The 61,405-nt window shown below is 40.9% G+C and overlaps 5 protein-coding genes across 6 annotated transcripts; 2 read left to right on the forward strand and 3 right to left on the reverse strand.

Annotated features, from left to right (window-relative positions):
* Positions 1-1,854: 1,854 nt before the first annotated feature.
* On the reverse strand, positions 1,855-9,139 carry LOC137286729 (uncharacterized). The gene is made up of 6 exons (XM_067818711.1): positions 8,824-9,139; positions 6,104-6,229; positions 5,412-5,506; positions 4,766-4,874; positions 4,097-4,185; positions 1,855-2,514 (listed from the first exon to the last, which is right to left on the reverse strand). Exons 1-6 carry the CDS (start codon positions 9,137-9,139, stop codon positions 1,855-1,857), a joined length of 1,395 nt encoding a protein of 464 aa, XP_067674812.1.
* Positions 9,140-12,161: 3,022 nt separating this feature from the next.
* LOC137286773 (uncharacterized) lies at positions 12,162-16,761 on the reverse strand. Its single transcript, XM_067818766.1, has 5 exons — positions 16,676-16,761; positions 16,225-16,427; positions 15,597-15,986; positions 13,348-15,092; positions 12,162-12,311 (listed from the first exon to the last, which is right to left on the reverse strand). The coding sequence occupies exons 1-5, from the start codon at positions 16,759-16,761 to the stop codon at positions 12,162-12,164; spliced, it is 2,574 nt and encodes an 857-aa protein (XP_067674867.1).
* Positions 16,762-17,276: 515 nt separating this feature from the next.
* Positions 17,277-36,504, forward strand: LOC137286981 (lysosomal acid lipase/cholesteryl ester hydrolase-like). The gene is made up of 10 exons (XM_067819047.1): positions 17,277-17,648; positions 23,359-23,554; positions 27,578-27,692; positions 28,403-28,553; positions 29,520-29,606; positions 30,189-30,344; positions 32,656-32,727; positions 32,950-33,021; positions 33,497-33,583; positions 34,294-36,504. The coding sequence occupies exons 1-10, from the start codon at positions 17,487-17,489 to the stop codon at positions 34,441-34,443; spliced, it is 1,248 nt and encodes a 415-aa protein (XP_067675148.1). The 5' UTR covers positions 17,277-17,486; the 3' UTR covers positions 34,444-36,504.
* A 954-nt stretch (positions 36,505-37,458) lies between these two features.
* On the reverse strand, positions 37,459-47,586 carry LOC137286857 (kinesin-like protein KIF25). Its single transcript, XM_067818869.1, has 14 exons — positions 47,376-47,586; positions 45,516-45,704; positions 44,812-44,950; positions 44,285-44,388; positions 43,959-44,047; positions 43,815-43,857; positions 43,198-43,250; positions 42,538-42,612; positions 41,916-42,065; positions 41,446-41,607; positions 40,722-40,906; positions 40,296-40,463; positions 38,900-39,055; positions 37,459-38,741 (listed from the first exon to the last, which is right to left on the reverse strand). The coding sequence occupies exons 1-14, from the start codon at positions 47,442-47,444 to the stop codon at positions 38,509-38,511; spliced, it is 1,815 nt and encodes a 604-aa protein (XP_067674970.1). The 5' UTR covers positions 47,445-47,586; the 3' UTR covers positions 37,459-38,508.
* LOC137286856 (tubulin--tyrosine ligase-like protein 12) lies at positions 47,569-59,762 on the forward strand. Of its 2 annotated transcripts, none has more exons than XM_067818867.1 (15): positions 47,569-47,676; positions 48,086-48,245; positions 49,360-49,502; positions 49,686-49,850; positions 50,979-51,015; positions 52,251-52,410; positions 53,056-53,189; positions 53,564-53,757; positions 54,190-54,408; positions 55,427-55,538; positions 55,661-55,812; positions 56,926-57,007; positions 57,333-57,401; positions 57,776-57,914; positions 58,644-59,762. In XM_067818867.1, the coding sequence occupies exons 2-15, from the start codon at positions 48,108-48,110 to the stop codon at positions 58,793-58,795; spliced, it is 1,896 nt and encodes a 631-aa protein (XP_067674968.1). In that variant the 5' UTR covers positions 47,569-47,676; positions 48,086-48,107; the 3' UTR covers positions 58,796-59,762. The 2 variants fall into 2 exon arrangements, with proteins under 2 accessions (XP_067674968.1, XP_067674969.1); XM_067818868.1 differs by having other exon boundaries at positions 47,572-47,676; positions 57,333-57,385.
* Positions 59,763-61,405: the final 1,643 nt, after the last annotated feature.

Here is a 61,405-nt window from a genome sequence, read left to right on the forward strand (position 1 = left end):
ACTCCCCGTGAAGGTGAAAAATAGCAATAAAAGTTAATATTGATACGTACTCATTTTTGTCACAATGCTTGAGCGGGTGTTAAATGAACCGTAGTTTCTATATTAAACACATGACAATATGTCTCGCAAGGCGTTCCCTTAATTTCTTTGTTTTGACTTAAAGTAGAATCTAAGTATAGGAGTTTCGTCCTCATCATATTACAACAGAATATAATGTTGTTTCTGCTAATCCGTATTTTGCTTGGTCGCACACCAGAGGTACTACGGCACACACATGTAGTCACTTCCGAATTTATCGCCCTTGCACAATTATTACGTGCGTCGGTATCAACATTGGTGGTGTGGCTCATGTCCAGTCGACAACGTTGTCATGTTGACCATTTGCTTTAGGTGAAATGGAGGAGGAGACGAATCTTTCTCTGTTAGATATTACTGATGATGATGAGCTGATATCTTCGTCTCAAGTTGTTGCCGGTGATCAGTTGAAAGTACGACTTTTCATCAGATGTGAAGATGTTGTCGCTTCTACCAACTGTGAAGATGACAATATGATTATGAAGATTGCAAACAAGCCCGAGAGATGTCCAGGTAAATAATATATGAAGTCAAATATGTTAATTATAATGGAGAACATTTCTCCGGAACATTTATCCGTTCTACAATAGGCGTAGGGACCGTTAATACATTTATGGCTAGTGCGGTGGTGGTGGGTTTTATAGAAAAGTATGTTCTTTGTGTAAGCGACCGTCCTGCAGAATGCATTAGAGCAAGCATTTAATCTTCAATATTTTCATGTACAAATTTGCTGAGCCCCTAGCAGCCACCACCACCACCACCACAGTACTCCAGTTATTTTCAGAGGAGAGACAAATTCGTTCTAGTATTTTCGACAGCATTTATTGGATTTGTAACGAAAAGATAAAAAAAATGTTGAAATTAATTCTTTCAATATTTCTGCTTGTATGTAGTTGATAACGCACATTTTCTAACTGTATTTTCTTTCTTCTCTAGACATAGGGGTGGGTGAGCAGTTGATCGCACAAACCACTGGGCACAGATGGAATGCAGTCAGGGAGTATTAAAGTGTTGACGAGCAACAGGATGAGATGGTGAGCAACATTCTGAGCAATGGAAGTGAACGGGTCATCAAGGATCTGCGAGGGCGACGTCCACGACGACCACGTGACGCTGAGTCTTTGGAATTAACGGTCAATGTCAAGGTCGTATAATTGTAATTACCGAAATAAAGGTTAATTTGAACTTTTGCATGTCCGTGTCTCTTTAAGAAGCAGACGAACAGAAGTGTTGTGTGTTGATACCATCTTAATGCGAAACGCTGACTCGTATCCTATTATTATTACTATAGCGATATGGTTCACCCCACGTGTATCCATTGGGAGAGGATTGCCTTTTCGGACGTTTGTTGGTCACCTCTACACCGAGTGCGTTGCTGGAAGTAGGGCGGTGCGGTGGGCTAGTGGTCACGGCGCGCCGAAGGCCCTGGTTCGATTTCTCGACTGCACAGTGTATGAAAGACATTTCTGGTATCTTCCGTCGTGACATTTCTGGAATATTCGGCGTAAAACATTGTTCACTACTAAATGGCAGGGGTTGTTTTTCGTTTGCAATATAAATACACCAAATGGACAATATTATGCTAAGATCGTATAACTGTTTTTAATCTCTTAAACCGACATGATCAATACAAGGTACAAGATCAATACCTAGGTACAAGATCAATACCTAGGTACAAGATCAATACCTAGGTACAAGATCAATACCTAGGTACAAAACCTAAAGCTAGTGAAAGAATTCCACACACACCAGACACACTCTCACTAACAACAGTTGTGTCTACTGCACAACTCGCTGTCGTGTAAACAGCCGTTGCAGTCTGCCGATGAATCGCATCCGACGAGTGTTGGCAGGTGCCGGATCCTCAACGTTATCGACCATGGCTTGTCTCCCTTGACCATGGTGTACAAGCGCTGCGCAGAGCTGAAGCTCAGACTCAGTTAACTGCTGAGCCGCTGAGCTGATGGTAGGAGGGTCCACCGATGGCACAACATCGTCGTTCCCTTCAGCACCACCATCATCCTTGATCCGTACACCTTCTTCACCAGAGGTGTTCCAGCTTTGCTCAGCCAGGATCTCTAAAGTTTTGTCATAGTCAGTAAAATCCTTCTCAAACATCTGTGAGTGCCATCTTGCGGCTCGCCTTGACTTCATATCCAGATACTCCACAATCCTCACCTCACTGCCCCGGCCGTATTGACGGACAAGGAAGTCCTTCACTGCCTCAATGCTGGTGTTAGGAGCTTCAAACCATGTGACTGGAGGCTTCTGACAAGTTTTCGCGTGTGCATTTATGTCTGTGGACCTACCACACCGCTGTCGCTCTTCTTTGAGAGCTACCGTTAGTTCTTTGATCTTCAGAGACAGCTCATAGTTCTTGGAGTGATACAGAAGCATCTCCTTCGACTGCTCTTGAAGCCGACTCTTCAGAGTAGAGCACTGTCGACAAAAGGACATGTCTTAGTTTTAATATTCATCTCTCTTAATATTCATTCTGCATTCAAGTTCTGGAATGGAAGTCAAAAAAGAAGATAAAACATGATTTCGTGAATGTATCCATCCCAACACATGTGAACATTGTTAATCGTCGCAATCTGAAATATATCTCGGCTATATCACCTTGACAGTGACTAATCCAGAATGGTCAACAAAGGACCAGGGACTAATGGCATGAGCAGACCTCACTATGTATGGATGCGGTGCCGTTTTACTATCATCAAATCCTCGTGTCACTCGAACCTCACTCACCCATCTACAGGAACATACTCTACCATGGATTCTGACGTTCGCAAGTACAGAGTACGTATACGGTGGATCAGTCTGCCCCTGAAGCAAGTCTTCAAGAATACACGAAACCCAGTCTAAGCCCACAGCTAAACTGGGAACGCCCTCTAAAATGCTCAGAGGCATTGCCCATATATGGATCTTTATTGCGTCCTTTACAAGAATAGTGTCTCCGTGGTCAGGTTGATAGAGCGCTGTTTGAACCCGTGTCCTGGTAATGCTAAACATATTGAGAGATCTTACCTTGTATTACCTGTCGGATGTTAACATATGTACATATATGAGATAGCAATAAACTGATGAAAAATATGGGGAAAAAATTTATCTCCAATGCTCCAAAGACCCTGTCTGGTGTACAATCTTAAGGGTAAGTATATAATATGGGTTCCTTGACTTGGAGTATAGTGTGTCTGAGTTGAGTACTTATATGTTGACTGATACTTGGTACATGGTATTGTGCAATGTATGCGTCCAATACTCTCGGTGCAGTTGGGATGTCTGGAAGCCAAACCGTTCTGTCGTCAAAATCCGGCTCTGATTTCCCCAGCCCCGTGAATATTCGCATTAGAATTATTGGTCCTCAACAACCCGAGGCGACTTGCGGGATCGAGTGGTCACCATAACCCAGCTGTGCAGATTGACACTTGTGTTGTTTGATCACTGAAATGTCTGGTCCAGACTCAATTATTTTCATTCAAGTATGTCCAGACATAGCTGGAATATTGCTGAGGGAGGCCTTAAACAACAAACCAACCAACCAAATCGATATCCCACAGACGTCCCGTATTTCAGCGTATTTAAGTCCCATGCCGCTCTGTCACCCAAGACCATTGTGAGTGTAAGTTTGCACGCCACAATTGACTGAATGGGGTTCCTCCTGGATATGCAGGTAATAACATACATGCAGGGCGTGCTGGAAACTCGCTATCGACAGTTTATGAACAAAACAAGCCTACAATCATTAATTGATGTGATAATAATCAAATAATCTGGAACTTAAGATAACAACAAATATGCAATCTTATGTATATCGACTATTTTTCTGTATAATTTATAAGCCGACGACCATTTGATTTTCTGGGTGGGGCAGGGATTTTTTTCATTCGGAATAATATTGTTCTGAAAATACTGGATGAATGTGTTTTTGCTACAGACAGGAATGGGGAGGGGGCAAGTGTGTGTATGTTTTTGTTTCGGGGTGGGGGTGGGTCTGGTAGGAGTGGACAGCCGCTGGTACCTTGGCGGTGAGATCCTCTGTCTCTGCTGCGAGTTGTTCATACTCCTCATCACTAGGGAGAAGTTGCTGGACGGCACTCGACATGGCATCTGTCAAACATCACATGGCATCTGTCAAACATCGTATAACCTCTGTCAAACATCACATGCATATGTCAAGCATCTCATGGCATATCAAACATCACATGGCATGTCAAACATCGCATGGCATGTCAAACATCGCATGGCACCTGTCACACATCACATGACATGTCAAACATCGCATGGCACCTGTCAAATATCACATGACATCTGTCACACATCACATGACACGTGTTCTCATATGACATACCATATTTTCAAACACATTTTATGCTCTGATGCAACAGGAACGGTGGTTTCTGACTGGCTGCACAAATGGTTGTTCTATGATGTTCAGCGTTAGATACTTTAGTCACGCTTCCTGCTACTGCAGAACTGCTGGCATAACATTTGAAACAAACCAGTGAGAACTGTGCCGTCTTCCGAAATCTTCTGACGGATTCTGAGCAAATACTACATGACATACACCTGGGTTGTAAGTAGATGTGCTGTAAGATCCGCGTGTGGCACGTAATTTGAGTGGGGGACTGTAAAACTACAACAGTCCATATGACATCTGTCCTAACAGACCAAAGCTGGACAAACTCACCCGCCTTGAAGGACATCATGGTGTTCCTGGTGACATAGGCCTCTTTGATAGCTGCCTTGAGACTTAGAATCTCTTCTTGTTGTTCCTGCTCAAATCTCTCCCGGACTTTCTGTTATATACAGCAACACATGCATTTATCTACCCATATAGGATATATCACTTACAGCAGATATGTCAAACATTTGTGAAGTAAGGGGTGGTCGCTTGGTTCATGTGCCACGTCGATATACCCAGATTTCATATATTTCTGTAATATGGAAGGAATCAATACGTATTACGGCCAGTGAGCCCAATATGGGACACATTCCCAAGCCCAACTATTTCCACACCACCCACACCATCCCCACCCCACCCCACACAACACCACACCACACCACACCACACAACCAACAGCACCCACACCAACCTCCATCCTACCCCACACCACACCGCCCATCCACACCACCCACACTACCCACACAACCCTACACCCCACATTACACCAATACCAGCACCCAAATCAACCCCCATCCCACACCACACACCCACACTACATCACACCACACTCACACCATGTGTTTCGTTCTATTTTTCTATAAACACCTTTATTTAAATATCTTGACTTTTTAAGACTTTGCTCTATGGAGAACCCTATCAATGCAAATACCTCGATATAGCGCACGCTGTCGTCAGTATCTTCCAGCTGATACTTGATGTCGTTTAGCTCCGCGGTGATGTCCTTGAGACGCGACTGCAAAGTTGCTGGAAGGAAAAAAAGACATCTACTTGACACAGGATGTACGGCCATGACAACTATGTAATATATGTAATCTGGTGTAACGTGATGTTCTTATTAAACAGTATGACATAAGACGTTGCAACTATTGACCTGAAAAAGAAATCATTATTCTTGTGAAGAACAATGTCATCAGGCGTTATAAACATGCGTTTTATTGAAACACGTGGCCCATCCTTGTGACTCATCAGCCTTAATAACACAGACAAGACCAGTAAATTCAACCGTTTCTCATGCCTCTGTTTGTTCACTCTGGTTCATGGGAGTATGCCATTATTCCTCATGACCTTCCTATCTGGTCCCACCGTTCAGACTATATCGGCATCACTAGCACGGCCCGACTACCACGATAATTTGTTGTAAGTGCGACACCCCATCAAGTATACAATCCACATCTAAGCTATAGTGTTACTGGTATGAATCTAAATATTTCAATGCCTTTATTACACATGTATAATTGGCTATAGCATAAATGTGCTACAATCTACAGCTCAGCTGTATGCCTACACAGCCTGCTTTTGTCCTGTATCTCTAAACACGACGTGGGGACGCAGACAGCCTACCTCTCTCCCTTTTATATTCCTCAATCTGTTCTGCGTTACTAGCAACTTTCCTGTCCATCTCTGCCGCGTGGTACGACATCCATGCCGACCTCTTGGTGTAGCTCTCCAGGCGACATCTGCTGAACTCTGACACAAGAGGAATCAGTGTAAACACTCCCACTATTCAATGCAATAATTTAGATGGACAAAACTTTTCAGAATACTTGACAACCAAGCTCGAGATGTGAAGGGTATGTGTTATCGTTGAAGTGTAATTTTAGAACAGCTCATGTGCATGTGATGACGTGTCGGCTTGAGGTGGGGTGGTTTGCTAACCGATCGTCCGTCTGATATCATCATTAAATGAGTCACGCAAAGTTGCATACTTTCAGTTGTTAAACCTAATTACAACTTGCTAAAAAATAAAGTTCCAAAAGTTAGGTTGGCGGACAAAGGTGGTTCGTCGAAGGCACGGGTTCGATTCCCCCACGTGGGGAGATTGTGTAATGAATTTCTGCTATAATACTTGATAAACACAGCGTAAACATGAGTTCGGGAGTGCGGTGGAGTGAATGTCACTTTGATCAATAATTCGGTCTTGTTGTTGAAGAATCGTCATAGTATCTTTCAAACAGTTGGTCGCAGGGCAAGACGACCTTTCACTGGGGCGTTTTTGACAGTACACAACAAACATTTGAGGATATAGTGGACTAAAAAAATATTTTCGGCAGATGAAACACGGCTTCTGCCATTCAACAGTGGAATACACAGGCTAATTTGAGAACGATTCATTAATCCACTATAATATAATAATATAATAATTAACTTTTAGTCCTCCAGCGGACGGACGGGCGGATCTTAATGGACATCTGTCTAAACCCTTTCAGCATAGTGTGTAGTAAAAGCATCTATGTGCAGGACGACTGTGATAACCTTTGCGGTGTCATTAGTCTATGGCAGTGTATGCGAGTTATGATCGAATTAGCCTTTGAGCAACAAATTTCCTTTTGTACCACCGTGGCATTTAGCAGAGAACAATACCCAAGACAAGCTCTACGTGTGACCTACAGATCACACTGTGGGACTGTCCAGTGCGTTCTGTTACCCGTAACACTTACGTAACCTACAGAACACACCGTGAGACTCTCTAGAGCGATGTCCAGGGTCCACTTGTACACAGTGATCTTAGCGTTACGGCGATCGTAACTTTCATACTCTAACATAGACATAAGATGGTAATAGCGCTAAGACCTCTTTGTGAAAGTCGAACCTTGTCAGACCATGGGACTAGAGAGAAACTGACACTGTGGTTAAACGGATTATCTCCGTTTAGGTGCGCTGTGACGTAAGACGTTATATAAAAGCTGTCTAATATACATTACATGGGACTGACTTCTGTGACATTTTCTGATTCTGAACAAAGTACCCCTTCACCTAAACACATATGTACAAATGTATTTGATTTGATTTGATTCATTGCTGCAATTTTCTACGTCAACAATTGTGATTCCTCATTCCCAAACAATTTGTATTTCCTGGAACCGCACGTACTCGTTGTGTCCCCATACACTGACGGCAGACTTAAAATCATCATGGTTTTAATACGAGAATGAGAACTGAAATGTATTGAGCCATGTTGCTGGATTTGTTTTGTGTTCTTACACTCAGTATTTCTTCTTTCAGAGTCACTTTGATGCTGGATCCGGTGTTGAGCAAGTGATAACGGTGTTACACATCTACACCGAAACGTCGGATCATTTGCAATAATGTCTATTCATAAAAAGATCGGTCCTCCTAATACTGAATCTACTTGTAGAATATCAGATAGACCAACTGATTTCCCATAATAATGCTTCGATTAGTAGAGAAGCTAATGAGAATTAGTGTATATATGATGTTGGTGTTATACACCTTTGCCCCTGTTGATGGGTGGACGCAGGGGTCGTGCTGGTAACGCGCTACTGCCGTGGATCGTACTGGAGCTTCAAAAGGTATCTAATCGAAAGAGGAGTAGCCCACAGGTAGACGTAATTATCACTGTCGGCCATTCATCAAAAGGGCCTGGCAAAATACTGACAAACAAAGCAATTACCGTCAAATGATCAATAATTAATTTCAGTGGTATACAATCAACAGTTTCATATAAACCTCATTTTGAATAGTGCCATTCATCACTGTAGTCATTACACAATAATCAGTACACGTGGACACTGTCAGCTGCAGGCTTCGGCTCTTGTACGATGTGCCACTGCTTTACAAATCGATGACAAATGTCTTCGACAACATATACTCCATATCTCAGACTCTCTATCGCTGTACTCTTTTACAGCGTTAAAAAATGTCATGGAGGATTCGTGGAGGCTAAAGCATTTTCTGTAAAAGGTCGGTTAAGGTACTTTCGCTACTCCCACTTTACTACAGACAATTTGTCATGACACAATAACATACTAACATGAAGGAATTGCGTGAGTGTCAGTATTAGTATGTTAATAAATATTATTTGTAACCATGGTTCGAGACGATACAATAAGACTGAACTAAGCAGTTGTGACGTATATCATGCCAGTCCGTTGTACATTTAACTCGTCACGGCCTTACAAAGCTGTATGACTGTGGTAACGCGTACCTTCCTGTGCACATTGTACGCAGATTTTCATATGCTTCGATCTCAATGTACACTATGGCAAAGATTATCTGATTTTCTGGAGAATTTAAGACTATAAATTACTGTTTTGTCTCACCCGTTATTTCGCGCAGCTCATTACACAGCTTCTTTTTCTTCTCCACAGCTGCCTTGTGAGACTGGAGCGTGTTGTTCAGCTGTTCCACCCGACGCGTGGTCGTCATGATCTTGTCCACCATGTCGGCCGCTTGCTGCTCGGACTTAGACAGCTTGTCCCAGCACAACTGCAGCTTGTCCTGACTTTGTTTGAATATCTGGGTGGTCTCTGTCATGGCCTGAGTCAACTGTTTCACGTTCTGCAAGACAGCCGGGGTCGGGGACGCCACTCTACCAAACGCCTGCACACCTACAGAAACCCCTGCTTGCAATGCCATGATGGTAGCAGCCAAGTGGGGACCGTCAGAGGAATGAGGACAGACGATTCTGTCTGTCAGACTACACCCACATCTGGACGTTGTCTGAAATAGGCCTATATCGTTGTTAAGGTATGACGTCACAGACACGATCATGTGACGTTGTCCATAACCCGTCGTCAAGTTTTCCAGCAGGCTATGACGTCGTCATAACTACCATGAGATACGTCTCAATCACGTATAATTATAAGATGGTCGGGGTTCGAATCTCGTTCTTTGATGGGAACGATGGTGTCTTTCGTATTGCCAGTATGGAAATCAAGCCCACCAAATTTACTTGGTGGACACCGTTTAAACATTAAACTATGCCACTGTAATATTCGAGAGAGCAAATATTGTTAGTGTCCACAGGGCAGAGCATTCTGTATTGAACCTGTTGCAAAAAGTTGTAAATTTGTTGTGATTGGTGAATTTTAGTTAGCTGAACTCATCGCGTGTTTTTGCGCTCGTGTACAACAAAGTGTAAAAGACATGGAAACACACTCATTGCAACACTTTAGATGAAGGGTTCAAACCAGTAATGCATTTATATTTGAAATAAGCCGTAACATACTTATTGCAACACTTTAGATGAAGGGTTCAAACCTGTAATGTATTTATATTTGGAATAAGCCGTAACATACTTGTTATAAGAATCTACATTCTAACTAATCAAGGCAACTGTGCGAGTACTGCATAAATGGGGCATAAATGAGGTTGAAGAATGTCAGATGGCAATTAAACAAAGCCATTGAAAATTTAAAGGAAATATTTGGGGCAAAAACAATGGTTCTGTTAACAGTCAATCATACTAATAAATATGTTTCGTTTAATATTCAGTACAAATAAATATATTCGGAAATAGAAAGATGCTGTATTTTCGACTTGAGGTCGTGATTTACAGTGTGTAACGGGAGCTCATAAAACTCTTTAACCCTGCACCCAGGCCAGTCCATGAGCATTATGTGCACATGTAAGGAGGTAACGTTAGGCGGCAGCAGGATAAAGCCCGTACTTGCGCTCTATATGTAGTGACACAGTTTTTGAGGCCGCCTATATTATAACATTGCTATGTTGTTTCTCCGCACCACATCCCCGCAGAATATGTATGGGATTAAAATGTTAGATGTCTACCACAGGAATCGAACCAACATGTAACGCCAGCAAAGATTTGTTTTTCTTTGGCTGATTTTGGGGGAAAAACATCCGATAGAGTTTATTAACTGGTGATGGAAGACTGGTAACCGCCGTTACCTCACCAATATCAAGGCAAAAGCTGGCCACGGTGGATCCTGACATCGATATTTGAAGTGTTACACCAACCATCTTTCAGGCCATAGTGTGAGAACTCAATTAAACATGTCAATATCGGGTGTAATCATAATTGGTGTGCAACTCGTTTTGCGGCGCAGCCCGCTTGCAATCGTTTTCAGCTTCGTTCCTATGATTGTTCCGTGTGCAATATCATTATTTTGGAAAGCGAACGTAAAATCTCAAAATGATCACTGACATTCTTGTTATACAGTGAGAGGTTTGCTGACTTGGCTGATGCGTGGCGTTGTATCCCATTTGCACAGATCGATATCCAGGATCACGGAATTGTCGGCTTCAGGCAGGACTGTTTACTGACCGCCTTCATAATGTCAGAAATTGCCAGTTCAGGGCGAGCTCCTTTCTCCTTTACCGTGTTTTATAAATAAATAAATAAATAAATAAATAAATAAATAAATAAATAAATAAATAAATAAATAAATAAATAAATAAATAAATAAATAAATAAATAAATAAATAAATAAATAAATAAATAAATAAATAAATAAATAAATAAATAAATAAATAAATATGTGATGAATCATTAATGAGACGATTGACCATACATTATATTGTTGTTTCCAACTTAACAACATTTACACCACATTATGTGTCGCGCTGTCATTATGCTGAGACGATTAAGTACTTGAGCGATGGAGTCTTTTCCTCGTTTGCGATTTCTGGACTTAATAGAGATGTTTTTGGTTTGGAACATTGGGTAGGGAAAATAAGAAATCTGAGGTTAAAATGACATATTCTTTTATGTGTAGATTTTAGCAGCACAGTAATAAATAATATTCGGTTATAATTTTGTAAATAATTTGCCCATTTTATTCACATCTGAGCGTACAATATATGAAGATATTCTGTACACCCGTTGCTGTACACGTGCAAAAAGCTACTGACAAGCGGAAAAAGTATAAGTTTCACAAAGGCAGAAATATGCTAACGTTTAAGATGTGAAAACAGCTAAAGTTACCGGCAATCGACCCCTATGTACGGTGCCAACCATGTGTGACCAGAGCTGCCCGTCTGTACTGTGACTCATCTCGCACGTATGTATATGTACCACGTATATGTACGACGCTGAACGACTAAGAACGACTAAGAACGACTGTCGGTGTGCCTCTCGCCCACAGATGACCAGAACTGGCATAACTTCTTACTGCATGTTGCATTGACTTGACAATAACACCTGACAGGTTTGCACACCTACAGTACGACATATGCGGTGTTTCCAGCTGTAGTCAACAAAGGTGCGTGCCTTTCGCTCAAATCATGTTCTATCACAGCTACAGTGTCATCAGAAGTCTCACATCGGTAACGAAAAAAGCCGAATTGACCCGAGTATCGCAGATATCTACGATTAGTAAGAGGGCACACTACACACGTGTGTACACAACATAGTACAATATCACAAGTAATGTCTATTTACATGTATGTCTGTACAAAACCTGAATAGAGCGGTATGCCACAGGTACCTATATATCACTCACATATGTCATGGTTTCCATATATACCATGACGAATATCTGTACATAGCTCAAAGATGTACACGCAAGGATGCACTCCTTATAGACTGGCAGACGGTGTAATGTTGTCTTTGCTAAGTGTCTGATGCCTTATATTGTCAGTGCAAACTGTTAGACAGTATAATGTTGTAACTGCAGAATGTCACACCCATGACCTACGTTTACTCTATAAGGTCCATGGTCTCCACTATCTCTGTAGAGATATTTAACACGGTGGCCTTCAACTTCTCGGGCGTGACCCCAGAAAGGTACCTCCCCACTCTTTCCAAGACGTTCTGTACGATCCAAGAGGCTGCCAGCTCCACCATCGACTGAAACAGAGATGTAGCGTTAAAAACGTCTGTGTATTGCTAGTAATGACGACCTTTAACTCTCACAGGCACGTGATAATTAAGTTACCAGCCGTATAAAAAAAATATATTTTCCAAGATGATTCGATGTAAGGTCAAAGACACCATCTGAGCCTTATCCTTCAATAAGGCTCACTTTCAATGTTAGCCATAATAGGGTGGAGTTATGGCGCTCTACAAATTACATGCTTTAGTATAATCTTGATAACATCGTTGATATAAAGTATTGATCGGTGATATAGTTTCAGTAACAATTTAATATATTCTCCAAGAAGAAATATGGCAGGGCAATGTACATGTGACCTATATATCAAGCCGCGAGGTCATCCTAAACATCTTCAAAGAACTGTGACGGTACCACGGCAGCACCACTGCTGTACATGAGGTGTGTGGGTCTTTGGACACAGGAATCAGCAATCCGCCATGTTCCACAACCATAAGTACACATGTAGGGTACTCAGTGAGGGAGATAAACCTACTGTTGTTACATATTATATAGTCCCGCTGTGGATACCTCGTATTTTATTTAATTTGTGCTTTAGAAACAGTTTTCGTTTTTCCTTCTGTATGACGGCAATATTATCCTCATCAATGGGTACCTTGCATCCTTCAGATAAAACATCGCACTATCACCTGATCAAACTCTGTGAACGCTATACGTCTAATTCCAGCAAGAACAGGTCAATTCAAAGTGATGTCGAATAGCAGTCCACTAACTTCAAGGAAATACTATCTCTCACAGCAACCAAAAGAACTCAACCTCTTGACGTGCTCACAGCACAAATTCCAAAAACTACTTTCGTACACATCTGGGTACAACAAAATTTACTTCTTGGGCAAAGTGACGATTGTAAGAGTAGTCTTGTCCTAACACAAGCTTAGATTCATTGCAGAAGCTATCCATGCCTTCCAATAACCAAGTCTCCATACCGCACTTCACTGTAGACAATTTTGGTTGTCTATTTATTGTAGAAACAGAAAGAGAAATTGAGCTTACCACGTCACCGTAGAAGCTGAGGCTTCTGTTGAGCTCTGCGAGGTCGACGGATGCCTGTGATTCATCGAGTGATGAATTCTGCAACTGATCACTGATGTTGAAATCATTTTCATCCAAAGTAGGGACAGAGTCGAAGTCGAAAGGAAGGTCATCAAGGGAGACAACCTCCTGGACCTGTGCGTCCCCACCAACTGGTTCGCGTGAAACGGTGCACAGAGCAGCTCTCTCTATATCTCGTGCTAACGCTTGATCGGGCAAATGCATTAATTCTGGACCATTAAAATTATACATTTGGTATGCATCTCCATTCCTTGAATTTTCTCTGGAAGTATGTGGCTGGAAGGTACGTGGCTGCCGGTGCCTGTAACCTCCCTGCCCACACGGTCTTGTGTGTTGATGACCAGAGCCTGGGGCTGACTCTTGGTCTTGGACTGTCTGTGACCGGTTCTTGGTAGTGCGGCCACGGGATGGCCTTTGACTTGAGTCCATGTCACGTCCAATCTGTTCTCCAGGACGTTCTGAAGTGTGACCCTCGTCTTGAAAACTAGAGTTAGCTCTCGGGGGACCAATATTTTCATGTAATAGAGCTTCCCCGAACAGTTCGTCCAGCTGTTGTTTTATCGTAGGAGAGTCAGGCCCGTTCACACCACTGCATCCTGGCACGGGGGATGGATCCCTGGTACTTGCAGGATTACTGTTGGATACTTCCCGCTCCTCACCACCTACCCTGTGTACTTGGGAACGTCCATTGCTAGATGACGACTGCTCTTTGCAGTAGGGACAGTCATGAAACACAGAGGCACGCCAGTCAGGGAACGAGTCCGCCTGGGATATGTCTGTATCCAGCGCATCTGGTCCGCGAATCTGCTTTGATAGAGAGTTAGTAATCACGTCGTTTATACTGACTTGGCTGCCAGTCACTGCACCGTGCATAATGTCATGTCCAGACAATGATTCGTGATATTTCTTCACAAACTTCTCATCTTTACCCCACACGTGTATCTCTGTCGGTGAAACATCTATTGTCGAGTATGCACTTTCATCAGGAACTATCATGTCTGCAACCCCGCGACTATACGGAACGCGTTCTCTGGGAGTCTCGTGAGATTTGCTTTTGGAGGAATCCTCGGTACCCATTTCAAGATGATAAGGATGCTTGACCAAGATCTTGCAGCCCCTTAGTTCATATCGGGCATGGTCATGGTCACAGTAAGGATCAATACAAAACAGAACGTCCAAGACATCTTGTGGTAAGGTATCTCTGTATCTGATGTCGTACTCAGCAACGGTCCTGTCTGCCGTTCCCCCTCCACTCTTCTTACTGCTCCTGTCGGGCGAGATCGGCATGTGCGGGCAGCTATCATCGTGGTCGTTTTCCGAGATACTTCGAAAGGTTTCTTGAACCCGCCTCTTGACATTATCGAGAGAATATTCAGACGATAATCCGGCAATATATCTGAGAGACTTTTCATCTATGTCGTCAACATCTACTGCATCAGCGGGCGTCTTAGTCGACCCTGAGTAACAATTGCACGGGTCTTCATCAACGTGGTCAACACCATCGTTGGGGTAGTCGTCTGTATCGGAGGATCGGTAACGAGAAGCACCTCTTTGGCGCTGTTTCTGTTTCTTTCTCTTTCTGTCTTTCTTAGATGGGTGATCCGTCTTTAGTCGTGCTAGCCGCTGGGATCGTCTCGAGGAGCTTTCTTTGTTTGGACAAATGTTGGAAAAGGTTACTCTCTTTTCTGAAATACCAACACAGGATCGTTTTGTGTTTTACCAAGGGTCAGTGCTTTCATATTTTTCCGGTAAATGTATTGTGTTTTTCAATGATATATCAAAAAGTACATTGCTTTGAACTAAAACACTTCATTAAATGAGTGAGTGAGTGAGTTTAGTTTTACGCCGCTTGCAGCAATATTCCAGCAATATGACGGCGGGGGACACCAGAAAATGGGCTTCACACATTGTACCCATGTGGGGAATCGAACGCAGGTCTTCGGCGTGACGAGCGAAAGCTTTAACCACTAGGCTACACCACTCCATTAAGAGTGAAATAAACACTCGTGGAATAAACGTCATTTCATAACCCACTTAGATACCATAGAGTCATAACTAGGTAAAACAGTGATGATGCATATACGCTTCCATGACAAACATTCAATTAAACATATCAAATATTTGCCGCCATAAGATCTTCATTATTGTGTTGTCTTCCGAAAATCATGACAGTCTACAACGCGACATACCCGATGTTGTATCATCGTAGATGAGGCAGTTGACTGTGGACAGCAGGACAAGGAAGACGACAGCCGACAGCAGGTACACGGAGGTAGGATTGAAGTAGGCCACGGTAGACACATACGACAGGGCATTACTCAAGATTCCTGTCCAGTTCAAGGTGGCCAGGTCAACATTTAGGACAGCAAGGTCTAAGTGATCCAGATGGAAACTGAGGATGCCCCAAATATCTACATGTGACAGGTATTGCTTAACACTTCTCCAGACGCACAGGTCGGGGAGGGATGTGAACATGCTCTCAAAGGTGCTATGCGTCGAGAGGTGCTGCAGTATACTCTTGATTGGGCTCAGGTCAGGAATGCTGGCATGTAGGCTTTCACGGGTGGTTGCCCAGTAGTCTGTGGTAACATAACATGATATAATTGAATCATAGGAGATGTGCGATGAAAAACTTGCACGTTTTGAAACATTTCTACCCAGCCATAGCATTAACCACTATTACAAATCCTTGAACAATGTCTTAATTTTGAGGCCCTACTTTTGTACCCTGGAAACTGGATTCTCTCAGAACATCGAAAATCTACAAGTGCTTTTAAGCACCACATCTCACGTTTATTGCAAGTAAACGCAGCTCACCATCATACGGGTTCATAATCTCCGATAGTTTTCTGCAGCGTTTTCCTTCAGGCTCAAAGAGATCCCAGTCTGGCTCAGGATGTTCAAGACACATGTCAAACACATCATATCCATCTTTGTCAAACCAGGTTATACTTGATATCACGTAATCCCAGATCTTCTTAGAGGAAAGAGAAAAAGCTCCTTTTTCTTCACCCATGCCCCTAAGGTAAAACAACAGTTTACACAGGGCGTAAAAAAATGTACTTGAGAGCCAACTACAGCATGTCCTTATAAACACTTTCCTTGTATATTTAGTATATTTGTACCTATAATACATTATGAATATTTGTAGCTTTGAACAGACCTTGATGGTTACATACATGAAAAGGTAAATGTGGTGCATTCAGAGTGAAAACAAACGAAAACATTCACACACGTTTTATGGAACCAAGATATCTCCAGAACTTACTTATATGTACACCATCCGTCTGTGCAGGTTGATATCTGCTCAAATACAAAAGCACCAATTACTAAGAACAATAAGATGGTTCCCATCTCTCTTTATCGGTATCAGACATTTTCTAGTTCCCTAAAAATAACGACATCCGCTTCCGGAATACCCCACCCCTTGTCTGACGTCATAATTGTGACGTCACAGAACCCCAGTACACTTTAAAGTGGCGTCAGGCATCAAGACACAAACTCGGGTCTTGCCTTCTTTTCCGTTTTTTGTAGTATACACTTGTGAACTGTGACGAATGACATGCCTGTCAACATGCAAGACATGCAACACACACGTACCTGGAGTGGCCTAAAATATTTCTAGATAGATATATCACTTATAATGTCTGTTACGTTAACCCAAAGTAGCAATGACATTTTAATCAACCACAAATATGAGAATAAATACTGACATATTGTAGAATATTTAATTTTTCAAAGTTTATAACGAATACACTCGGCATATTACGTATAATTCGTCATAAAGATAAAGGGCCCACAGAAACTTAATTCCACTATATCTACAATGCGACTGAACGCAAGTCTACATTGCAAAGGCGAATAACTCTAGATCTAGTCTTATTCGTGATCAAGTGTCGACCTGAGCGGTTGAGAGTTAGTCGTCGGCAAAATCATGTCACACTCTCAGGGTGGCTTGATCACATGACAATGACAGGAGATAAGTTGCTCAGTTGCGAATGCGAATGGTCACCTGACGGGCATTTCTCACCGGTCAGTCGTAGCAGGAAGAGCGCGGAATAAAGAACGTAAAGAGTACGATGGTGCCGGTGAAAGTGATGTTATGGGTCCTGGCTTGTCTACATGTCACAGCAGTACGATCTTACGCCATGGACGACGTAGGATCTTTGCTAAATCATTTCTCTCACACCAAAATGGATTATCGCAAACAAGAAATTGACCCAGAGGTCAACATGAATATTGTGAGTAAAAACATATTTGCCCTGTACAATTAACATCTGAATATTTGTTCAGATTGACATCACTATGTCGAGCCGTTCATTATTTATTGCCCCGGATGGGATGATGAGAATTTGTATTGAGGAGCGTGTACAGTGTGAATGACACCCACCCACCCCAAAACGTACGACCCCTTTCACCCCTCTCCCCCTCCCCTACTCGTAGTGGCGAGAATTTTGGATTTTGGCGAGAATTGATACTATGAGTATACTTGTGCTGTCAGTGATGTGTAAATGATTCAAAGAAGTATTTGTTATGGGCCCATTTCTTTTAATCACACAGAGCTATGATTTTCATATTGTACTCAGATTTCCTTAGTACATGTCAACCAGATTTTGAACTTGTCCAACCTCACTAAAATTATAATTTTCACAAAACATTCAATGGATGGCATCATCCCTAAAGAGTGTCCCAAATGAAATCTTTAAAGGGGCACTGATACAGACCAATTTCCGTGGACTGGTGTAAACTTTTGTTATTGTTTTTCTCTCGTGAGTACCCGGATGGTATCCCAGAATTCATGACTGGTTCGTGACCTCTGCTGCGCAGTCCGTATACGCAATTGATAGTTTAATTATAGACAGATCAACTAAGGTGAAGTCATTTTAACTTCATTACGAATGTATTATGAAAACAAATGAAACGCTTTGAAGGTTAATCATCTGCCAGTGGTAGAAATGGTAACAAACTATTATAAGGGAAAAATAACAAAGCCAGTGTACATCTCTATATTTTGTCTCATAATTCTAATTAGTTTATTGTCATATTTGTATGATTTTGAAAATTAATAAAAGAACACACGGTCTGCTTAGACTTATAGTAAATTTCTAACATGACAGCAACATTTACACATTGTATAGATTGCCAATGTGCATCCTATTTCACACACATACGCAATCTATTGTGTGTTTTCTGTCATATAGATTCTGCTGAATGCTACAACAAATAAATTAAAACAAAATGCAAATAATGAATGTAAAACAGACTAATTTTATAGCAACAATGTCAGGCTACTACCTTGTTCAGGGATGTATCCATCAATATTCACATAAAAGAACGATATTCCATTCATCTGCAGCTGGTAAATAATCCTGCTCTGTGTCGTGTGTCTTACAAAAGTCTTAATTTCAGAAAAGTAACACATCGTTTCACGTCTTTCAAATTGGTGAAAACTTAATAAACCTCTCATTGGTCACCCAAGATAGCACACCTGGCAACTAATTGTATGATGTCCACCATTCTAAGTAATTTAGTTCACCAACAATGAGCAATCAATCAACGCAAAGGTGGTTAATTCTTTGATGGGAGGATGTTGTTTTTACACTCGCATTTTACGACAAGGTGTAGTCAGTATAGATTAGTACATCTACACACACTTAATTAATCAATCAGTGTTATCGGTTAATCCTTTGGTAGATGCTTGTTTTTGTAACTCGGCTAATAAACTCTCTTGTATCACTTACATGCACATATTACATAACATACAATACACTTGCCATTACAGACCTTAATTTATAATGTTGAGTATTTACTCCAGACAGGAGAAATGCCAAATGGGAACCTTTGTTGAGTAACCGAAGTGGTGTTACTACTAATTATAGTTATAAATTCATTAATAGACCATCCAGAGAATGATGACAAATAACACATGTAGGTTTACACCATCAAACGCGAGTTACAGCAAGGAAGATGTAATCTCTGTGTCGCATGCAGCCTGAAAACACTTATGGGCCGAAAGTGTTTTGAGGATACCAACGGAACTTGGTATAATTGTGCATTGTTACATAAGGAATACATACAGGCATTTGCTGAGTACTTGGGTAAATAGGTGTAATGAGTTTTTTATGTAAGAAAATTTTCAGATTTCTCTACCAAAGGCAAAGTCATCGTTTTTAGTTTACGAATTCAAATAGATCAACTGTGTCTCTTTATTATCATAAATAATCAACCAGGGTAGCTACCATAGCTACCAAAATTTACGTGTGATATTTACTATCACAGCTGAACCAACACTCAAAACTACCTAAATATAAAGCTTGCAATCTTTCGGACTGAAACAAATGGCTTGCTACGTGTCTGTAGACATCATATTTTCACGTAACATGATTAAATATCGAGGTTTAAAAGACAGAAATAGGATCAAATTGGATCAGTCACTATACCATCCAAGCATCTGAAAAAAAACTACACTGCTGGGATATTTGAAATTTGTTACAATCAGACAAGGAGTACCATGGATATTTTTAAACAATGACATATGATGGGCATCAGGCCTCCTGACTGTGTAGGTGAAGAAATTCTGCTAATATGGACAGGCGCCCAGTCCCTTTGTCCGTCACGGTCGAGGGAGCGGGCGCTGACCAATTTGCAATTTGGTTTCGTAATTAGACCGTCGGCGAGAAACATTATTCGCTCCGCATCAGTGCCCCTTTAACATGATAATTATGAAATGGTAGTGTCGGAATTGACAAACATCAAACGATACAATACATCACGATACTAAAGTTATAGTCAAGATGATATGTTGCCAAAGTATTGTGTATTCAAGCTGTGATATGATACAATACAATTCCTGATAGAAGGGCGCAAACCAATATGTATCATGATACTGAACTCTTTAATTCTAACTTCAACTATAAAACAACTTAAGAAAGAAACAAAACCAATTTTAAAGTATTTCATCCAATTTCACCAACATTTTTCAATGTTCATTCAGAAATGAGACAAGTTTATACGGGGACATTGTGCATGTTAATAACATGTGTCGCTCTTAGCTTAGAATCCTTGGTAGATTCCTGCCCATATGCATAGATTGTCAGCTTTGCAAAGATCAAGAGATTTATTGCTAATGTTCATCAAAACTAGAATCAATTAAGCTAAGTAACTGAGTGTTACTCAATGGCTCACAGTGGCTCATACAAGCTGTTGACTTGATGGTACATACTTGACCATCAGTACATTGTGTCTCAAGTGCAAATGTTACTTTTACCTTTAAGAATTTGGAGATGTCATTCATACCTGTTGAACAAATTTGCCAGTGATATAAAATCCAAATGTAAAACACAGTCCACATGCCATCAAGTGATTCATTTGTGCTTTTCAATTCTGCATGATTTAAGATGTCTGTTGATAGATGCCTATGCTGTTTACCACTGGATTGTCTGGTCCAGACCTCATTATTTTACACCACTGCCATATAGCTGGAATATTGCTGAGTACGACAGTAAACCAAATTCACTGAGTAGCTACTGTCAGTTTGTTCTTGTGTTAGGGTTAATAATGTGCCATGGCAAAAGGTATAAGAAATCACCTATGAACCAGCAAAATAAACACTTGACAAGTCTAAAATATTCAATAATATGTAGTGACAAGATACAATAATTCATGATAGAGGTTTCTTATATAAGTACAATGCAGCTGATTCAAAGCTAAAGTAATGGGTCACAAATATAATATCAACTCACCTAAGTCTTGGTTTTCAGTGAAACAGTTGTACTAAATGTTACGCGGCAAGCTTTCTTGAATGTAGGTCAAACATTGATGAAGAGGCAGACGTATGTAGGTAGGCCGAAAGATGAACTCCAGTATAACTCTGAGTGTAAGTCCCTGCGTGTGCCCTGTCACAGATTCTTGAACGTTCAAGCACTGTGCCACTACGTCGCCATTAACTTAGAAATTTCACATTCAGCTTTGTGTTTACCAACAGTGAAAACACACTCTCATATACAGAAGAGCACCTAAATTGAGGCTACTCTAAAGCGCTATCATAAAAGGCTTGCCTCTGAAATACTATTACCATGGTACGAAATGTAACTCGTAAAAACAGTCACTCAAAACTCTAAACGTTGTGACCCAATAATAATTATCACTTAATCAATAATAATACAAATTATAGAAAATACACCCTTGTAACACTTGTCACTAAAACAACATACTACAAATTCATAAAACTGTGAAGACATACTTAAAAACTAAAAATCAGAAAGGTTTGAGAAAAACACAACTACAGACATGTGAACAGAGGAAGCAGCTTTATAGAAATTAAAAACAACTATTCAGTTTAATTCATCAGTGAAAGGAGGGAAATTCTTAAACTACTGTACATCCTTCATAATGATCAGCTATGAAGGGGATGATTAATTACACTAGTGTCGGTTGGGAGAAACAACAGGGATGCGGAGTAGTTGTCGTGACATCTGTATTGTTTGTAGACGCAGTCTACACATACTACGATGTGCAATTATAACCTTTTTCTCTGCACATGGAGTAGATACCCTGTACTCTCAGTTGTATACTAAAACATTCATTTCTTCAGCTTTGATGTAGTCAAAAGTTTAATTTGCAATATCACAGATTTTTAATATGTCTTATATGACACACCCCGTGACATGATTATTTGAACAGGTGTTGCCTAATTGGGGAAAGATGAAAACCACACACCCTTGTGACATTACATAGAAATATATTTGTAATTGAACTTATTCACATTTCAGCTGAGCATATTATGACAAAGATTCACACTAAACTGCTGAGAGTTTGAATAACACGAGGATGAACTTTATGTGTAGTCTCAAACACAGGTTTTTCTAAGGCAGCTATTGGACCATTCTCTATATGACAGGAGAAACATCTGTGGGAAGAGAATGCTATAGGACATTAGGCAGATAATTTACATGTGCCTTTTTGAAAATAAGTTGTGTCCATATCTTTGGTGTTTCAATTAAGCGTAATCCATCACAACAATTATGTCATCTGAATTCACTGTTTAATAAATTAGTAAACATCATGTAAAAACAAAACAAGATTTCCTAAACACCATAATGACTGTTCAGCTTCATTTGTCCTGGGCCCATAGCTAAATGGCATTTCCTGTTAAGCTCACTGACATTCAAAATGGCCACACCCATGTTCAGCTTTGAGAGTGAGCACTATGTTGAACCCTGAAATGCTAGCAACATTCATGATTGTTGTGAATAGTCTGTCTCACAGTTCCATCGTGCTAAGTGTCCGACACACGAATCACTTCACCCTTTTGTCTTTGATACTGAGCCATGATGCAGCTGAAGTACTGTTGTAAGTGGCAATTTAAACTCAACTGGACTCAGGTGATGGAGAAATCAGTAAGAAAATCTATTGATGGAAGATACAAGTAGAAGTAGCATGCACCATCATAGTGCTGAACTTTTACTGTAGCGTCTGCAGGGTGGAAATAATTTTGTAATTGGTCGTCTAGCCCAGTGCACGGGCACATGTAAAATGACTGGTCCTAATCATTTTTCCACTGTACCATCCGAATGTCTTGTTGATTGTTTAAATAAACAACATAATAAACAATTCAGCTGGACACTGTTAATTTGCTAGCCCAACAGAAGAAAACACTGAACCGGGATGTCTGGCAATGGGTTATTTCCATCCCTGGTCTGCCTTGGGAGACTAATGCTGATAGTTTGCTCCCATGACGTAGTCATGAGAAAAGACATTGAAGATGGTACTTTTCCTTCCCCTGCCTGGTTCAGTGGAATCTGTTATATGTATGACTTAAAGTGACAGAAATTAATGCTGCACATAACTCTATTCAGCACTTGACATAATCTTTGCAAACACATTGGCATGATTGAAATTCATATGTTATGTTTTATTGTTTCACTGCCTATATTTGTTGTGATCTTGTAGAGCCAGCTGATCACGAGCAAAGGCTACCCATGTGAGGAGTACACAGTACAGACGGAGGACGGCTACCTGCTAGGGGTGCAGCGTATACCATATGGGGTGCAGAACAAGGATTCACAACGTCCTGTGGTCTTCCTGCAGCATGGGTTACTCTGTTCCGCCACCAATTTCGCTGCCAATCTGGCCAATGAAAGTTTAGGTACACATATGTTCTCTTTGTTGCATGTGAGTGAGTGAGTGTGCTTGGTTTTACACTGCTTTTAGCAATATTCCAGGAATATCACGGCGGGGGACACCAGAAATTGGCTTCACACTTTGTTCCCATATTGGAAATTGAACCTGAAATCCCTTGAAGTTCCCTTCTAATTGAAGCAGACATACCATGCACTCGCCCACCAGAAGCCTGCCTTTCCCGCCAGTATGGTCACATGCCCAGCCATGCTTGTCACTCTCTCTTTCATTGCCCGGCAAGGATGGTTGGAGGCATTTTGGGCCCCAAAAGTGGTGATAAGTTTTTGCTTATATTTCAGTCGTTTAAATTAAATTGTGTTGTATTTGGTTTTTGGAGTGTAATTATCATGATGTACAATTATTGTTGAAATATTAAAGTTTCATGCGTTTCGGACATGTTTTCTTCAAATTGCACTTGGTCTCATTTGATGAAATTGTGCTCCCAATGTAAGTTACGGCTGTCGGTGGTTGATCTGTGTGGATTATGTCCTGCATGCAAACCTATCTATTCTTCCACTGTTCTCTCTGAACTTTGTAAGAATTTATCTGATTCAGAATTGCATGATATGTATATACTGCCAAGGACAAGCTGGCCAAGGACAAACAACGTAGGCTTTCTCAAGTCATATCTAAGAAATCGGTTGATTCTGTGTCTAGTAAACATATGTTGATCACGGCTGACATTCGTGATTTTAGTGATCAGCCACACGTACCCTGGGGGCATGGTCGAGATACTGTTTGAGACTTTGTCAAGATCACAGAAGAAGACATCATCAGAATAAGGATCATCTCAACTTAAGAAGCTGATGTCGTCGTCTTCAACAAAGACTAAGTCTTCAACTACTAGATCAGCACTGAAACTATTCTTAATGTCTTCTTCAAAGTCCTTCAGCAATGATATCTTCCCTCCCAACAAACATCACATCTACATCAAATCTCCGCTACTTCTTCCTGAGGTAGAGATCCCCAGCACTCTTGATTAACATTCAGTGTCTGCTAGACCTTCAACTACATCAACAACAACACTACAACCTTCAGAAAGTCTACGTCTATGCAGACATCACATCTACAATGTCTATATTCAACATGTCAGATGCTTCTGTGAATGTATCCCGCTACAGCTGCAATGATTCACCGACTGCATCCCCCAATCGTCACAGACGTTGTCATCGTTTGTCATTTTCATCACATGTGGACTTCACATGCAGATCTGCGTGGAAGCTCTCATGGAATGACGACCACTCCAGGGGTGCATGCAGACATGAACATCACTCTAATGTTTGACATTCAGCGAACCCTTCGGACCACTCACGAATGCGTTCGTGGAAAAATAGGGAAGACGCATCAGAAAGGGATATACGTCACTGGCCTGCATCAAAGGAAAAAGGGGTCGTCTGAGACTTAGAGATTACGACTGAGTTAGACCTTGCTTCACCATTAAAGTTCAACGACGCCCTCACCTGCAAGATGATTAATGACGACTTCGACATCTTGACCTTTCCTCCAATCACACCGGTACCGAACAAGTTATCTACGGCCTTCCATACTGCAACGAAGGATCAACATTAGCACATCCTGTCCTTCAGTGCTTGGAGATTTACTCGAAAATTGATGCAGTGAGTGCACTAAAGCACCTTCAGCACTTCAGCAGGAAGTGTTACCCACATGCATCATCTGGATAGTATGGCTTGAGATTCGAGTCATCACCGTTCAACACGCGTCTACATCCTTCACAGGAGAAAGCACATATGCATGCGCAAACACATTCAGGGAATGTGAATTATTCCACTGGACTGATGCATGTGGAAGGAGCATTCCAATGTTACCCATTTAACGTCAGAAGATTCCAGATAAGAGGATAAGATGATCTTATCTACTCTACTCACTTCAAAGAAGGATCAACAATTCATCTCCAAGTATCTTGCACTGACATCAGGTTTTTGTACACAAGATGGAAGGTATTCAACAAGATTATTTGTTTCATTGAGCCTGGTTACTACAGTTAACCTGGACCAAGGTGAGGAAATAGCTTCACAACATCTGTAAAAGATGACAACAGTGTTATCTTCAGTTTAAGAACACCGACACATCTACCAGCAAGACAGACCACCTACATTAGTATTACGCAGCGAGGGTTTCACGTGGTTCTACTCAGCCTGCTATACACATGCTCACACGTGTATCTCCGGGACAAGTCTAACAGCAAATGCCAGCAAGGGAATCACCGACTGCACAAGATTTCACAAGGATCATTTGGCTGCAACACCATTAGCGTCACATCTGGGATGTGATTGGTCCTCGAGAAACAACGCCCTGCACAGATTGGGGCTGTTGTTCTCCTGTCAGGAAGTCGTCTACAGGTATGAACACTTCCAACATTAGACAGACTTCATTTACAAGCCAGACAGCAGTCTACAGCATCAGTTGATTGTCTTCACAAGGCAAAGAGGTCTTCTAACAGCAGATTCAACATTGTTTATCTGGAGGCTTGCAGCAACAGATGACAGTTTGTACCACGACAGCCAGCCAGCTATAAACAGACTTCACATGGAGGACAGCACGATCACTACTTACAATGTTGGTGATCTGAGGACGAAGTATGAACGTATCTTCACAGCATATCGTTGGGATTCCGGTACCAACATCTTCATTACAGATGAACTGTGTACCTGTGTACCTCAACGACTGTCTTCATGAATGTTCATCTGATTGAAACATTCCTGCAGCAACAAGCATGGCATACACAGAACAGTATTGTATTGCTGGACATACTTATATTGCAGTCAAGAAAATCCAGCATGGCCTGACCCACTGCTGTTTCCATCAGATTCTGTAAGCGTAGTAAGCATGAGTCAGGATAAGGAAAAATATGTAATTTCCTGAATAAAATTGATATTTTATACTTATCCTGACTCATGGAGTGAAGTCCTCCCAGCCTTTCCTCTCAGGTACGCTGAATTCACAGTAATTCTCGTGTTGGGCCTTTGAGATTTCGGAGAGAGTAACAAACATGGTTGTTCGTGTGACCGTATTGGCAGGAAAAGGAGGTTTCCAGTGGGTGAGTGTATTGTATGTTCGCTTCAATTAGATGGGAACTTCAAGGGATTTCAGGTGTTGCACTATCTTCGCATAGAGGGAGGAGATAAGTATAATAAGCATAAGTCAGGATAAGTATAAAATATCAATTTTGTTCAGAAAATTCTCATTTGAGCCAGGCTTGCTGACTTGGTTGACACATGTCATCAATTCCCAGTTGCGCAGATCGATATTCATGCTGTTGATCACTGGATTGTCTGGTCCAAACATGATTATTAACAGACTGCCACTTTATAGCTGGAACATTGCCGAGTTGGTCCTAGAAACCTACTCATTGACTGTTACAGAGAATCATGAATAGTAGAAATATAGGTTGCCTCTTCAGAAAAGGTATTTCTGTATGCTAAGGCGTTCTTCAGGAACAGCTCTCCATCATTATATGTGGATGTAGGAGACAGAGGTCATTCTTACGTCTCAGTTCATGGATTATCTTTCTCACGGAAACATTCTGCGTGCCCACACCAACTTTTGAAACTGAATTACCGGGAATGGAGGATGTATTGTCTTTATATTTACCCCCACAGTCAACTCGCCTTTTCACATGGACTTTGTACTTGGTTTTAAAAATAAGCAAGTCATAAATCTCTGACTAAACACACAACATAATGTGTCCAATGACTTGTCAGATTTTGTCTGTATCAAATGTAATTTAGGCCTCAGTATCTCACTTTGACTTATAAGCGATGATTCTTCCCTGGTTTTTCTTTGACTTTCAAGCTTTGTACCACCCAAGATTTAGTTTGTTCAAAATTATTAGATTTTATTGTGTTATTGGTTTGTAGCCAGTGGTTAGATGTTTAAGGAATTTGTATAACACTTCTTTCATAGTTGACATCAGAAACAGTTCATTCATGAGAGAGAGATCCTCATTTGAGATTACATATGTATTCCCCAGCATTTATACTGGCTGATGCTGGCTTTGACGTCTGGCTCGGCAACAACCGCGGCAATACCTACTCTCTCCGACATGTCTCCCTCAAACCAGATCAAGATGCATTCTGGTCTTTCAGGTATGTAGAGACAATGACACCTGCAATCTTGCTGAACACAGTACAAATTGAGTACAGGAGACAAATATATATGCTTAAAGAGAAGCATCAATACAGTCCACATTTCACAAAACATCACTACCTAGTACAGTCTCAGTGCTGAGACAATCCACATCTCTCATGTGCGAGTGAGTGATTTTGGTTTTACACCGATTTTAGCAATATTCCAGCAATATCATGGAACTTCAAACATCGTACCCATGTGGGGAATTGATCCCTGGCCTTCAGCATGACGAGCAAACACTTTCACGGGAAGGCTACCCCACAACCCATATCTTACATGAGATAACATGGCTTATACTGATGTAGTACTGTGTTCACTTGGTGAGACGTAGTTATGGTGTCTGTAGCTTTAAGGTCACATAGGACATTCTGTCCTAGTTTCATTTGTAACGTACAAACATCATCCTGTGTCCTGTAGAGACCAGGAATAAGACGTGGAATAGGGGTGGACATGTTATCGTGGGCTGAACACTCTCCTCCTGCAAGTTTCCTCATCTAATTTCCTGTCTGGTTTTCCTTATTTGTTTGTGGGCATGACTCGACACACATGAGGAAGTGAAGCATGCAGAGGAAGTGACTACACTTATCTGTTCATCTACTTCACCATGTACTATGTGTGAGTTGTATTAAAGCATGTTTCCTAATCTACTTGTACTTGTATGATTCAGCTGGGACGAATTTGCCAAGTATGACTTCCCAGCTCAGTTGAACTTCGCCCTAAAGCAGTCTGGCCAGTCAGACCTCTACTATGTAGGTCATTCCCAGGGAACCTTGCAAGCCTTTGCTTCCCTGTCTCAATATCCAGAAATGAATAAAAAGGTATGAAATAAGGGAAATATCTCCATAACCCAAATGTACATTGGAGGAGGGGTCATCAATTCCGTACACGTCCTGGGGGTGGGGTAGTTGTCATTGAATTGTAAGTAGGCTGACTTGCTTTGTACTTCTATTTCAGAGGGGTGCTTTCACATTGTTTACTTCTCAAGGTTCTAACCTAGAATAGGTCCCTAGCAGCTGTTAATGGTCTTGATGCGGGCCTAGAATAGGTCCCAAGCAACTGTTAAGGGTTGAGATTCTAGTCTAGAACAGTTACCTAGGGACTGTCAAGGGTTGAGATTCTAGCCTAAAATAGTTCCATAGGGACTGCCAAGGGTTCAGATTCGAGGCTAGAATAGGCCCCTAGCGACTGTCAGACTTGCCGACTATTGTGTTGACATGATTATGTGCCATCATACACTATCACATTGAATCATTGCACAAAATATCAAGCACTGGATTGTCTGGTCCAGATTGGTTTCACAGACTACCATGATACAGCTGAAACACTGATTGTTTTGTTGTTTTTCCCCTGCAACTACCCAGATGATATCCCAGAATTCTTAATTGGTATGCATCCCTGGTAGTCGTAGTGATTTCACAAAATAATGAACTCTTTAAGTGATGAGGAGAAATTCCTGGTTTCACACATTCCCTCCACCATATACAGATGTTTCAAACTGCAGTAGTAGGACATTAGTGTCAAGTAAAGAGTTTACATTGTATATATAGAGGATTCTGTAATCTTAGAATCGGTTGATGATTTCACTGGCAGTGGTATCATCCATGTTACCATATTTCATGTGATGATCTTGACTCAACTTTATGGTCCTAACAGTTGCATCTCTTGTTTGAATAAACTTCTGATGTGGAACATTCATGACTTAGTTTCAAATGGAAACACAATGAAATGCAGTGTTCATCACAAGGGTCTTTGTGTTCATTTATGTATCATTTGCATTTTTCCAGGTGAAGAAATTCTTTGCAATGGGTCCTGTTATCACGACGGGTGAGGTCCTCAGTCCGATCAAGTACCTGGCTGATGTCTCTGACGTAGTGAGTCAACTGTCAGTATGGCCGCAGTCAGAGGTCACACCTGCTGGATAAATATACACATGGCTGTTTTTGAAGCAACACTGTACTAAGATGAATCATTACTCACAATTATAGGATGGAGCGGATTAGATTACTTGTAGCCTGTCATCTTACAGACAGAATATTGCTGAGTGCACTACCCAACAACAAACACACATGCCATTCAAATGTGACATGAATGGTTTATACACACATTTAACCATAGTTCTAAACTAGTCTTAGCTGATGGAAAATTCCTGATTACTTACCCCTCTACCAACAGTTACCTCCTTCACATATTTACAAATATTACAGTGTTCACCATACTACAAGTGTAAGCCTGTTTGCCAAAGTTATCTATCTCTCAATGTTAACCCAACAGTGTTAACCCATCTACCACTGTTAACGTAACAGTGTGTTACCTCTATTATGGTAAACAAACTGTTACCTGTTCCCTTTTCTGTGCTTTTGTGTTTTTGCAGTAGGATCTAAAGAGGCTAATATTCATAGCCTTGACTGGACATGTCACTGACCTGTGACCTTTGACCTCTGTGTTTGTTTCAGTTTATATACGAGTTGTTCAAGCACAGGGACTTCCTGCCCCACAATGAGATCCTGCAGCTGTTAGCCGACACAGTGTGTGTGGACAAGTACACCCGCTTTCTGTGCTCCAACGTCCTCTTCCTCATTGCTGGATACGATGTGTCTAATCTCAACAAGGTCAAGATCTATCCACAATCTCACTCTCTATCTCCCTTTATGTAGAGCATGCATCAGGTCCCTCTCCCTCTCTTTACAACATTCCATCCCATCAATCTCCCTCTCTGTACATCATCCATCAGGTCAATCTCCCTCTCTATAGAACATCCATCAGGTCATTCTCCCTCAATGTTGAACATCCATCAGGTCATTCTCCATCTATGTTGAACATCCATCAGGTCATTCTCCCTCTATGTTGAACATCCATCAGGTCATTCTCCCTCAATGTTGAACATCCATCAGGTCATTCTCCATCTATTTTGAACATCCATCAGGTCAGTTTCCCTCTATGTTGAACATCCATAAGGTTAGTCTCTCTCAGAAGAACATCCATCAGGTCATTCTCCATCTATGTGCAGAACATCCATAAGTTAAGTCTCTCTCAGAAGAACATCCATCAGGTCATTCTCCCTCTATGTTGAACATCCATCAGGTCATTCTCCCTCTATGTTGAACATCCATCAGGTCATTCTCCCTCTATGTTGAACATCCATCAGGTCATTCTCCCTCTATGTTGAACATCCATCAGGTCATTCTCCCTCTATGTTGAACATTCATCAGGTCATTCTCCCTCTATGTTGAACATCCATCAGGTCATTCTCCCTCAATGTTGAACATCCATCAGGTCATTCTCCATCTATGTGCAGAACATCCATAAGGTTAGTCTCTCTCAGAAGAACATCCATCAGGTCATTCTCCCTCTATGTTGAACATCCATCAGGTCATTCTCCCTCTATGTTGAACATCCATCAGGTCATTCTCCCTCTATGTTGAACATCCATCAGGTCATTCTCCCTCAATGTTGAACATCCATCAGGTCATTCTCCCTCTATGTTGAACATCCATCAGGTCATTCTCCCTCTATGTTGAACATTCATCAGGTCATTCTCCCTCTATGTTGAACATCCATCAGGTCATTCTCCCTCAATGTTGAACATCCATCAGGTCATTCTCCATCTATGTTGAACATCCATCAGGTCATTCTCCCTCTATGTTGAACATTCATCAGGTCATTCTCCATCTATGTTGAACATCCATCAGGTCATTCTCCCTCTATGTTGAACATTCATCAGGTCATTCTCCCTCTATGTTGAACATCCATCAGGTCATTCTCCCTCTATGTTGAACATCCATCAGGTCATTCTCCCTCTATGTTGAACATCCATAAGGTTAGTCTCTCTCAGAAGAACATCCATCAGGTCATTCTCCCTCTATGTTGAACATCCATAAGGTTAGTCTCTCTCAGAAGAACATCCATCAGGTCATTCTCCCTCTATGTTGAACATCCATCAGGTCATTCTCCATCTATGTGCAGAACATCCATAAGGTTAGTCTCTCTCAGAAGAACATCCATCAGGTCAGTTTCCCTCTATGCTGAACATCCATCAGGTCATTCTCCCTCTATGTTGAGCATTCATCAGGTCATTCTCCATCTATGTTGAACATCCATCAGGTCATTCTCTCTCTATGTTGAACATCCATAAGGTTAGTCTCTCTCAGAAGAACATCCATCAGGTCATTCTCCCTCTATGTTGAACATCCATCAGGTCATTCTCCCTCTATGTTGAACATCCATCAGGTCATTCTCCCTCTATGTTGAACATCCATCAGGTCATTCTCCCTCTATGTTGAACATCCATCAGGTCAGTTTCCCTCTATGTTGAACATCCATCAGGTCATTCTCCCTCTATGTTGAGCATTCATCAGGTCATTCTCCATCTATGTTGAACATCCATCAGGTCATTCTCCCTCTATGTTGAACATCCATCAGGTTAGTCTCTCTCAGAAGAACATCCATCAGGTCATTCTCCCTCTATGTTGAACATCCATCAGGTCATTCTCCCTCTATGTTGAACATCCATCAGGTCATTCTCCCTTTATGTTGAACATCCATCAGGTCATTCTCCCTCTATGTTGAACATCCATCAGGTCATTCTCCCTCTATGTTGAACATCCATCAGGTCATTCTCCCTCTCTGTTGAGCATCCATCAGGTCATTCTCCCTCTGTGCAGAACATCCATCAGGTCATTCTCCCTCTATGTTGAACATCCATCAGGTCATTCTCCCTCTATGTTGAGCATTCATCAGGTCATTCTCCCTCTATGTTGAGCATTCATCAGTTCAGTTTCCCTTTGCAGAACATCCATCGGGTCAGCCTCCTCAGTAGAAAATTCAGAACCATTATGAGATCGCTTTCTGTAAAACACCAGTCAGTTACTCTACCCAGTAAAACATTGTACATCTCACATAGATAGTGCTGGGTTGTTTCAGACACGACTCCCAGTGTATATCAGCCATACACCAGCAGGAACCTCTGTGCAGGACATGGTACACTTTGCACAGGTGAGGACGCAGTGATGAACTAGATACTTAAGACAGCTTGTATTGCCATGAATGCTTTGTAGGTCGTTACCCAGGGTATCAGTCAATAGATCGACTGATTAATTACAAACCACCATGCTGTAGCTGGCCCATTGCTGTATGCAGTGGTGAAAAATATAAACAGTCCATGCACAGTCTCTCATATACAGAGCCTGTCTCTCAGTCCCTTATGTCTCCCTACAGGGTGTGCGGAGCAAGGCCTTCCAGATGTACGACTATGGATCTGCAGCAGAAAATCAGAAGCATTACAACCAGGTGAGTCACATTGTGTACCACATATGTCCTGCTTTCCTCCCTTTGGTCAGGTAGGTCCCTGGCAACCTGTGCTTGTTGTACAAGGTCATGTAATGGATCAAGAGGTCATGGTCGTGACGTGGTCAGATAGGCCCCCAACAATCTGTGCTTGTACAAGGTCACATAATGGATCAGGTCAAAGTCATGAATTGGTTGATGTCGTCATACACAGACAGCTTGCATCATTGCACTGACATCAAATGATCAGCAAAACTGTCTCATAACTAACTTCATCTCATTAAACAACAATGCTTCACCATAAAATAGATGTCACTGGATTGAGCCATTTATTCCATCAGGTATTCAGAGACTGACAGGGAATACTGACAAATGTAGGGTACACTCACCTGAAATGTTGCTTCATAGATACTGATGTCTTTTGAATGAAACATTCATTATTATTTCCAATCTGAATACAACTCAATCTTTTCTTTAGTCAACACCACCTTTGTATGATGTCAACAAAATGGACACACCGGTCTACCTTTTTTATGCTGAGAATGACTGGCTCGCTGATGTACAGGTAAGTCACCAAAATGCAAAGACCTGTTACCTATTCTATACCAATAATGAGTGGCTGGCTGATACACAGGTAAGTCAACAAAATACACACACCTGTTCTGCTCCTTAAAGGTTTGATCTCAAACACATGTTCATGAGCAACATATGTCATATTTGGGATTTCACTTTCTCAGTAAAGTACAAATTCTAGTACTTTTTCGGTTGAGTCCCATCTGGGATTCGAAAACCCGCACCCATGGAGTCAGGCACATTATCATCAGCACACAAAGTCAGCTGCCTAACCCGCTCAGCCACCGCAACTTCCACAAAAATGAAAGTCGGCCAACTGGTAGTCTAGACTGTGTACTTTGTGAACCCCTCTGAAGTGTGAATTGGCACGGCTCCAACAGCCGAAAGCTATGATTACGCGATGCCATTCTAGAAAGTGGTCAAATGCAACATACGTCGTATTTGGGTCTCCCCTTTCAGTAAAGTACAAATTCTAGTACTTTTTCAGTTGAGTCCCATCGCACCCTCAGAGTCAGGCACCATGGTAATGCCCATCACTGGCTTTCTGGATGTAGTTCAACATGTAATACACCACAAACACATGAAGAAAATGTTCTGCGTATTTCAAGTGTTCCACTGTCGTTTGTGAACTGAAATTCCAAGTGGACTTGTTTTTAAGCCTATATTGGTGTAACTGATTCACTGAAGTTCATTTGTCTGCAGGATGTAAAGATGCTGATGTCCAAACTGACCCGTGGGCAGCTGCAGGGGAGTTTCTACATCCCCAAGTGGAATCACCTAGACTTCATCTGGGGAAAGGATGCTGCGACAGTTGTGTATAAGAACATCATTGACATCATCAAGAGGTCGTAGTGAGTGACAGATGGGAGGCGGTGCCTGATTAATCTCATTAGTATTACATGTACTTTGTTCACTCTGATACAGTACCTCACTGCTTGAAGGCGATTACAACATCTGATTTCTGTGTCTCAAAAACTAAGCGAAGTTCTGAATGAAGATGAAAAAAGCAGGGCCATTACCTTGTAGATTTCCACACAGAGAAGGGTTGTATCAGCCTGAAAGATCCTACATAAAATGAAATTGTGGGCAAGTGAAGGAAGTAAGCAGGGTTGCTTCCATACAACAGAACAGAGGATTTCTACGTGCTTCAATTTAGTATGAGGTTTCAAAGATGTTTGCCAACAAATTCAAAAGGGGTTACAATTACATATCATTTATCAAAGCCAAAACCAGTGAAACATTTTGAAGTCAGGACTGGAGGAATGTTGTCTTGACAAGGACTCCTAGTAACTCTTCCACAGAATAAGTGACATTCCTTTTAATTGTTATTTGTGATATATATAACATAATTGTTATCCTGACACTTGTTAATGTGGACAGTTGTAAATTAGGATAATTCAAGTGAGTATTAACATGCAAATGATGCAGAGTGTAGTATGTATACTGAACATAAATGAAAGAATGGGATTAGTGGCTCTTGTACATGAAAGATTCATGGATTCAGCGTGACACTCATATAATAAATTAACATATAAGTTATGTATAACATCACGGACTGTCACATTCCAGTTTCATATGAATCATCACTACTACATGCAGCAGCAAACTTTTCTGCTGTGTGTTCTGTTATTTTCATCATTAGTATATTTAACTGCTTCAAGGCTGTACAGGGTTCATTACAGAAATCATTCAAATACTATTCCATGTAGTCTTACAACTAGTCTCTGAAATGAACATATTTTACAGAGGAAAAGCTCATAGTAAAAAGAATAACATAAAATGAAAAGGAGCCTGGTGACTTTCTTCATTCCTAAGGGGTGGAAATCTAGACTTGCCACATTTTCTAGACTTGTCTGGGCTTTCATGGATATGTTTGCTTCAGGGTCTGTATGGCAGACTATTCCATGGAGCTTGTGCTTGACTGTCATTAATTACAGCATGGTTGTATTCTGCTGACTCGTCTTCCCAATACTACAGACTGGCATTCTGTGTCTGAACACAGTCAGTGTCGTGATGGTGTCAGAACTTAGTCTCCTAATCTAGAAACTGTTTGGTTCTGGTGTCCTGGTCATTGTTCATCTTAGTGTATCTTGTTTTTATCAGCAACACTGTGATGAATGACTAAGACCTGTGTGAATTCAGGTTTTCATTCCACATGAAGCATGTATGATCTTACTGATATTATTTGAAGGTGTTGAGGAGCTTGGATACAAAATATCAAGAAATTGCTGTACTCCAAATCGATTTATGCAATAAAAATAGCAATGCACCACAGCATTTGTTTGGCACCCCCTTACAGTAAAAAGTAATATGGAAATAAAAGTTCCCTAAAAAGTAAAATGACATGAGATAAATATTCAAGAATAAAAAATATGTTACCAGAGGGTGTCAACATTATCAATAGTATGATGAAAGGCAAGATAAAGGGAAATAACTGCATAACATGAAAACTAACAGATGTGCTCCTACTGCCACATCCCGTCGCATACAGTATGTGCACAAAGGTATCCAGGATCCTTCAAGAAGAAATCAAACTCATCATTATGTCAAGTGATACCAGTTAAAACTGCCTTATGTGCCTTATATTCATTGTGTGATTATCATTATTGTAGATAGATGTGACTGATGTGGATCCATGTGTTGTTGAATGATGTGTGTTGGTGAATGATGTGTGTTGTTGCTACAGATGTGGTTGTGGGTTTAACACAGCAGTGATCAAATGAAATCAGGGAAACTTCATAATAATCATAATGAAAGTCTTTCACATCAGTTTGTTTATACATGTATATCACTGGTAAGTCACGATGGATTCACATCCATTCTATCTGTTCCTCGTGCTCACTTTTCTCTCACTATCCACATATATTTCATTTTGTATCCTCTATGTTGAAGAATAAAGCATGTTGATTAATACTGGTGTATTAGATGTAGTTAATGGACACGTCAGTTCTCCTCAGTTGATGAAGTTCAGTTTGAAACATTCCTAACTCGTGAAATCATATCTTTTTTCTCAAATATGATATCTCACAGTAGGTGAATATTTTGAGTTCTGTATTTGTTTTCCCTGTTTCATAATCAACATTTCAAAGTTACTGTGATAATGAAAGGAACCAAAATATTTCATAATCCTTATTCACATTAGATGGCCAATGGTTACCAAGGGTTCCTGTGTGGCGACCTTCAGGACAGGTGTTCTGGAATCCTCACAAAAGGAGGTAGCAGAAGGTCAGACTCAGATTTCCAAGTTTATTTCGAGAAATCAGCACCAGATATAAAGGTTGGACACCACCAGCTGGACATTTCCCAGAACCATGTACTGTTGAATGTGGAGTAAAATGGTCCTGTTTTCTCTGACCTTGACCTGTCCAACCTGCTGATAACCCCTGTGACGTGGCCAACAACCACAGAAAACAAACCTACATGTGTGACCTGCAGGGAACAAATAGGACATTGAGTCCTGCAGGAGACTGCTGGTCTAGAAACTGGGTTACAGGAGTGACCGCTTAAAAACACTACCCATCAATCCTGCAAAGCAACTACTTATGTGTGATGTATATTCTGCACAACAACAGAAAGAAACCTTCATAAGGGTTTCAGAGTTTACTTGCTCGTACATTCACACTACATAACCATTTTGGGCAGTTGAAAGGTCTTCATGGAAACATCTGATTTCTGCTGATACTCACTATGGAGGGGTCAACAACTGTCATTATCAAAATATGTTTACGTTGCTTGAGTGACACCTTCAAGGTCAATAAGAGTCCAGTAACAATGTGCTGACAAACACAAGAAGCCGCAAACCAGCACGAGTCGGCACTCTACCGCTAAGTACATACTCTGTATGCAGACTATACAACATGTTCACACTCAAGGAAGAAAACACAGGATTTATTATCACAATGGTTTGCAACATATCACAGTTGTCTTTTTGATATCACAGCCAGTACTATATACACATTACACTGGATATTCAACACACAGTTTCAAGATGATATTCAGTGAATATTTAATGGAATATTTTTACCTCATGAAAACAAATATATAACGTTAGTATACATATGGTACAAATATCACCAAATAATTAATGTTTACTGGCAAAGCTTATGACTTCCTAAACTATTAACAAAAGTTTTGAGTTCTGAAGCCCCCTAGCTGGTTGTAACGTGTGATTTTATTTCTCTTCATTCCAAAATGTTGTCATTGCAGTAGTGTATGGAAGTGATCATGTACGAGTGAGTGAGTAATTCCAGCAATATTCCGGTAATATTCCGGAATTGGACCTCACACATTGAGCACGTGACCCAAGGCATTGGCCCCAACACCCATATTGTGTTTGAAAACTGGTCCGACAAACTTCCCCCATCTGTAGTGATTGGGTCATTATCATTTTTACGCTATTTTATGCTGAGGAAAGTACATGGGACCACTATTCACTTCAAATTGTTTAGACCTAACGTGTGTTAACAAGCGTGGCTCATACTAGTAGGGTTTGACCATGCACAGATCTCCCTGAGCATAGATATTTTAATGTGGGTTGACCTTCTGTACACTGTTGCAGCTTTGGTTTAATCACATCAGTCTAGACAATTCTCCACATCAGGAAATAACATGTATATAGTTGCATATAAATAGGTTGTTCCTGACAATCACTGCCCTGAAGAATCTTTCTTTCATATTTCTAAAACATCATTTGATGATCATTAAAACGTGATGTCAAAAACACTGTAGTATTCTGCTTATATAACTGCACACTTCTTGATGTGAAAAATCTGAAGTGATGCAAATGATTTGTGTCTTTGGTAAAGCCAGTGACAAAGGATTTCAAGACAGTTACCTAGGTGAACTGGGATTCTGAACTCACAGACTGAGAACTAAAGTGAGTGAATTAATGTAAGGTCCCCAAGCCCCTCTGGAGAATCAAAATCTCTGGCTTGTTATCATCTTGTCTGATGCTGAGGAGGACCTAGGTTTAGGTGAGTTTGACCTTGTTTCATAGTTGACCTTCTCGGCAGACGTAGGTAGTCGGCGCTTGGTTGGGCCCCGTTGAACCTGCCGTGCTCTTTGTCCAAAACCCAGACATTGTAGAGACTCTGTGATGTAACGCTGGGACGGCGACACACACAGCAACACCAGCAGCTTGGCATCACCACCTGAAGAATAACGAGAGGGAGGGAGTGCAAGAAATACTTTCATTTATATTTCCTAAACAAGTAACCAATTGTTTGAGTTTGCATTTTCAAAGTCATTACATTACTACTATTAAGTAGATATATTATGAAACTTAAAGCTGGGTAAGGTTCAGACTTACCTATAGAGTCCTGCAGTAGATGTGTGAGTTTGCTGTTCCGGTATGGAACATGTGTCCTGTTCTCTGACAGTGCACCGAGCACATCAGCTAGAGCAGACAGGCTCTTGTTGATGTGAGAGGCCTCCCTGAGAGCTGCTCCCTTCACCCCTGACATACCTGTAGACAAACAGCTGACAATAGACAACAGGGCAGCTGTACCCCCTCCAACAATGAGTGAGTGAGTGAGTTTAGTTTTACGCCACACTCAGCAATATTCCCCCTCAGTCTAAGTAAACTTATCCTCAGTACTTTTCCTTACACTCCACCACTGAGTCTAACAAAACCTTATGGGAGGTCGCGTCAGGTAACCTTTGAGATTGACCAAGCAGAACACAACTTAACAAATCGCGAAAGTGCACATTCGCACATCCCTTGTGAACTTTTTATCTCGAAAAGGTTCGTACCCGAACGATTCCGAATGCTATTTAGTGTACGATCGCTTCCGGGTGATGCACATGGCTTACGTACTGCCATGACAACAGTGAGTAAACAGTCGCTGAAAATAGTGTTTTTGACAATATTGAAGGATGTTAGTTTGCGGAAATATTAGCTAATGGTAACCATGTCAACAGAAATCCCAAAGCATATATACTGCAGGTCAAATAACTGTGTTATATGCTGATTTTTGTTTGTGGAGAGATCTGTGTCGGTGACCTGAATATTTTGAAAGTCCCTCTGATCCCTAAATAGTAGCCATTGTCTGATTGGTTAAATCTATTTAACCGTCTTGCATTTGATCGGACCGTCATTGGTTGCTCAAAGGTTACCTGACGCGACCTTCTACTAGGTTTTGTTAGACTCAGTGGTGGAGTGTAACGAAATACACTGAGACGAAGTTTACTTAGACTGTATTCCACCTATATGGCGGAGGTCTGTAAATAAACGAGTCTGGACCAGACAATCCTGTGATCAACAACATGACCATCAATCTGCACAATTGGGAACCGATGACATGTGTCATCCAAGTCAGCGAGCCTGACCACTCAATCCCATTAGTCGCCTCTTACAACAAGCATAGTGGCCGTTAATAGCCATCATGGGTTGCTGAAGGCCTATTCTACCCGGGGACCTTCACGGGTCCCTCCAACAATGAACCCCCTACCAGGAACTGAGAGCAGAGTAACTGAAGTCAAACAATTGCACCTCATGACAACAGGGAGCTGCGACACTGATCCCCTTGAAAACAGTACACCTATATCCTTGACTTGTCACATTCATTCATTGTCAAGTCAGTATATGTATTGTTTACAAAACAGAATACTTCATTCAACACACATCATCACTGCTTCAGGCCCATCCCTCATGGTCCATGGACAGAACAATACTAATGTGTCCACTACAAAACAGACCCACTCACCTACACATTCACTGCCAGCTAGATCAACTAGCTGTAGCTTGGTACGGATGACTGGTTGCTGATTGGCTGCCGGGGAAGAGGAACCTGATTGGTCAGGAGATGACCAGCCACCAGTTAGTGAAGAGTGGGTCAGAGACTGTGACCGGCTCTTCTTTGGTTGGACAGATTCTAGATAAAAGTATTAACAACAATACTCATTCGTTTCTGTAGAAAGTTTTCGCATCTACTTTCAGATGGAAAGTCTGGCAGATATTGAGTGAATTACTGAATAGGGAAGTGTTAAGAAATTAACTTTAATGACACAGTTTAATGAATTCATGAAACTTTCAGGTGAATAACTGACAGTGATAGCCTTGAAACATTGTTATAAACAATAGCAATTTTCCCTAAAGGCCTCTTGATGACCCATACTCATGAAGCTGATACCTTCAGAGTCAGATCTGGGACCACCGCCACCAACTGTGAAGAAGCTGGGAGCCTGACTGATGAGTGTCAGGGTGACAACCAGGTGAGAGCGACTTGAATGTTCGTGGACCATTGTGGCAGACTCACGCCGGGTCCGCAGACCTCGCTGTACCAGGCACATCACATCATACACAGTTGACACATGTCTACAACACATCAAGAACAAAACTATAACACAAAAATCACTCAGATAGACGTTGACATGATATGACTGAGATACACCACACCAACACCTGTGGGGATTCTAGGTGAGAATGGGTCATTCGCAACCTGTGCTTGCTGTATAGGGCACCAGAATGCAAACGTTCAGCATACCCAAATTGGGATGTTGCTCATGATATTAATCACTGGTTTGAATTGTTCAAATTGTATGAGTTTCAGGCAGCCATAGCCTGGAAGTTATTCAGAATATTATGAGACAATACACACTCTGTCTAAATCTACTTTTTGGTTTCCTTAAGTCTACTAAATCTCGTTCTCTTGAACAAGAACTGTATGAGTTGCTTTGCATCCTTAAAGTGATTTCACCTACAAATCAAACTTCTGGGGAAGAAGTCATTAGCATGTACTACAGCAAACTTTCTAATCTTACAGTAAGCACATTACACAAACAGACATAATACATTTCCATATGTATCATGTGATATCCCACAGTTACATTAATACATTAATACACTAATCTTACTTGGAGGTAATTGTGGGCAGACTAAGCAACCCATCAGATCCAGTGACTACATCATGTTTCACGCTGGTGTCACGACTCAGCAAGTCTCGGATGTCGTTGTTGTAGATCTCCACAACCGACACCTCCAGGGAGTGTGTTCCAGGAGGCTTCTCTGACATCAGTCTAGAAATATATCACTTGGATATCAGACCAGCTGAATATAACTCTCATATTTGTCCAGGGAAATAAAACTTGGATATCATTCAAAAGGAACATAACTGTGATATCAGTCCAGGGAAAATATAACACTGTCATTATGAGATATTAAGGATAAGGTGATATGAGTGATATTGGGAAATATAACTCTGTTATATAACATGACATTAGGAAGTTCAATATCACATGGCTGTAGCTCACTTTCTGTTTAACTTTTCAAAGGATGCATGAGAGGCTCCTTGCTAAACATCACCATCAATGTACGATTTCCCTACCTGAAGAGCTCGCGTGTGGCTCTGGGTATTACTCCCTCATCTGGGTGCATGTCGTCAGACGGGTGGTAGTCGTCATTGCGGTGACTCCCCAGCATGGTGTGTGTCTTGCCACTCCCTGTCTGGCCATACGCCATGATGGACACGTTGTAGCTGCAGCAGCACACAGAACCATGCCAACATTTAACATGGTGAGCCTCCAGTTTTACATCCTAGCACACTCGAATGTTACTATGAAGGTACATGTTTGTGTCTTGATCAATACAGAGACTGCCTAAATTTCTGGTCCAGTTCTAATATCAAACAAATTTCTGTGCTCAAGATGTTTCCCTAGGAGACTATCAATCAGAATTTATAATTACTAGATTGTTCCTTTCATGTATGATAATTATGAGAGCGTGATATGTCATATAGATTAGTGGAATCAACTCAAATGAAACAAACTGGTTTTAAATCATTCAATAAAAAAGAATTAGAATTAGAAAATAATTACCTGCATCTTCAGCAAACCTACAACTTGCACTATTTCACACTGAAGTAGTGTGTTTACAGGTAGAACAGAACACAGCTTAGGCAGAATTACAATAGTGAATACGACACCTGGTGTTCTGTACAGCCAACTCACCCATCAAGCAGAGAGGTCAGCATGGGTTGAACTTCATCAAATACATTAGCTTGTTTCTCATCCGGGGAATATACTCTGACAATGGAAGAAGTCAAGAATGTCAACCATACTTAGGACAGTGAGGTGAAATAGGGTTTAATATTGTAATTAAGAATATTTCACTCATATGATGATATGCATGCATGTGTATGTGCGGCTGCTTATACCAGACCAGATTTAAACTGGTTTTATAGTGCCAGCTCACTATGATACCATGCTGCAGTCAAGCATGAATACCAGTCCTTCTTCTATCCATTAATGCCGAGCTCCAGAGAGGGACCAACAAGTACCATATTTTAATATCTGCTAGTATGACACAGCCTTGGGACCTGCGACCTTCTCAGGGCAGACATTCTCACCACTAAACCATGGAGACAATCCCCATGACAGTAGAATGATCACTCAATCACTGAAGATGCAGTGATGTTCCTGTCTGGCCAATGTAGAGCAGATTAATCTAAAGAAATGTAGCCGGCTATACATGGACTCGATCCACTATTCCACATTAGTAGAAAGATTCACATTTCTGTGTAACACCATTGAAAAGAGAAACAATAATTCAGTTTAAGAAAAATGTACTCACTTGAACTATTAAAATTAAACATGGAAGGAGACACACACCTTTCATATTCAAACACTTTGTTGTGTTTAGCTGTCCGGATACACACATTCTCCTGGAAATACAGAAATACATCATGCATGTTTAGTGCATCAGTTGGTACTGTGAGTCAGCGGGTCAGTTGGTACTGGAGTCAGTTGGTACTGTGAGTCAGCGGGTCAGTTGGTATTCGTTGGAGTCAGCTGGTATTGTCAGTCACCTGGTCACTATGAACAGCAGGCCTCAGACATTTACACTTTTGTTGACACCCAGAAGGACAGGTGCACTGATAAGACACCAAGAAACACTATCAAGCTGAAGTGAGATTAATGACCACTTGCTGATTTCTGGCATGTCCAAGGGACACAACTCTTCGCAGAGACTTGGGACACTTATTGTGCCACCCCGGGACCTGCGTGTCAGGAAGATACTTATAACTTTCATATGACACTTATAACTTACATGAGACAAATTTCCACAAACAGTTATTGGTAGATCCTTATCCTGTTTTTGTTTATTTCTCTGTATCCTTCATAAAGTGCGTCTCACACACAGCCCAAACATCCATCTGTCATGGAAATCACATCTGTCAGCAGTTAAGATGTAGACATTTGCCTTAAAATGTATTCCAAATACTTACGTCATCATAAAAGTGGACCACAACTTCCGATTTGGAGCCAGATCTGTGGAAAACAAAACAAACATACTTTAGTTTACACAAAACCTATCTGATACAAGGGCACTGTGAAAATCATAAGTATTTAATACTGACTACAGGGCCTACCTTCCAAGTGTTGACACATCTTCATTTCCGCAGTCAAACTCCATGAGTGGTCGGATTCGACAGTGTACACGGATGTTTCCTCGCAGTTCCTGACAAACAATAGGAAACTATGGGCATCATAGGGCATTTATATGACTTCATTTGTACTGCTCCTGTACCACCAATAGTGGTTTGCTGGAATAAATATTGAATTGAAATGAATTGGAACAGCATGTTTAAAGAGTGCTCTGTGAAGTGCCCTGCATACCATGTACTGTATCTGTGTCTTTGTGAGTGTGTGTGTATGTGTGTAGTGTAATGTAGCGTAGCGTAGTGTAGTGGATTACCATGAGGGTGTTGTGTAGTGCCTGTCTTCTCTTTTTCTCTTTCCCATGTCTCTCTGTGATGTCCTGTAGTGCAGCCTGTAGCACCAACACCTGGTCCTGCAACACTGTCATAATACACCTGTAATTACACCTGGCCCTGTAACACTGTGTCAAAACACACCTGTAATTATACCTACTCATGTAACACTTTATCAAAACACACTTGTAATCACACCTGGCCCTGTCGGAATATGCCTATAATTACACCAGGTCCTGTAACACTGTGTCACAATACAAATGTAACTACACCTGGTCCTCTAGAAATGTGTCAAAATACACCGGTCACTTTATACCAGGTCCTGTAACACTGTGGCAAAATACACCTGTAATAACACCTGCTTCTGTAAATCTGTGTCACAACACACCCTATAGTGTCCTGGTACACCTGTCTGTGTTGTCAGAGCTACAAGCGAGGGTTTACCTGACAGACTAGAGGAGTGGTCCTGGTACACCTGTCTGTGTTGTCAGAGCTACAAGTGAGGGTTTACCTGACAGACTAGAGGAATGGTCCTGGTACACCTGTCTGTGTTGGCGGACAACAGCGTTGGCATGCTCGATGTGGGACTGGAATTGCTCTGGCATCTTACTGGCCACTGTCATCACTTGGCCCATCCCCTCTCTCAGCAACTAAAGGACAGACAACAACCAGTCATACAAGGCACGCTTTGTTTTAATTTGATGTTAATGTCACACTGACCAATGACAGCAGGTCTATGATAGATCAAATCTGTATCACTCAGGCAATGCAGGGTTTTACATCATAAGCATCAATCTACACACATGGGAGAGAATGACATGACATTCTAACCCTGATCTTTATGTCCAGTTTAACATGGGGGCACAACTAGGACACTGTACAAAAACTCTGAGATGACAAGACTTTGGTTTACGCCCTTGATGCTGAAAATACTGACTGCAGAGTCTATTATCCTGCCTTATGAGAAAGTGTAGGTGAGTAGATAGTCTGCATCACAGTCCCTGAACTATATTTTTCTCTACTACTGCAAGTACTACCTAGCCATCCCTACAATGCAGAAGTCCAAAATGAAGCAAGTATAAATTCCCTCAGGTTCTGAATTTCTTATCTGACTGGGGCTCCTTTCCAATCTAAATGGGTTTGTTTCTTCCTATCAAAATTATACACATTCAGAGACTACTAAGTATCATTCTAGTAACCAGACAAGTTACTTACTTCTATTTCCTGTTTAAACTTAGAGGCCTTGTCTGACACTTGACTCCTGAAACGTCTCTCTGATTCATACTTTGTTGTCACATCAGTCAGCTGCTCCCTGGAGCTCTGCACCTCTCCCCTCAGCTGAGCTAGTTTCAGATATAGCATAGCATTTTCTGTTTCAAGTGAAGCTATTCTTTCCTGTTTTTTCTGAAAGAAAACAATGCAAATGACTCAAACCATGATTCAAAGGGAAACATTATCACAGATATATATACAATGTATGATTGTATCCTCTTATAGGGGGATGTCCTCACCATAGACTACAGGGAGATAGGCTGAAACTAAGATATCCTCAATTGGAAACATCCAAAAGATGATATCCAAACATAGAAATACATTGGGGATACTAAACAACCTTCTGTGTAATATGACTTTTATGAAACAAGTTATTGACTTTATACTGAATCTTTCATGAGTTTAATAAAAAAGGTATTTCATGGAACTGAGCTTAGTATTCTCATTATTACTTTTACTCTCCTACATAATTTGATAGAAACTGCCAACAGTGTGGTTACTCTCAGCTTTCTGCCAGTTACGCAAAGTCTATATATCATTGTGACAGAGGTATTGGTATTGTGATATCACAACTGTAAACTATTATAACATTATACGTCTAGCAGGAATACACTAGTGTAAATATAGCCTTAAAAATATTACACTGCAGTATCCTCCCAAGCGAGCAATAACATAAGCCACAAACCGTTTGGTTTGTTTTGGCCCCATTCTATCTTGCATATTTTAGTTGAAACCTTTTATTGTGAGGGAGATAATAAATGAAAAACGGTAAACGCTAGACACTAACAAAAAACCTAATCAGAAAAATTCTGTTTCAAGAGTGGGAGTATCTCTTTGGCAAATATCCTCAATGTAAATATCTTCACGCAGGAATATCCTTATCGAGAGATGAAGAGGAGCACTTTTCACAGATTCACTGCAATAAAGAAGACATCAATAGCAACCAGGTTCTAAATGCCAATTAAGGGGTAAGACTACTAAGAGTTCCTCCTGTTCCCCTATCCCAAATAAAATTTATAAGTTATTATATACTATTAACAAAACTTACAGGGACAGTTACAGAATACCGGATATCAAGTGTGAAGGGAAAGAGTTCTGCCCGTACCCCCTTATTTTTTCATAGTTTATTTCCACCTTCCCCAGTGTAATATTCCAACACTGAAATATGTTCATTCATTGTTTTTTATATCTGTTCTAGTTTACGGAATGTATATTTAGGGTGAGGTATGCATGTCAGTTTGTAATTTTGGCTTTTGATTAGGGTGGGGCGTACTGACAGAACTCTTACCGTGTCACGTCACCCTAACCCTAATGCAAAACCCTAAATCTTACCATAACCATAACCCACACCCTAACGTAAACTTGCTTGCTTTCAAAGATGGCAGAAGGTGTACGGTATTCTAAATTTTTGCCATCTTTCCAAAAACAAATGCAAATATGGAATTCATTCATTAAGTTCTGATAAAACTGCATGGTTTTTTATACAGGTATTGTTGTTGTCTGTTACTAGTGTTAGGAGTCAGTGGTGAACAACTACTAGGCCTAACAACGAAGGAGGTGTCAAAGAAATCGCAGACTCAGTCTGTCGCACAGGAACCCGATTTCGCACTGTAGGTTAAACACTGACCATAGATCTACACTCACTTTATATTAATATATATGACGTAGATCTATGGTCTATGTTTAACCTACAGTGCGATATCGGGTTCCTGTGCGACAGACTGAGTCTGCGATTTCTTTGACACCTCCTTCGTTGTTATCTATCAATTGTCAACAGCTGCGACAATGTCGATTGATACTTACTCTCAGCTGAATGTCTTGTTCTTTAACTTTCCCCGATAGGAAATGACTTCTATCTAATCCCAAAGGCATGATCGTTTAAATAAGCGAACAACACAGATTATCTCAAATTTTGTGAATCTGTGAAAGCAAGATCAGACAATTTCGGATTTCGCCGCCATGTAATATGTTTCAGTCTTCCGCACAGAAAACCTAAGGGGAGATAACTCTAAGTGCTTACAAGCGAAAACGTGCGAAGCTCGAACTAAATGTAAATTTGTTTCAACGCTTATTAACTTGACGTCAGACTCAGAGTATCCAACAGGTAAGATCAAGGAAGTGGTTAGCCGGGGGCCGCGATGCGGTCCTCGCGATGCAGGGTCATGTATTGATTATCTAATGGTCTACACCGCGGCTCTCGGCTAGGAATTTAAGTGATCTACAGATAATGGAATCGTCAGCTCATCACAAAATTAATGAGCATCTACTTTAGTGACCCTTATAAACCTTAAAGTTAAAGTGAAAACTATTTCTGAAAATAGGTATGAATTCCTATGACCAATATCACGCTGTTTTCACGTTGATCTCACAAGCTGAATTACATCTAAGAAGTAGAAGGAGTCATACATTACTGTCTAGATCTATGTGTGCTAGACCAGTTAAGACGACTCAGCCAGCCTTCGCCACCACCGACATGTCAGACTCTGTCACTTCCATGCATGTTGTTTGTCCAGTTGTGCGAGTCAGGATTGGAACATGCCACTAACGACAGGAGAGTCACCAGCCACAGTGATGTCGTTTTCTGATTTTGTGGAGCTTCACAAGCCACAACTGTTGGCATCAGCCGTTCCTGAGAGGTTCTGGAACACGTTGTTTGAAAAGCTCAAAGATGAGGTATGTCTTATTGATTTTATGTTTATTGCTAAGTAGGTACTCTCTTAAACAAACAAGACAGCATCAGTTGTTGCGTTGAGACATGTATTGGGTTTGTCAGGTAGTATTTGTCAGCTGTGTTTTGATTTAATCACACAGTATTTGTTATTTTTTCAATATTATATATTGTTAGGGATATATTATATATTTCCAAAACTGACTCTCATAATATGTCAAGCGTGTATTAACTAGAATGACATTGCACAATGTCCCTACCAAAAGTTGTAGTTCCTGTTTTTCCACTTTAGAGGAAGGTTGTTGAGGAAGCAGCCCTGTCATGGCCAGTATGCTTATGAGGACAGCCTTTGATATTCACATGAGTTGTCACATCTAAGGTTTTGCTTGACTGACTTTTATTGAAGGTGTCATGGTCAGAGAATATTTTTAGACTGGTTGGCAAGTTTGAATCAAACCAATGAAACTGCTGTATTTATCAGATTAATGTTTTATGACTACTAACAATCTAGCAATATAGATTACATAGATGATTCTGCTCTAACAACAGACACAGTGTGTATGCTTCACACAAAACACACATGTCCAGCTTTCAGAGTCTTCACTGACAGACTGCATCAGATCACTGTGCCTCCATGGACTGATATTCCTCATATCTTTGACCATTGTGAATCTGAGTTTTGTTTTGTTCTTTAGTTGTTTAACACTACTTTCAGCAATATTCCAGGATGTGATGTCAGCCTGTAAATAATACACATGATCCAGTGACTGATATTATGAGCATGATTACAAAATGTCAAGGTCTAGTAATACAGATAAGATGACAGGAGTCACGACTGGGGGAAATGTCAAGGTCTAGTAATACAAAGATCGGATGACAGGAGTCACGACGGGGGAAATGTCAAGGTCTAGTAATACAGAGATTGGATGACAGGAGTCATGACAGGGGGGAAATGTCAAGGTTTAATAATATAGATTAGATAAAGCTGACAACAGTGATGTCAGGGGGAAAATGTCATGAAGGTTGTATTAATGAACAATTTGAGAAGCTTGGATCATGGTTCTGTTTGAACCATATGTAATGTGATCCAGTAATCCTCCACTCCACATGATGTTGCAGGTGTACGACGCAGGGGACAACTTCCAGATTATATGTGAGCAATATGTCAGTGAGGACAACGATGAAGATGGTGGTGGAGATGACCATGGCTGGAAGGTTATTGTGTACACAGAAGATGGTATCTCTCATACTGATGATAAAAAGTAAGTTGGAATAATATTTTTGCACGTAATCATAGATTATGACAATGGATTCAGAATTCCTGAAAATCACTGCAGTTTTTATATTTTGGTAAAGAGAATCAGTTCAACTCAGGCATAATATGGCAATGGTGTAAGACAAAAGGTTTAGCTAGCGGAGTTTGAGCTGTCTCTGTCCACTGACAGCATCTTCCTGATTGACCATGCATGGACCTTCCGTGTCCGTGACGCACGCCAGTACCTGGAGGAGGTACCAGGGTTGTTGGAACGGATGACAGCGCTGATGGAGGTCACCACAGCAGGGAAGTCAAGTGACGAGAACATTGAGGCAGTCCTCCGTGCAATGTGGAAGTAAGAACACACTTCTTTATTGTGTTTATTTATCTTGTCTTTAACTTATGATACCCAGTGATGTCTTTGAATAGTGAAATATTACCATTGTAAATGATAAAGGTAAACAAAATAATTTGCTTTTCTTCACAGGCACTATTTAATTTTTATTTATCTTTCCTTATATGTCCTGTAGACTTAACAGTAACACACACCAGTGTTTGTGCAGTCAGTATGACATGGACTCAGTATTAAACCCCACGGTCACTCACTCACTCACTCACTCACTCACGCACTCACTCACTCACTCACTCACTCACTCACTCTTTGAAAAAGTAAATCAGTTGTTGTGCTAATAATAATCTGACTAGCGGTTTGTCAGAAATGTTTGGAATCAGTCGTAGATATGCACAACCACTTAGCAGACTGCTTCAGGATGTCAGATACAGTTGATCGTCCAATCTTCACATCAAATTTCTGCTCAGCAAAAGTGATGACTTCTTGTTGTGTTGTCTAGGGTTTGTCTTTCTTCAAAAGGCAGATTTCTTTCTTGATCAATGGCATAATTTCTACTCGGGCTCGCTTAGCAGGTGGTGTACTCGTGACAGGCATCTTGTTGTGATGAAAACTCAGTTCGGTTGTAAGCATTTTATACAGCTTGCTCTATTGTTATTTCTTGATTAAATGGTCTCAATTAATTATCTTGTGTTTGTAATTAACAAGTGTGATGTTCACTGACAGTGGTGTCAAGCAGCAGCCAGTAAGGAACACGTTAATTACCACTCATGTGTGACTGTTTACAGTCAGATTATCTGACCAGCTGTTGATTGTCGGATTAACAAATGTTTTTACAATGTATTTACAATAATCACTTGCTAGCTTGGTGTGTCAGAGTCGGAATGCGAGAATGTCGTATTAAGGAGAGTAATAATCACTGTTTTAAATGGTTCCCTAATTTTTGGTCGAATTAATGCGAATGTCGGATCATTGAGTGTCGGACAGACGAGAGTTGACTGTATATACATGATATATCTGTCATAATTTTGAATTTCAGTGACATTTGGTGTGTGGTTACATGGTCACTCTGACCTCCTTGCATGCACTTGTAACTTGGTGACATCTGATTTTGCTCATCCTTCCTCACTCCAGGTACACACAGACATACAGCTTTGGGCATTTATCAAAGGTAAGAAACTATTAACATATGTGTGATGCCTGACTGTGGTCTGTCTGACAGTCACAGTAGTACACCAGCCCACTTTTCGGTTTATGCTACAAGATGTGGAACTTCTGATACTAAGCCATGCTGTCAAGCTGAAGCCAGGATTCGATTCCCCATAATTTCAGGTGTCCCCAAGCATGATGTTGCTGGAATACTGCAGAAAGATGCATAAAATCATACAGATGGACAAACTCATGACTGGCCAATGAATGCCACTTGTACAGGGATCAACAGCCATCAGTTTGCACCATGAGTTGCTATATATATAGCTATGACTAAGTGAATGTAATGTGAATGTAATGACTAAGTGAATGTAATGTGAATGTAATGACTAAGTGAATGTAATGTGAATGTAATGACTAAGTGAATGTAATGTGAATGTAATGACTAAGTGAATGTAATGTGAATGTAATGACTAAGTGAATGTAATGTGAATGTAGTGACTAAGTGAATGTAATGTGAATGTAATGACTAAGTGAATGTAATGTGAATGTAATGACTAAGAGCAAAATATTTTGAAATAATTAAAACTATACTTCAACATATATTTCATGGATCATTTATAACAAAGTGGCTGTAGTCTTTGTAAACTTCCAGGCAGGTGTACTGCAAACCTGTAAGATCGTCCTGACAGGGCACTGACAACCTGAAAAATACTTTCATGAAATTGTGTCTCGTAGATAAGCTGACCTCCTTCTACAGACTGCTTTTTTGGTCCTTAAAACTCAGCTTATCTACGGTAATATACGGTACATGGTTGGATACTAATGACAATACAAGGGCAAATATATTGACCTTAAATTCATATGACCTGATACACATATATCTTAATAGAAAAAAGCAAACATTTCTAATCTCCTGCATTGAACCTGCAGTATACTACATGAACTGTCAGTAAAACAGACATATTCCGCTTTCGTGTTTTCGAATCATGTGAACAACATGTTAATTTTGTAGCATGTTAGCAAACCTTCTACGCTTCTTTTTGACTTTTTAGTCAGGTAGAGCAGACTCCTCCACAGATGACATCATCATCTTGTCAGCATGCTTACATGGTTAACCTCATGTGCAATGTCTGTGTGATCTGGTGGTCAGATGTTGGAGTGTTATTTGTGTTGCGGTCATGAAGCAGTTATCGAGACCTCCTAATAATGAAACTTTGACAAGTCCTAATAAATAGCATCAACGTGTATGTTCAGGGCTCAGAGGACTCCATGCCCATCTGGTATGTGATGGATGAGTTCGGTTCCCGCATTCAGCACTCAGACGAACCCTCGTTCAGAACAGTACCATTCTACTTCCTGCCCCGACAGATGGCATTCAACATCATGTGGCCCCTGAGAGATCTCGATCATGGAGGTGTGTGTTTCCTGTCTGCTCTGTCTTCTTAGTCCTGCAGAAATGGCAAATCAAGTTCATTCAAAGTTTGTGCAAGTTCATCACAGCATGAATGGCTGATTTGATTTCTGTTTGTTTTAAGGGCTATGAGTGATGGTGTTATGTTCATTTGTTTGTTTATAATGATTCCCAATATTAAAATTGTCATCTCTGAGTTGTGCATGAGGAAAATACTATCCAGATACAGGGCTCCAGATAATTTTTCAACATGAGGAGTATTATTTTTTCAATCTGAGTACTGGGAAAAGTTAGAGTACTGAATGGAACTTAATGTTGTGTAAGTAATTTCATGTTTCGTTTCATATATGTGCCACAACATTGCTACTCTTGTGTAAATTAACAATAAAGCAATACTTTTTTCAGATAAATGCATCCATAAATGATTCCATACACCATTGCTGTGGTGCATACCTGCTACATTTTCTGATTTTTTTCCTACTGTATCATGCATATTGTTTATCCGTACATACGCCGATACAGCCCTTATCTGCAGCCCTGCATATGTGAACCTATTGTTTTCTACCTTTACAAGTTGGTGTTAATGTTTGAGAAAAATGCATGTTTGTAGGAGTACATGTTGTGACAATGATGAAAATTGTTGTTCAGAGGAAGTTACGAGAGACTATCTCCCAAATGTCACTGATTCCCTTGTGCGACGAGCCCGACTCACCCCTTGGACAGATGATGATCTGACCGACGTGAGCTGTGAACAGACAGAGCCAGATGTGTCCTACTTCCAGGTTAGAAAAACTCACATTGTTGAGGTCAATGGGGGACGAGGAACCAGCATCCACATCAGTTCATTACCTACATGCTGTTGTTGACTTTTTCTCCATGTTTCTTGTGTTCATGCTTGACACTTATAATCTCGAGAATGTTACGGGTAACTAGGTATATTGAAAGCAAACTTACTACAACTCAAAGACAGACTCATATGGTGAAATATTTTCAAATATGTAAATTAATCCACACTACTGTACAGTCCTGTGTTCCAGAGCAGACAGTGATCATTATCAGAAAAAATGTGTTTAATGTTGCAGTTATTGTGATACGTTATTGCTGTTATTCACCTGGCTTACAGGGAGAAAGAGTGTTTATTGCTGTTATACATCAGGCTTACAGGGAGAATGAGAGTTTGCCAAACCTGGACGTGGAGTTCCCACCCAAGCCCACTGACCAGAGCCTCAAGGTGTACATGGACTACGGCAAGATGTTGAAGGACCATCTCACTGACCCACGCTTCCAACTAGTGGAGGATATCACACAGGCAGACGTCATCTGGACACACAGACATTACAAGGACTTCAAGTAAGAGGTTTCGTTGACTCTCTTATCCCTGTGGAATGAGGGAGTGTGGGAGGGGGTTGCAGAGAGTGAGGGAGTTACTAAGACTGTAGTCACCAGGGTTCCAGCTATTTCACAGATCTGTAAGCATGGTAAGTCCAGAAAAGGACGTAACAGGACAGAAACCAAGATCCAAAAGACCTCTGGGTTCAGTGTCTTTGTAAGGATGTTTTGTTAACGACCTTAGGATTCTGGAGACCTGTTGTTCCTTAAAATCCTTGAAGTAGATTAAAGCGTGAAATAGAGAAGACACAAATGCAATTCAACCCTTCATGTGGATCATCTTGTTCTTATTTAGAATTGGAAAAATCTAACTTTCACGGATATAATTTTCTGCAATTACTTCACCTGAACTTGCCTATTCTGTTGCTGGATCTTTGTTGCTGTTCTTCCCAGGGAACTAAGTGAGGAATTTCCAGGAAAGTTTGTGAACCAGTTCCCGTTTGAGATGACCGTGACAATCAAAGACCTCCTGGCCATAGTGAGTCGACGTGCAGCGAAGAAAGACCAGTCCCACAATGCATCACAACCAAGTCCAAAATGGCTGCCAGTCACTTACAATCTACAGACAGAAATGCCTCAGTTTGTCTCCTACTTTCAGCAAAGGGAGGCTCAGTAAGTGGGGGGAGATAACTCCACAGACTTCAGTGTCAGTCACTGAGAGGCAATGTGAGAAAATCAAACTATAAATCTAAACTAAACGTAATATTTTATTGTTCTTGACTGAGGTGAGGTAATGTTAAGATGTTTGAAGCAGTGAAAGTGCATGAAATACTCACGCCCTTGTCACAAAAACATAACAATGTGTCCGTAGCCATCACCTGACCAGGACTTTTACACTTACAGAAGACCAGGCAAAATGTTAGTTAGTTAGTTAGTTAGTTAGTTAGTTAGTTAGTTAGTTAGTTAGTTAGTTAGTTAGTTAGTTAGTTAGTTAGTTAGTTAGTTAGATTTTGTGGTTTTAAAAATTATGTATTTTTGCACTTCTTTTTGTTTTAAAGTATATCCCAAATCGAAATCTCATGCTATTCAACCCGTGAAGGTCCCGGGGTAGAATAGGCCTTCAGCAACCCATGCTTGCCATAAAAGGTGACTATGCTTGTCGTAAGAGGCGACTAACAGGATCGAGTGGTCAGACTAGCTGACTTGGTTGACACATGTCATCGGTTCCCCATTGCGCAGATCGATGCTCATGTTCTTGGCCACTGGATTGTCTGGTCCAGACTCGATTATTTACAGACCGTCGCCATATAGCTGGAATATTACTAAGTGCGACGTAAAACTAAACTCACTCACTCACTCACTCATGCTATTCAGCTTCAACTGAACATTTAATGATTCGTCCCATAGGGGTTGCCCATTTGTTGTTCTTGTAGGACAGGAGATTTTGGATTATTTTTTAAATGACATATCCATGAAAGTACTGGACATAACATGCTGTCTTTAGGTTTATACGAAAGCAGCAAATGGTCTGACAACCTTGATGGAGGGAAATGGTCTTCTTTCAGCAACAATAGATGTATGTTTGAAACATTTTCTGTCCTTGACCAGTCCTAGAAGACATTTTTTTATTGTTGTCTTTGTTGTACTGTCTGTCTCTTGGTGTGGCACTCCCAGACTTGATGTTTTTCAGGGGTCTCGATAACACCTACATCTGTAAGCCGTGGAACCTGGCGCGAGGTCTCGATATGGATATCACCGACAACCTGGACCACGTTGTCAAACTTCCAGATGCAGGGCCCAAGGTAGGGACAGTTTCACAGACACTTGCGCAGATGATTTTCTATTTATTGTGAGGGAAGCAGGGTGACAGTTACCTCCATGTGTGACATGCCCCTGATATATCTGAAGTGTTGTGGTGTTGCAGGTGGCGTGTAAATACATCGAGGACCCAGTGTTGTTCCATCGGGAGGATGTGGGGCTGGTCAAGTATGACATCCGCTACATCGTACTGCTGTCCAGCGTCAAACCACTCAAACTGTTTGCATACAATGTTTTCTGGCTCAGATTTGCTAACAAGTAAGTGTAAAGCCCACTTTCTGTTACTTTAGGCTTCAGTTGACTGAAGGGTAGACTCATCTTGTCTCATGATGTTTAGGTCCATCCCATTCATCAGTTTGTTTTGACTAGTCCCTATCTCCCTTTCAGTGTACAAAGATACCTGTTTTTGTAACAAGGCTGTCACCTAACACTCTTGAACAGGACAGTTTTCACACCCTGGATATAATGAAGATAATTAATATAATGATGATAACAGCAATGACAATAATAAAAGATCCATATGTATAATATGATGTGTTCTATGCACCAAGTATACACAAATACACTCATTGTTATTGTAGCTCAATGAGCAGATCACAGTCAATAGATGTTCATGCTCAGATGCCTGTGACATATACAAAAGCTGTAAGGGACGTCCTGTCCCACCCACTGCTAATTGTTGGGGGTTATATTACACTTCATCAGAGCTCCAGATAATTTTTCAAGAAATTGGGTATTTACTCTGTTTATGTATGAGTAATTGCATTTTTTGAGTTGTAACTAGCATTTTGTATACCCCCACTAGTTTAAAGAATTGAGTATTTTACACAGTCTTTTCTTTATTGGGTAATTAACACTTCTAACCATGTGAATATAAATGCTTCTCAACAGACCTAAGGTTTTAGTAATTCTTGTATTCCAAAATAGTTGGCAGCCATTTTTGAACAGGCAACGCGGAAGTCATATGACTACTACAGTCAACTCCAGACAATGTCTACGTATATAATAGTATATGTATATATAGGCATAGCTTAACATTTGCTAACGCTGTTTTTGAGTTCGGGTGCCTTATCTGGAGCTCTGCATCTAGACTGTTCAATGTTCAAGACATATCTATACGTTTTAGTTTTCCACACATAGGTACAGTTTTGGTGTGTCCAGTTGAGATATTGATGGAATATTGTTAAGAGCAGAGTGAAACTAAGCTCACTCACCCACTCACTGATTCACTCACTCACTCATTCACTGATTCACTCACTCACTCACTCATCACATCTATTTCCTTTGCGTGTCGCAGCTATGGTCATGGCAGCGTAATGCATGTCGTCATGTTGAGAAGTTCATGGCAACTCAATGACATGTTTGTTGTAGGCCATACTCCCTCGACCACTTCGATGACTATGACAAACACTTCACAGTCATGAACTACCGTGAAGAGTCCCCACTCAAACAGGTAACCATAGTTGCACATTGTGTGTATGGCGCACCGATGACTGTCAACTTTGCCACTTCAGTTTTTTAGGCAGATTTTTTTTTTTGTCTCTTCATCACTTCAGAAACTTGTGATTGTGGGTTCGATTCCAGTTTCACTTTGATTTCTCAGCACTATACCGTTTATCATGGGTTTTGATGAGACTGAATCAGTTCGTGCTTAACCCCTACATCAACTCACAAGAGGTGGTATACATGGAACACTATACAGCCAGACTCATTGAGTCACACAAGGTCTTACTCATGCATTCATATCAGAAAGTGGTTAATTGTGCTGACATTTTCAGATTCACTACGATGACTACATCAAAATGTTTGAGAAGCAGTACCCTGACTTCAGGTGGGTGGATGTGGAGGTGAGTGACTTGTGCTATATACCCTGATGCATGCTGCCTGTAGGCATGGCGGAGTGTGGTTTAACATTGTAATTTATGTTATATGAGAGATGTACAGGTTCCACATTGTAACATAACTGAATGTGTGAAGCTGACATTTCACATGCTTGTGATTTTAATCAGATTTTTACTTATGCACCATGGCAGTTATAGTGCAACAGTTGTCTTTGGTCATAACTCAGTTTGACTATCACTGTGACAGCATTGTTTGTTTTTTGAGACTGTAGTTGTTGACATGTGAGAAAAGTCCTCTTACTGTAGACGTACAATGAACTGTCTAGATGTACAGTGTTGTTTGCTAGCTGCTACATGATCCAGGACTGTTTGTGTTGCAGAAAGACATCTTCACCATGTTCCGGGAGTTGTTTGAGGCTGCCACCTCCCTGCCCCCACCCCAGGGCATCAGCCCCTCCCCCCAGTCACGGGCCATGTATGCTATTGACCTGATGCTGAAATGGGACAAGAATGACAAAGGTGAGTTGCTGCCATTGTGTGTTTGTGCATGTATCTCGGTGTGTCTCTCTCTGCCTGTGTGTGTGTCTGTAAGATACTGTCTCTGGGAGGCTAAAATGTCACATGCAGCATGAAGGATGAATACTTTCTATGAAACTGATGAAGAATGGTTGTGTAAGGAAAATGATATTGAAAGAGATACTTCTGGTAAAAGAGAGGAATACTTCCAGAGGCAAATAAATGATATAAAACAGTTTCAAGATGTGACTAGTTGAACAACCAGATGCATCTGTTGCCAGTGTGTTTTTGGTGTAATATTTGGAAAGCAGCATTCAGGATGTGAAGTTTAAATTGGTCCCCACCAACGAAATGCTTGAAGTATGTGTTACCTAAAGTGGTTCCTGTTGTTATTCTGCTGGACTGTTCGGGAGTTACATCCAGGTGGTACAGGCATGGGATGTTGTTCTTACTGGCTGGTTTGCATAAATATTCAAGGTGCCATGATGCTTGAGACAATTAGCAACATAACATTCACTAAACAGAAACTGGTGCAAGTAATTGATCATGAAAGGGAAACAACTCTTCTTGACATGTGACCATATTCATGCGTGATGACATGTGGATGACATCTTGTCTCACTGCTCTCTGTAGCAGAGTATCAATGAGTGGTATATTTGTGTCAGTTTGTATGGTGTTTCTCCAGGGGTTGTTAGTTTTGTAATTGAGGACCTTTTGTCTCCATGGTTACAGGTGAACGCTACATGCAGCCCCAGATCTGTGAGGTGAACTTCAGCCCCGACTGTAACCGAGCCTGTCAGTACCACCCCTTCTTCATCAACGACGTCATGAGCGTGCTCTTCCTAGACGACACAGTTGACAAACACGTCACCCTCGTGTCCTGATAGCAACCATTAGCATGTCTCAATGTAAGACTTCATGACTCGCTCATCAGGGAGGAAACTACTTATTGTGAGAGAATGGAGGATGTTTTCTTGAGGAGGCTGAAAAAAGGTCAAAATATTTATTGACTGTTTGACAGAGATTCTTTTTAAGTCTAGATCAGTGAACCAGGTCCAATGTTCTTCAACTTGATAACTGCTGGTGTAGGGAGTTACAAAACTATTACAGCAGACACCTGTACAAAGTCTCTTCTTCACAGCCATCTTTGTCCTGCTCATAAGGAATCCTGGGGATAAGGAACTTTGTTAAAGAAATTTTGCCAAACTGGTATCAAATGTACTTGAGAGAAGATTCCAAGTACATGATTGGCTACTCCATGGTGATGACCTGAGGTCAGATTCTGAGGACTATTTTCCTGCTAGTAGTTCACTGATATGTTTCTCTTACAAAAGTCAGATTCATCAAAGGAGACAGAAATTTGAAGTATAAAGAGGTTCAATAAATGTTGGTTATCTTCTGGTTTGCATAATCATCCCTTATAAGGTTGTCTGTCAAGTGGTATACTCTCAGAATGTTAAAAGTGCAAGGTAAACTGGATACCTTTATTGTGATGACTGAATTCTTTATGCTTTATGTTACCAAACCATTCATCAAAAGATGTCTCATCAGACAGAGTTTATTTCTACATATTATTTTAAGTTTCACCATAATTGTTGTACCAGGACAACTTGACCACGTATTTGTACTGCAGTCACAAATGTGTGAGTGGGTGAGTGAGGGAGATTTAGGCTACTTCTAGCAGTATTCCAGCAATATCACAGTGGAGTACACATGGATCATTGTTGTGACATGTGTATCTGTAGTGTCGTATCACTGTATATCTACCACCATTGTCCATCCTCAATAGCACCATACAATATGCATGTTAAAGGTCTTGTGGATGAATAATAAACAGTGCCTACCGCCTAATTCAAACAGTTCTTTTATAATTGTTTTTGGGTTGAGGTCAAATATGGAGTCTGTATTTGTGTGTGGTAATAGGTGTATTTGAGCACCTTGAATCTCAGGTTGTCCTGAAGGGGCCATAATGATCGGATGTTCTGGGACACCATTGTTTCATAGCACAAATACAACTGCTTCATTGCTTCTGTGCAATGTTCGACAGTGTGTGGTTGAAAGATGTTAGATTTTGAGTTGCAACAGGTAAATATGTAGCTCTCTGGAAATGATGTTTTAAACTAGAATAGCAGAAACAGACATATTTGAGGGTGTTTCACATTATCATTTGTTAAATAGACAGTTATTTTTCACATTAAGTTAAAACCTCATTGCTTGTAGGTATATTTTGCATTTCAGGTTTAGTTTGTTAAAAGGGGATTTCACCTTTAGTCGTTTGAAATTTAATTAAGTTTTAGTAAATTTTCCACTGCATACCACAAGTGCAGTAGTATAAAGGAAATATTTTGTGCACGTGACTTGTAAAGTTGGTCCTAGGTTGTGGATGGAGGACTTGAGTTGAATCCAACGTGTGGTCCAAGACTCCATTCCTCAAAGCGATCGTAACACTAACGTGATCGTAACTCCCATACTTTAACATAGACTTACGGCTGGCATAGCGCTATCGAATGGCCATGGTAGCCAACTTGTACACAGGGTACACTTCCTCTTGACTACAGGCCTTATGGAACACTGTTTCTGCGCAGTCTTTCTTTTCAACATACTACACTGAATGTAAGGTTCTGGTAAAGGCGCCCATCTATCATTTCTTGTACACATTGGTTCACCTGTCGGTTAGCTTAATACAGCTATATGCTCAGTGCGATGCAGTTATATTAGGTAAAATTTGAGCAGGAGCCAGCCTATCTAGATAATAGAGAGCATTTGCTGCATCAAACCAATCCCATTAGTATCAGCTGTTCCAGGATACCCCTCTGTACGCGGTGGTGGTGCTTCTGCAGTCAGGGAGATTTTCCAAACACAGTGGGATGGTATCAGAAAAATGGCATCTGATTTAAATTATGTAGTGCATAATCACACCTGAGTGTTTGTTTGTTTTGTACATGGCCCAATCCCGTCTAATAAGCACCGTGTATTATGAACGTGCACCTGATAAACTCAGTCAATAAGCTAGCTGACATTATTATACCTACCTGTTTCCCTTCAGTACAAACCTTTCCTTTGGAAATATATAAACGAGTGTCACGAGGCAGCAGATGAGACTGTCAGCTCAACATATTGGTGTTTCTGGACTCAAATGGAATGGTGTCGCTGTTATGAGGTTTGTTTGTTTAATACAGCACTCGGCAATATCCCAGCCATATATCGGAGGTCTGTAGATGATTGGGCCGGGACCAGGCAATGAACATCACGAGCATCGATCTTCACAATTGGAATAGGTTGACTCGTACGGTCAACCTGGTCAGAGAGCCTGGTCACCCCATCCCGATGGTCACCTTAACGACTATCGTGGGTTGCTGAAGTGTGATATGAAGATTGTAATGTCTAAAGAAACAATATCATGAGTATTATTAATCCTCCCCGACTGACAGGTCTCCATCAGCTTCCCTCCAGCAACGTCCCAGTCCCTCTCCCGATGTGTGACAATGGTGAAC

Source organism: Haliotis asinina, chromosome 6 (assembly GCF_037392515.1).
Source record: "Haliotis asinina isolate JCU_RB_2024 chromosome 6, JCU_Hal_asi_v2, whole genome shotgun sequence".
NCBI classification, from domain to species: domain Eukaryota; kingdom Metazoa; phylum Mollusca; class Gastropoda; order Lepetellida; family Haliotidae; genus Haliotis; species Haliotis asinina.

Bases quoted from the DNA above. Each gene is read 5' to 3' on its own strand.
- LOC137286729 (XM_067818711.1), bottom strand. From the start codon at position 9,139: ATGGCATTGCAAGCAGGGGTTTCTGTAGGTGTGCAGGCGTTTGGTAGA. The intron at 6,230-8,823 runs GTGAGACAAAAC...CTCTTGTGTCAG, and splicing joins TGAGCTGCGCGAAATAACGG to AGTTCAGCAGATGTCGCCTG. The intron at 4,186-4,765 runs GTGAGTTTGTCC...GATGTTTGACAG, and splicing joins CATGATGTCCTTCAAGGCGG to ATGCCATGTCGAGTGCCGTC.
- LOC137286773 (XM_067818766.1), bottom strand. From the start codon at position 16,761: ATGGGAACCATCTTATTGTTCTTAGTAATTGGTGCTTTTGTATTTGAG. The intron at 15,987-16,224 runs GTGAGCTGCGTT...ATGTTACCACAG, and splicing joins GATTATGAACCCGTATGATG to ACTACTGGGCAACCACCCGT. The intron at 15,093-15,596 runs GTATGTCGCGTT...TTGGTATTTCAG, and splicing joins CTACGATGATACAACATCGG to AAAAGAGAGTAACCTTTTCC.
- LOC137286981 (XM_067819047.1), top strand. From the start codon at position 17,487: ATGGTGCCGGTGAAAGTGATGTTATGGGTCCTGGCTTGTCTACATGTC. The intron at 30,345-32,655 runs GTCAAGATCTAT...GGGTTGTTTCAG, and splicing joins ATGTGTCTAATCTCAACAAG to ACACGACTCCCAGTGTATAT. The intron at 32,728-32,949 runs GTGAGGACGCAG...GTCTCCCTACAG, and splicing joins ACATGGTACACTTTGCACAG to GGTGTGCGGAGCAAGGCCTT.
- LOC137286857 (XM_067818869.1), bottom strand. From the start codon at position 47,444: ATGCCTTTGGGATTAGATAGAAGTCATTTCCTATCGGGGAAAGTTAAA. The intron at 43,251-43,814 runs GTAAGTATTTGG...CTGTATTTCCAG, and splicing joins TGGTCCACTTTTATGATGAC to GAGAATGTGTGTATCCGGAC. The intron at 40,464-40,721 runs GTATCAGCTTCA...ACTTTTATCTAG, and splicing joins TCCCAGATCTGACTCTGAAG to AATCTGTCCAACCAAAGAAG.
- LOC137286856 (XM_067818867.1), top strand. From the start codon at position 48,108: ATGCCACTAACGACAGGAGAGTCACCAGCCACAGTGATGTCGTTTTCT. The intron at 49,503-49,685 runs GTAAGTTGGAAT...GTCCACTGACAG, and splicing joins TCTCATACTGATGATAAAAA to CATCTTCCTGATTGACCATG. The intron at 55,539-55,660 runs GTAGGGACAGTT...GTGGTGTTGCAG, and splicing joins TTCCAGATGCAGGGCCCAAG to GTGGCGTGTAAATACATCGA.